This window comes from Larus michahellis, chromosome 5 (assembly GCF_964199755.1).
Source record: "Larus michahellis chromosome 5, bLarMic1.1, whole genome shotgun sequence".
Classification (NCBI taxonomy): domain Eukaryota; kingdom Metazoa; phylum Chordata; class Aves; order Charadriiformes; family Laridae; genus Larus; species Larus michahellis.
In genome coordinates, this window is record NC_133900.1 from 60,622,011 (window position 1) to 60,694,099 (window position 72,089).

General features: G+C 40.3%; 1 protein-coding gene and 1 long non-coding RNA gene across 3 annotated transcripts in view; one reads left to right on the forward strand and one right to left on the reverse strand.

The window, feature by feature from the left end:
• LOC141743449 (uncharacterized) overlaps nucleotides 1–4,711 on the forward strand; it is a 13,317-nt gene extending 8,606 nt beyond the window's left edge. The window contains exons 2-3 of the long non-coding RNA XR_012587055.1: nucleotides 2,159–2,258; nucleotides 3,199–4,711. This is a non-coding gene — a long non-coding RNA (uncharacterized LOC141743449). The remainder of the gene's footprint in view (nucleotides 1–2,158; nucleotides 2,259–3,198) is intronic.
• Nucleotides 4,712–44,309: 39,598 nt separating this feature from the next.
• HS3ST1 (heparan sulfate-glucosamine 3-sulfotransferase 1) lies at nucleotides 44,310–56,337 on the reverse strand. 2 transcript variants are annotated; one of them, XM_074587604.1, is made up of 2 exons: nucleotides 56,126–56,337; nucleotides 44,310–47,041 (listed from the first exon to the last, which is right to left on the reverse strand). In XM_074587604.1, exon 2 carries the CDS (start codon nucleotides 46,911–46,913, stop codon nucleotides 45,951–45,953), a length of 963 nt encoding a protein of 320 aa, XP_074443705.1. In that variant the 5' UTR covers nucleotides 46,914–47,041; nucleotides 56,126–56,337; the 3' UTR covers nucleotides 44,310–45,950. The 2 variants fall into 2 exon arrangements, with proteins under 2 accessions (XP_074443705.1, XP_074443706.1); XM_074587605.1 differs by having other exon boundaries at nucleotides 44,316–47,038; nucleotides 56,126–56,334.
• Between the last annotated feature and the right edge of the window lie 15,752 nt (nucleotides 56,338–72,089).

Consider the following 72,089-nt stretch of genomic DNA (forward strand, 5'->3'; position numbering starts at 1 on the left):
CCCCGATCTGTGCCTGCTTTATTTTCTCACTGCATTCAGGTTATACTTAGACATTGAGACTGTGTGTAATGGAGCGTTCCACAACCCAGGCACTGGTTATGGAAAGCATTCTGGAAAACACTGTAAGAAACAAGAAAATATCAACCACATATCAGAGCTGAGTTGGTATTACAATTTGATCAGGTCTGGTCTGATCTGATGGCTGACCCTGCTTTGAGCAGGAGATTGGAGTGGAGACCCTCTGAGCTCCCTTCCACCCGAGTGATTCTGTGATTATGATAATTATCAGTTGCACCGAAGCTCACACAAATAGTGTAAGAAAGGGAAATGGCATATCACTTAGGGGCTGATGTTATGAGCTGTCTTCAAGTGCTAAGTTCTCTTAACTCATACTGATTTTGACAGGAGTTGAGATAACTCTGCGAGTTCTGGGATAAACATCAAAAAGTTCAATCCAGTAGATATTTAAATCACAAAGTACACTTCTAATTTCAGAGTGGATCTAAAATTGCATTAAGTGTAATGAAGAAGCATCAAACTCTCAAGATAAGGATTTGCCTAAAAGCGGTTCCAGCTGTGGTAATTGGAGAATGTTGTTCAGACTGATTATGGAAAATAAGTTACTGATGGGATGGGCATTTCATTCTCCATGAATCAACAAGCTGGGGAGGTCCAGTTGTATCCAGTTCCGAGCTCCCCAGTTGAAGGACAGGGAACTGCTGGAGAGGGCGCAGCAAAGGGCTACCAAGATGATTAGGGGACTGGAACACCTCTCTTATGAAGAAAGGTTGACGGATTTGGGTCTTTTCAGTCTGGAAAAAAGGCGACTGAGGGGGGATCTTATCAACGCTTATAAATACTTAAAGGGTGGGTGTCAGGAGGATGGGGCCAGTCTTTTTTCAGTAGTGCCCGGGGACAGGACAAGAGGTAACGGGCACAAACTTGAGCATAGGAAGTTCCACCTAAACATGAGGAGGAACTTCTTTACTTTGAGGGTGGCAGAGCACTGGCACAGGCTGCCCAGAGAGGTGGTGGAGTCTCCAACTCTGGAGACATTCAAAACCCGCCTGGACACGTTCCTGTGCAGCCTGGTCTAGGTGACCCTGCTCTGGCAAGGGGGTTGGACTAGGTGATCTCCAGAGGTCCCTTCCAACCCTACCATTCTGTGATTCTGTGATTGAGGCAGTGGGTTAGTGGAGATGGTATAGCTATAAAAAATGTTCATATCGTGGGTAGGTACCACCTCATTACTGTGGACAAACCTGAGCTTTTCTGTACTTGCTAGATCTTAAGACAGAGATTGAGGTAACTGAGAAACTAATTTTTTTGCTACTTCCAGCCTTGTTGACAAAACAAAATTTAACCTACCCAAAAGAAATTTACCTTCAAATATCCAGTGACATTTTGACTCAGAGCCATTCATAACCTGAACCACAGGACACCTATGCAAAATAGCCTGGTTAGTATACGTGCCAGAAATAGTAATTTTAGTTAGTAATATATATGGATTGCAGGAATAAAATAAACACAGGGTTCAGTGGCTGGAGGAACATCATACAAAGTTGCTCTCACAGAGGCCATAGGTAGACAGCGCTTCATTCAGTGGTCTGCTCTCCCTTCTTCAGGTTGATTATTCTTTTCGCTCTTCCTTCTTTTCCCCATTTTGCTTCTACCACTATTTATGCAGCTGCAGAGTGAATCAGATCACAGAACTGATCAGATTAAAACCATTTTCTTTTTGCTGAGTTATTTTTAACCTGGCCAGTTCTCTGATTCACTGCTCGGCTGCACAGACAGACACTGGTACAACTGAGTGGGCAGTGCTGAGATCAGGTATGAGCAAGTCATTAGAGGGGGAAAAAGGTGAAGCCATTAAAGTTGAGGCACTGTTACAGAAAAAAGCTGGTTGAGTGACAGCCTGAAAATGTGGTTCCAAGGCAATTTAAACCAAACTAAAGCTGAGCTTGCATGGTCCTAGCTTTTCCTTAAACAGCAAAGCAGTATGACCTAGCTTGTGGCATGAGCTTATTCTGCTGGTATAGTGTCATGGTGTCATCATGTAAGGGAAGAGGAAGAATGCTCTAGACCAGATGTTTTAAGGATAAATTCCTGTGGAACCACACCTTTTGTCATCAAAGTGACTTTTACTTGTCATCAGGAGAAGGAGCTGTTACCAGCTGGTGAAGTACTGGAGATACCACCTTTCCTATCCAAAGAGTTGACACAGGGGGAAATTCAGAATTATCCCCTGTTTTGAGGTAAGTGTAACCTTTGATTAGATAGATTCATATCAGTAGGAGGTATTTTGATTTCTGAACAAACTGCTTATCTCCTCAGCACGTTGGTCCAGTTTGTCCTTGGGAGAGATGGGAATGCACAAAAACTGTATGTGCTGTTTTAAAAGCTGGCATCGCAGATGTTCGAAAAGAATGAAGTACCTTTCAGTAATCACCCATAACCAGTACAGCAGAGATGCTAAACCTGGTTATGCAGGTCAATAAACCAAGGTGCACATCCCAGAAAAACTTCTGCCACTTAGGTCCAGCTGGGGACCAAGTAGTCTGGAAAACTTAAAAGCCCCGTTTCCTTCCAGGAAATGAGGCAGAGCTGTCTCATTTGTTATCACTGAGCAGGAAGTTCCGACTGAATTTGAGGCTACAATTCATTTTGCCATTAAGAAATTGTAGAGGTTTGAGGTGGTGGTATCAGAACCCCATAGGTTCTAATTCTGCAGCAGCCAGCAAAATAGCCTCGCTGAGGGAGACGCAGACAGTTTCTGAAAGATTTGACGCACCAGATGCATTACTACAGTTGTTCAATTTCAGCAAATTGGCATTCTCCAAAGGAAAACCATTGATTCAGAACATTGCCAGCTACCGCTAATTAATGAAACAGTGTCTTCAATGCTAGTATTTTCACCTTTAAAGGGAGGTTGACAAACCTGAAAGGGTTCAGAAAAGAGCTATACAAATTAGTCAAGGTCTGAAATATTCTGCTTATCACAGGAGATTAAAACTCACTCTGACTTGAGAACAAGGAGTTCAAGAGATGCCTTGCTATAAAAGTACCTGAATAAGGAAGAAAAAGTCTCATAGCAGATGCTTTTTTTGATTTAGCAGACAAAGCAAATTTCTGGACACTGAAGTGAGAAAAATTCAAGCTACAAACATGATATGTCTTTTTTTTTTTTTTTAACAGGGTGCGTAATAAATCACTGGAGCAGCTTATTCTGAGTTAGAGAGGTTTCTCCATCACTTGGATCCTATAAAGACTGGCTCTGTTCCTGGTCGATTTTCCTCCACGTCCACTAATGCATTAGAAATACCTCCGAGGGAAGGAAGAGCTCCCCCCTGCCCCACTCCCTGGCCCCAGGTCCCACACCCTTGCTAGAACGGGCTCTTTGCTATGTCATGACTTTTTTTGTGGGGCCTGCTCACATCACCGCTGACAGCTCTGGGTTGGGAACTGAACAGAATTGCTGCCGCTGCGCTGGCGTGAGAGGCTGGCCTTGCCCCTCCGCAGCGCTGGGCCGGCTGTGGTAGCATGCTGTGTAGCATATGCTGTACCCAACTGGACGCTTTCCAAGTTCATTCACTTACCAGGATAGAAGTCAAAGGAAGAGTGTGGCTTTGTGCTGCTTCTTACCCCAAATGGTATCATTGTACTGCAATTGAACCTTAAAAGCTGATAGGAAGGGCGAGTATGAAGACATGGTAGAAACAGAGAATAGAATCAGTCTTGACTTCTTGCGTCACAAATGATGTGTGGTTGTATAAAAAATTACTAGTTGTTGGCAATGGCCCTATCTGTCAAATTCAGTAAGTTTTGCTGATTTACTGTAGATGAGGAACCGTCCCTTTTGTTTGTGTTTGTGTCTGCATCTGTGATTTGCAGTCTCACTAGAAAAAAAAAATCAAGAAAAGCAGCATGGATGAAAAGTACATTTACAGCTGTGTATTCAGTTAGGTGAAAAGATTGAATGGCTGAGACATGAGAGATCAATGGAAGGAGACTAGTCTTATTTAAACCTCTATTAATGTTTTGGGGACTTAGAGCCTCTTAATGAAACATCCAGGGAATAAATTAAAAGTGATAGGAGAAAGAGCACAAAGAAGCAGTCCTCTTTCTAGAATAATATTCATCCGGGACACTGCTGGCTGAAACTTCCAGGGAAGTATGGGAATGTATTTAGTCAGTGAAAGAAAACTGAAAAAAAAATTAAGAAACATTGATCCTCAACTAACTTGAAAAGGGAATGGGTTGCAAATTAGATCCGACTTTTCAAATAGATGAGGATGAAAAGCAAACAATTGAACTATGTTAATCCACTAACTAGGTAGAATTCTTCCAGCTAAATGGTGTTTTATGCTTTCAGATTGTCAGATTGAGTTATTTTATGTATAATTCTAATAATTCTGTTATATTCTTTTTTTTTCCCTTTTTCCTCCACTCTTCATCCTAATTTTGACAAAGATAAGACATTTCTCAGAGGCTTGAATTTCAGGCAGATTTTTTGCTGGTGATCATCTCTTTAATTTTGTTCCAACTATATTTTCAGGACGGTATATCTAAATTTGTAATGTCATATGTGGTATTCTGTTTGCTGAAGGCAATCATTCTCATGATGAATTTGTATGTGTGGGATGAAAATATGCACATCAGCTTCATCAAGTATTCCATTAAAATTGGACCACAGAGCTCAGCAACACACAGCAAGGTGCAGTGGTGAATTTCTGTTGGATTGCACAAATATTTGGATTTAGATGCATGTTGGCAAGCAATCAATTAATTTTATAAACTGAAAGCCTCTCTGTACCAAAAGAATAGGAAAGCGTTGCTCCTCTCACCATACTGGGGGGAAAGATTATAGAGTGAACCTGCTAAAATGGAAATAGTTTTGTAATTAACCCGAAGAATGTGAGAGGGGGCCTTCCCTTCCCTTCCCTTCCCTTCCCTTCCCTTCCCTTCCCTTCCCTTCCCTTCCCTTCCCTTCCCTTCCCTTCCCTTCCCTTCCCTTCCCTTCCCTTCCCTTCCCTTCCCTTCCCTTCCCTTCCCTTCCCTTCCCTTCCCTTCCCTTCCCTTCCCTTCCCTTCCCTTCCCTTCCCTTCCCTTCCCTTCCCTTCCCTTCCCTTCCCTTCCCTTCCCTTCCCTCCCCTCCCCTCCCCTCCCCTCCCCTCCCCTCCCCTCCCCTCCCCTCCCCTCCCCTTTTCCATTTTTCCCTTTTCCATTTTTCCCTTTTCCATTTCCTTAAAATGTTCTAGCAGCTCCACTATGTAGGTGGTTAGTTATCCTACATGGCTACTCCAAGAAGACTTCAAGGATTGACTTAAAAGGAGGGACCTCTCCTCTGCTGTGTCTTCACATGAGACATAAGAAAACACGAGAAAAAGCAAGTATTACATTTACAAAAAGAGATAGAAAGGAAATGAGATGCAGTGATGACCCAAGATGTCAAATTGAATATTTGGGTTCTTCACTTTTAAAAATAATTATTTCTTCCCTTCTGTGTTTACGAGTTGGATGCTCAGCTATAGTTGATCGAAATGTAACCATATCGTAACCCACAGAACTGCCCTTGTTTGCTCTGTCTGAAGTTCACTACAATTCCCCTTTCCTGTATCCTGGCTGTTTCTGCCTTGTCTCTCTCCTTTCTTTCTCTGGGCTCCAATTTTCTTCTTTCCTCTTCCCACTCCCTTTCTTCCTCCTCATAACCCAGCTTTTAGGTTGCCTTTGGCCATCTGTATTTTCTTGCATTCCCAAATGTAGCATTCTCTCTGGAAATCCTGTATGCTCTGCTTTGACTGCTGGCAGCAAAGAAGAATTTACTCAAATTCTGCTCACTGAAGCACCAGCTCCACATGGCCATCAGGATTTGACTAAATTTCACTTTGCTGCCAGCACTCAGAGCAAAAAGCTGCATCAAGAGAAAACAACAAAAGCTTTAAGCTCTAGAAGGATTTTCTGAACAAGAATTAGTTCATTTATATGATGTACCTTACATAATATCAAAAGAAACGACATAGCTGCTGGGCTATTAGATTCGTGATTCTTATTCTTCATCAGTATTGTAGAAGCTACTGACCTGACTCTACCTCATGCCATTTTATTGCTATGAAACAATTCATTTTATAAAACTTGAGCTTTAAAAACTTTTTCTACTCTGGTCCTTCTGTGATACTAGATGTTAATTAATGGCATTGCTTCATTTTTCCTTGTGTAAATGAACATACATAATTTTAATACGTTGATAACATTCCAAATATGTTTAAAGATTTTGCTGTGCTGGAGAACACAATGGCAGCTGGTATGGATGTGTCGGAAGCGGAATGACCAGCTCTGGTTGCAACAGAAGTCTATGGTGGCAGCACAGGTATCATGATCCTGTTTGGAGCCCTGGGAAATATCTGGAATTCTGCCTTACGTAGCTACAGTGCTGCCAGTACAGGACTGAATTAATGCAAATCTGAACTACCTGAGTTACAAACAAAAAGCGTCGTTTACACATCCCTTGGACTCCAATGGTAAGTGTAACCTTTAATTCTGAATCAGGAATCTTTTTTGGGATTGGTCATATCACTCACAGAATACTTTTTCTGTCCTCTAGCTGCAGCTACTTCTGGCACAAATATGGAAACTTTTGGGCTAAATAGAAAACTTGTTCTCCCCTCACGCTTCCAAGAGTCTTTTCCGACCCAGTGTCCATACAGAATTTTCATAGACTGCAACTGGAGAGCAAACCACAGCCAAAGCAAATTCATTTCTCAAACAAGATGAAAATCCATGTAAATAGTTTTGTAACGTTTGCTAGTCTTTGTCATGTGAGTGACTCCCTGACAGATGATGCAGTCTGCAATAGGACACTTTGGGAACTTAGGTCATATAGGCAGGATAAAAAAGTAATTGGCAGAAAGATTCTCTGCAGACTTATGCACAACTTTGGCAGCAGCTGCTTCAATTTTCAGCTCCCTTTTCCATTCATTGCTTCAAAGCAACAGAAGAAATAACCTCTACTCTTGTGTATTTTCAGTGATGTAATTCTGCCATGATGATGGAAGAGAAGAAAAATCAGACTGGTCTAACCTAGGAAATGCAATTCCTGAATTACTTAGCAACTGAATGTGTGGGGTTTAAAATGAATATAATTTCTTCTTTTTTTTTTTTCTTTTCTTAAAAAAAACTGTGTGATACCCAAACGCAAATATCTAGAGTTTTGAAACTGGGGCTTTTTAGATTCAATAGCACACAAACACAGTCCTGAGTGTGAAGATGATGTGCCTTAAGAACTTGTTGATGGTATAAATTGTTATTATTACTAGTGCAATAGCTTTTAGAAGACTCTTGCTCCATCCTCCAATGGGATACCATTCAATAAGTCATTGCAATGAAGGAAAAAGCCTTCTAGTGAAATCTAAAATGCCAAGATAAGTAAGATTCGAAAGAAAAGAATAATGACTGTCCCATTTACTGGCAGGGATAAGAGGCACAAATCCTGATGGACTGTTTAAGCAGAATTTACGTGATGGGTTCAGGACATTGCCCAAAACCCCTTTCTTCATTCCCTGTATCTAACTCACTGCAGGGATTTAAGTTTCTGATGATGTCCACAGGTTCACAGCGTCTTGGCTGAGCTTAGCATCGAAGTGCCTATGCAACATGTAAACATGTTTCAATCCATAAGGAGGTACTCCTAACCAGTGGTCATCAGTCACTAAGATCATCAGGATTTCAAAGAGAACAAAGAGAATCTTTTGAATAATCACCTTACAGAGATGTGTGTTGTGAGCCTGCCTCAAACCCAGGGTGCCTGAACTGACACTCCAAGCAAGCTTCAGACTTTAGGAGGAGTCCAACTCTAAGCTGTAGAGGAAGTGGGGAACACTACCATGCTGTGGGACTGGCATCATATAGTATTGTACTGGGCATATTTGGACTCATAATTCAGTGCTTGGCCTTGCCAAGGAAAGAATCTGCTCCACAAAGAATGTTGAGGTAGATTCACTTGCACAAAGATTTATTAGCAGGGTCCATAGATGATGGCATACATTGACTAAAATGGTGAAAGTTAACTTTATGGAGAAAAAGAAAACAAAACCAAAAAACCTAACAGGACAAAGAGAGAATAAAGCTTCCCCTTCAGACCTAGCATAGCACAAAGAGGGGGAGGGAGCTGTTGCCGGATATGCATCCTCTCCTGGGCATCTTCTACGGTACAGCAGGGTCCCCACATAATACTTTCCCCATAGTAACTATGTAGTTTGCGTTATGGCACACCGACTCCCTTTTGGTAGTGCCTGCTTGTACCGCCTGTTAGTACTGATTGGAGCATGCTGTGATAAGAGCGCGGTGGTGAATAGTTAAGGGTTGTGCAGGCCAAGTAGTGGGTCCCCTAGTATGAACCAAAAACTATAATCAAAAGGTAGGGAAAGAGCAGGGAAGGAGAGGTGAGTCTCAGCCAGTGGCAACTGGAAATCCCTCTTACTGGCCGAGGCATCTAAACACTAGACTGCAGAGTTAGACTCCATCTTGCTGGCTGCATTGACTCCAGGCACCTGCAAAGTTCTCTCGTAGATATTTTCTCTCAAAGCGTTAATAGAACTTAGGCAAAACTGTCATTTAGGAGGTCTGTAAAGGAATCACGGTCTTTTGGCCTCGCTGCACGCACACATAATTCATTTATTCCATGCATGCCAGGCAAGGCCTCTTTTGCAGCAGTAGTACCGAATCCTTCCCAGATGAGCCCAGATAAGCAATAAGTGGACAAGGTACAGGCAGCCAGTAAACTTTGTCAGGTTTTGGCATGTAAAATAAAATGATGCTGAATGATGACATCATAAACAGCAGCAGGTACTTACAGCCATGTGAATGAAAAGAAAGGCACCTATAATTATTACCGTAAGTGTACCTGAAATAGTGATAAATCAGGCAGGAAGTATTTCTTTTCTTTAATTGTGAAAACAATACTTCCAATAGTCCTGATGGCATTAGATTTCTACTTACGTTTCCCTTGAGATTGATTCCTTCCTTCTCAGAACTGTATTTGTTTAGAACTTCTGGTCCCTGATATTTTAAGCTTTTCGATCTTTAAATTTGTTCAGCTGGTGAGAAATGTCTTTATGACCATAACAGCCTCAAAAGTTGTGGATAGGGAGTCAGGGAAAAATAAAAATATTGAATTATTGAACAGGGAAAGTAGTCTACAACACCTATTAAAGGCAGCAGAAAACATACACATGAAGAGTTTTATTCCCTACAAAATGGTATCAATGCTTTTAGCCTAAATATCCAAAGATACTATTTTCAAAATGTTAAGGGAAGTATGGAAACATTCCATTTTCTTAAAGAGACATGATTGACGTAAAGACTTATTAAGCCATGTCCAATATTCCCTGTTAAATGCTTAATTTTTAGCATCCCATCCTTTACTCAAGATCATAAATAGGAGCCCTTTCACCTGTGTAGTTGATCAGTGGATCATAATGTGAGAGAGTTTTCCTTGAGACTCAGCCTAAACTTTCTTTTTACTCTGTTCTCTCTCTTCATATCCCACAAGCCCATCACCTCACCTATTTCCTGTATTATTACGCTAAACAAGTCCTCTTCATCCTCGTTACATACTTTTCATGTTGAAATGCTTCCTGAACTAGGCTGGAAATTGTTATTGGGATTGTGAAATTAAAAATTATAATAATGCTATTGCACTTTCCCCAAAGTCTATTCAACACAACACCAAGAGTGATCAAAAGCACAGAACCAGTGGGGGCAACAGCAGAGCCTTTCCCAAAGGCCAGCCCTATGTCTGATATGAACAAGTTGTCAGGAAAGAGGTCTTCAGGAGCCTGAACCTTCCTCTGAGAACCCCTTTCCAGCCCCATGCCAACTGCAGCTCTATGCTTTGACTGTCTCCCAACCCTAATCCTAACTGAGCCTGAGACCAAGGTTCCCAGACACACGCAGGAAGAATTTCTCAGAGAAGAGTTCCTTTTGCAGTCCATTGCTTCTTCCACTCCTTCCCTGCTCTAACTGCAGTTTTATTCTTTTTCTCTTTCCCAACCTTAGCACTACACCTTAACACTATACCTAGGACACTGCCTTGGCTTATTTTGAGCCCATGTCCCCAGTCCCTGTCTCATTCCAGTTGCCTCTCTAGGTTCTGTCTCCATCACAACTCCTGAGCTGAAGTTAGGGCCATTTTGGTATTTATTGTTGGGAGAATGAAAAGCCTTGAGGTGTTAGTTGAATGGGGCTGGGAGGGGCTGCCAAAGCGAGTGCTGAGCTTCAGAGTTCTCTCCCGAGAACCTTTTTATCTTGCCATGGATAACAGTCTTGGGCTAAGGCCAAGCCCCAACCTTAGCTCTAGGTTTAGGTTTAGGATTCATGTTAAGGTTAGGGTTCAGATTAGGATAGGCATTTTGAGATAAGAAGAGCCCAGAGCAGCACCCAAAGTGACGGTATGAAGGAGCTTTCAGAGGACAGGCACATGGAGGGATTCAGGAAATGTATGGAAGCAAAGAGATAGAAATTTTTCGGAAATCTTTATAGTTATTTGTACCCCAGTCATTGGGGCTTGCATTTGGGTATAGCATGAATTTTTGTCTAGCTGAATATGCATAGTATTTTGACTGAAAGATGTATCTTGAAAGTATGAGGCATCCCTGCTTATGTTGTCTTTGACTGCAAGCTATTCCTGTCTCACTAGCAGTCTCTTACTGAAGCAAACCGGGTGTGTATCAATACATATGTTCCTGACAGAAAAATAATCAATGTAATGGAAGCAGTTTATATCCCAGAAGAGGTCTTTCTGTCTGAGAGATTCCAGACCATGGTAATGGACATTTATCATCTTTGCAGAAGCTTTAAAATATTTCTTGTTGCAGTCTTCTTTTTTATTTCTTTTTTTTTCTTTCTTCTTTTTTTTTTTTCTCTAGTCATGTCTCCTATTGAACGTGCGTCTAATCAGGAAGAGATTTTGCAATATAATGAGCTGCAGTGCCACCAATAATTAATGCCATTCAACTTTGCAGCCGTGATTTTCTATTTCCTTTCATCTTTGGTAGTTATTTACCCCTGTGCAAAGTGAGTATAACACTAACAAATCAGATTGCTTCTCAATTTACATATATACAATGCCATTGCTTAGGAAAACAGTACTTACATGAGTAAATGAACAGTTAAACATCTGACTTAGCATTTGCATCTGCAATCATAATAATGGCTTGCATAAGCTAACTGTGCAATTGTGCATGTGTTTTTGTGTATGCACCTGCCTTACGGTTCTCTTCACCTCTGTTACACATATATTTATGAAAATTTAGCATCTAAGGTGTTTTGGTCCCTACTTTTGCTTTTTTATTTAAAAGATGGCACCTCTATCAACACCAAGTTCCCAATTATCTTGGGTCATTTATTCAATCAGCGTATAGTCTGAAATAAAGATACCATCTAACAGTTTATCACATCTTTTCTCACAAAAAAAAAGGAATTTTTTTTTTTTATTTCTCTCAGCCAGTTACTGAAAAAGATCAATGTACAGCCATACAGCAAAGCATAACTAGCTGGTAAAATTGTACAGAAACTGACACAGAACTACATTATTGTAAATTAACTGTAAGGACTGATTCTCACTTAAATTGTAAACTGTTCCATCATCTGCCAGTTACATAGTTAAACAGCAGTAGTATTGCACGCAGTCACTCTGCGAATTGTATGCGTTAGGGGAAAAAATACTCTTCAGGATACTCTGACCAATAGCTTAAGGTACAGTTAGTTGTTTAAGCGCGTTACAGAGATCATTCACAGAAAGACCATGTGCTTTTGTGACCAGCTCTGGGCCTTCATCAGGACTGATGAAATTAAAGGAAACACTACCAGCAAGTTCAGCGTATTTAGGATTTGCCCCTAGTAGACATCACTAGCAGAGTATAGCAACAAACCTCTGATTGTGGAACAGTACAAAAAATCCTATTTCAATATAACATTAAATGTTGCTACTCATAAAGCTTTTGGAAGGTGAACACTTCGACAGATTAAATTATTTAAGCATTTCACAAAGATATGCATTTTTGGCATAATTTAGGCATAATGTACCTATAGTTATTACCTATAGTTATTCACCTATATTTATTTTTTGCATTCAAGTATTTGTTTTGAAATCCAGTGAAAAGTGAAATTCAGGCAACAGGCACATGGCCTCAGCAGAAATACACCTGCTAGTGGTTATCATTTCAGGTGTAACTTTTTTTATAATAAGGAAAAGGTCTTTTCCCCTATTTTCATTGACCGCTAAGAATAAGCGTGTAATACTTCAGGTTTTGCCATGGAGAGGAGATTCATCGCTCCTGGAACAGCAGATTATAACAAAAAAAAAATTACTGTTTTTAACTTTTTTAGTTCAACAAAAAAACCCAACACAAGTATTTTTGGGGGGGGGGGGGGGGGGGGAAGACAGAAAAAACCTACACCTGCTTCCTAGAGAAAGCTGGCCATCAAAGGAGACGTAAGAAGGGGGCTGAATCTGAGAAGAGAGAGGGAGAGAATGAATGTGAGCAGATGAACAGGTCAGCCAGTCCTGGGCAGGAGACTGGGATTCACGGAATTGTACTGTCACTGTTACCTCAGAGGGGCAATGTTTAAGAATCTATGGTTGTGATGCTGGTGGTTGAGGAGGACTGCAGTTGAGCTATAGCATGTGATGAGGCCAAACTGGAGCCCAGCAAGAAGACTTAAATTGGTAGACGTCATACAAAGCTTGTGAGATCTTATTCAAAGTAATGGAGGAGGGACTCCTTGTCTTCTAGTATTGACAGAACTGTCTTTGCCCAGTGGAACATAAGGAAAGGGTGGGTTTTGACCATTGTGTTTACTGTATTTCTTGTGCCTTTGAAGGATGGGGAAGGAAGCAGGGAGCTGTTGTTTAGATAAACAGGGTTCTTTGGGGTAAAGGGGGGGAGAGCGACAGGCAGCAGGCACATTGCTAAATGAACCACAATAATTTGGTCACAAATAATGTCTTAGAAAACTGTGGGAACGGGTACAAAATCTTCTGCGAGGTTACTTATGCAGACTCTGGAAAAGCTGTTTTACTGGAAAAAAGGTATTAATGAAGGTTGCTTAGTGGAGAGCAGGTGGTTCACTAATCATAAATGCTGGATGTAGTGATTTTCTGGATTCCTGAAGAAAGATCTGTTCTTTCAGAAACTATAAAGAGCCAGTGGGAAGCAACTAGAGTGAATAATCTTTGAGCCCTGGACTGCTATAGCCTCTCTGTAGCCAACTCACCATTTTGATTATCTGGCAGGGAGAGGATTGTAACTCATCCCACACTATTTCTCTCCTTTAAGGAATCCCATTCTCAGAATTAAGGAAGTGTGGCTCTACGTCATCCTACTATGTAACCGTGGGAAGGCTTTCCCTAATACCTCTTCCCCATGTTCTGCACAAAACCAATGGGCTGTCTAGCTCGGATTCTGGTTCAGCAGCTGGATCACACAGTGGCACTAGTCGGATTTTCTTACGCTAGTATTTCAGGCTCAAGCCCAGTATTGATGACAAAAGCTTATTCACAAGTGGTTTCAAGCAAACAGTCATAATCTTAAGCACGCACATTGTTAACTGTGCAAAGCACATACATAGCCAACTAAATGCCGTCTGTTTATTTGGATTTAAGAAATAGAGTCAGTGGAAGAAATTGACCTTTTAAGGGGTCTTCTATGTCTCGTCTGGGTCTGTTGTGCATTGCAAAGCAATTGTCAGGATGAATGCTGTGTGCTCTCCCCAAATCTAAGCATGCATGCTAAATCAATTCAAAGATATAAATTATTTGTTCCAAAAGCGGTATCCTTGCTTTTGCCTTCCTGACTGAAAAGCAACTGAAATAACACAGCTTTTTGGGTTTATGTGGGGATTATACGGTACATTAACTTTGTTCTTATCCTCTGCAGCAAGGTGAATTTAATCCTTTTAGGGATGTATACAAGGGATGCTTTTTGATCTACTGTATGTTGCTTCATTATCGTTGATAATAATAATATTATCTATAGTAGGTAGATGGTCAGTTTACATCTTCTGCATCTTGTCTGTCTTTCTCTGTGTAAAAAAAATGTGAAGATCTGTCTCATATATTTTAATTCCCACAAGAATCCATCAAACAGCATATTCTAACATTATTGTGCTTCCAGCCATGCAAAGTACTTTACTAATTAAGTTTACTTTTGGATAGATCTGGACTTAAAGCACAGTTCTTCAAAGAGTCAAAGGTCTGGCAGTCTCCTCTCTTTTACACATTACTGTTCTGATAACTTCAGCCAGTGCTGGTGTCATCATTCACAATGGCAAAACTTAAAACACTAGTAAACTTTATCACAAGTTTTCCGTCATGTGACAGCATCCTTTTAAGCCACATCTAATTACTTTAACTACTCGGCCAAGTCATTAATTTTTTCATAAAAAGATGTCAAAACCTGAATTCTAGTACAATATATTTTCTTTATGCAGACGATATTGAATGTGAACACTCCTCAAATGGTATCATATACTGCCTTCCTCTACTGAATAGAGAAAATAATTCGATGTGGAGCACACTTACTGCAGATACCTCCCCGTTGAGAAATGAGACATACCGCATTTTAGAGTTTTGCTGAATGTTCTAGTTCAAATTAATTACAGAGGGGGGAAAAGAAGTCCATCTACAGTAAAAATAGCCCATTGTTATGAAGACTTTCTCCAATGTAGTGGCAGCTCCATTTGAAAGAGTAATCCCTGACTCCTTTGGGAATATAGTAATTCTTGCCAAGATGTAGCAGGCCTTGAGGAGGCTGACAGGACAAACCGTGAAATGCAGTGGCTGCTTATATAAATAGAAAAGTCTTGAGGCTCTTAAGGAGTCTTATATAAATGTTAGAGGACTAATAGAGACGTGATCAGCCAGTTTGCATACACCTTAGAGCACAAATTGACCATACCTGTGTTTTTTTTCCTGAGAAAAAAAAAAAGAGCAAAAAGCTTACTATTTTACACACAAAATATATGCAGTTATACTCTGGCATGCTCAGAACATAATGTCAGGCAACTGGAAACAGTGTTGGTCAGTGGCTTGGGCAACGGACTGATATTCAGAGAATTCAGGTCTAAGTCCCAGTTGGTGTCCCGTCAAGTCATTTAGCAGTGGTGTCTCCGTTTCTTCTGTTTTAAAGAGGGAAATAATTCTGTTTATCTTGTAAAGTTTTTTTTGATCCATGAAAGAAAGCAAGCTATCAATGAGCTTAGTTTTGTTATTGAGTCTTTGCATGCCGTTTTTTAGATTTTTGGGGTTTTTTTCGTATTATCAAGCACAGTTTGACAAAATGCTCTCTCAGTAAGATGGTTCTTCTAAAGCAAAGGGGTTTCATCATCCCGAAGTCCCCAACAATACAAATTGGTTATTAGTGTTACACTGAACACTGTTCTTGTTTGGTATCTGATTCTCCAGACCTCAATTTGTGCAGCTTTTAGCAAAGAAATTCTTTCCTCCTAGGACAGGATTATTGCTTCGAAGCGAGGCTTTTGCAGCTTCTTCGCTGTTGGATCTTATGTCCTTGGCTGTCTTGTTGATACACTTGAAAATTGTTGCTCTTCAACAATCATTAAACATTTGTAATTTCTCAAAATCCCACATCCCCACATAGGCAGCTCTCTGGGATAAAGTGTGGGGTATGCATTTCTCAGCGTGAAATTGAGAATTCTAGAAGAATGTAAAATAGTAAAAAAGGTAAGCTAGTTCATAATTTTTTTTTAATATTGAAATAAACAGTTCAGAATTTTAGAGGTCGTCTTTTTTGGCCCTGTTATGAAAGTGTCTGAGAATACAAGATTCTCACTGAGGTGAGAAAGCGTCCATTGCTTCTTGTCCTTTCACTGTGCACCTTTGCGAAGGTACTGTGCCTCCATCTACTTTGCACCCTCACATTAGGTAGTTGTGCATAAGATCTCTTCTAAGCCTTCTCTTCCTAATGCTGAACAAACACAGCTCTTTCAGCTTCTTCTCATAAACCACGTACTCCAACTCCCTGTCTATCTTAGTGGCTTACCTCCTGAATTTTTTGCAGCATGTCAACATCTTCCTTATCTTGGGGAACCCAAAACTGTATTGCAGTACTGCAGATGCGGTCTCACAATTGTCAATTAATGAGAATTGTCAGTTCCCCTGACCTGTTGTCTACACTCTTGATAACACAATCTGGTATGCAGCTGAACTTCTTCTCTACAAGTGAAAATTTTTGTTTTATTTTCATGTTCATGTTGTGTATTACAGAACTGAAGCTTAAAAAGCCACAAACTGCACATTTATTTCAGCATAAACTCCATAAAAAACCCCACAAAACCAACAAACCCCTCCCACCCAATCTTTGATAAACTCTAGACTGCATGTCTGGATTACACGATATCTTGCTATTTGCAGGCCATTTGAGATGAGTGGGAAGTAGATGGTGTGTTTTACAAAACATCAGATGAAACTTGGTGTAACTGAGAGGCTGTGTTTCATGTTTCATGTGTTAGTAATCTCAGGACAAAATGTCATCTCTTTGCTCATGTCAACTACTTAAGAACAGCGGAATCAAAATCCCTGGGTTAGTCAGTCCAACATGTTATTCTATTCCTGACCATAGCACTAACAAGGTTGCTTTTGAGATGCAATCTGAAGCAGAAAACCTGAGATGCTACACCACCACACAAACATTTTTAGCCCTGTATTTTATAGTACTGCTCAAGCAGTTATGACTCAAAAATGTCGAGTATTAAGTCAAGCCTGAAGTTGAGAGTTGGTCTTGACATAATTCAAGGAATTTGGCAACCAGGAATAAATTGAGTTTATAGAATGCCTGTCTGTAAATAATATATTTAAATTCAGTATTTTAACAACTTTAGAATTTACTGCTCAACTTCCAGTACAAATAACATTTAGAATAGCTTGCCAGCTTTTTATCACAGATGCCTGATTCACATGGCTACTCTAGTCTACTCTTTAAATAACTGCCCTGTGACTACATTCTTGGTCTCTTTCTGTTTATTATTTAAAATTTGTCCAAGAGACAAATCCAAGAGAGAGTATAACCCTAATTCCCCCTATGCTTGTCTGGCAAATTCCCATTCATTTTTCCTAATAGCAAAAAAAAGTTACTAAAATCATTAGAGTAACAAGCTGTACATTTTCTCTGAACACTTCTTTATTTCTTATATTTGCAGTGTTTACCCTGGAATATATTCATCAGAGCGGAAGAGGAGTCCATCTCATTAAGTATATTTTCTCTAAGTACATATTACACTGAGAGGTCTAAAGATCAACTATATGAGATATAGTTCTGGGCAAATTGTTCTCCTAACTCTGGGCAGGAAACTAAAAGAAAACTTTTAGAGTAAATTTTGTGGCAATTTGATTCCGAATCCCTATTGTCTTTTTGGCTACCTTTGTTAAACTCATCTAAATTTTTGTCTTCTGCAAGCTTTGCTATTTGCTCCTTTTTAGACTACAGGCAAATAAATTACATGATTGAATCTTTCCAATGCTGTTAACACCCGCTGTGCTAACCACTAACCCTTTCTGCACATAGTCTAGCATTACAGTCCCATAGGAAAGCTGTATCCATCACTCAAGGCAGTTTAATTTCCTGAATATCTTCTCCTAGACTTTTCAGAAATCCAGCTAGATTTTTTTTTCCATTCCTTTTTTTGTATTTTCAGATGATAATTCTTCAAAAATTCTAAATAATTAAGACAGACATTAGTTTCTGTTAGCAAAGCCATCTGACTTCAGGAGGAGTTATTCTACATATATAATACTCAGAAACATGATGTCAAATATTTATACAATACTGAAGTGGCAGACACAGTTCTGTAATTCTAGAAATCAGCCACATCTCAGATGTGAAAGAAATGTGACTATACCTATGCTTTGGCACACTGATGTGGTAACAGCTTTCCCAAACATAGCCCTGGCAGCAGGTTTGCGTGCATCGCTTTTAATTCCATTACATTTAGGGTTCGTGTATTCACAGTAACAGTCAGTACTTTGGCCTCTTATTGTAGCAAGGCACGTTTGTGTACATACCCTTCTCTTCTGCACCACATACAAGCATCTACATGTCTTAATCATATATGTAGCCCAGTAAAAATAGTTTTTGCCATCACTAATAAAAAGCCACAGGCTTTTATTGACCTAGCAATGCAAGGTCTTAGAACTTCTCTGGCTTGTCTTAGCCTGATCTGATTTTAGCTTGTTTTAGAAGTGTGTAGATGTAGTTGGTAACAAACATCAGCCTTTTCTATTAATTGGAACAAAGAAATAAGGTTGCTTTCAAGTCCTTTAGAGTAATACTCCCCTGCCCGCATCTTCCTACAGAAACCTAGAGCTGTTGGCGTTAAGACCTAGAGGTGCATTAAGAGTGTGAGTAGCGTTAGGGAAAAGGGGTAGGTACTAGGAAGACAGTATATAATTTCCTGTAGTATTAAGAGGGTTCTTCTGTAATACTTAGATAATTCAAGACATGCAGTGGTATATTCATACGCACTTCATATTCAAGATACGCAGTGGTATAATTGTACCTGGGCAAAAAATAACTCGATGTTGTATTTTGATTACATGCTAAAATATTAATTGGACTAACAACAAATTCTTAACTGTGTATCTAAGGTGTGTTCCCTTTTTTTTTTCTGATAACAAGATTTTAGTATAAAACATGAGCAAGCTTGTTAAAAGCTCAATAGTGTGTACATGCCAAGCTTTGAAACCTCGAGTAGTTTCATTGACATTAAAAGCGACAATTCATGTTCAGTTACACAGGTGCTCAAGTTGTTTTTTTTTTTACTGAGTCTTAAGAGGATGTATCTTCATTCTCGATGCTCAGTCTTAATGGAAAATAAACCTCTACTTTTAGCAAGTGCCAAATGTTATTGTTCAGAAAGCTGGAGTCTCCCTAATGAGTAGTATTTGAGCCTAATCACTTGATAAATTGCAAGTGCTGTTTTTCTTCTAATGCCCTAACAACTCTATCAGTGCGGTTGCCTCTTTTTATCTTTATTCTTCTGTCTTTGTTTCAGTTGTTATAGTCCCATTTGCACTCCCTCCCCTGACATCCTTTGATATACAATCATTATAAATCATGGTCAGTTTTGTAAAGTTCAGAAGGGCTTTTTTTGCATTATACTACAGTTAATGCCTCATTACAAATGTTATTTCAGATCCCTTGTGTTTGTGAAGGGTGATCTCATTCAATGCTATGGAAATGGCAGGAGCAGAAGGGACTTTTCATCGTCAAATAGTCAGAAAGAGCCCAAATTACATCATGGCATTGTATCAGTAAGCAGAGCTGCCTTACTGTTATTATGACTGTGATTTTTATTTTGCTGTGGTAACTGAACCCTACTTGAGGATCAGGGCACAGTTACGTGGATTACCACACCAACATATAGCCGATGTTTAGACATTTCGTATGGCGCACTGTGACTCAACAGCAAAATATGTGCACTGCTTCCTCTAAAGTTACTGGGAAGGAGGGGTTGCAAACACTACTTCAGCTTTTTTTTTTTTTTTAAATTTGTTTAAGGGGCACATTTTGCTATGAAGAGAAATTTCAGCAGTATTTTATGTCCTAAGGATGTTAAATGTTGTACTTACCCCCAGCTTCTTCTTTGCTTGCAAACTATTTCCCAGTGGCAAACTATTTGCCAGGCAGATGTAAATACTCAAAAAAGACAAGCAGGAAATGCGAAAATGAATTCGAGGTTAAATTACAAAGACACTGAGTATCTGTATGTTGGGTTTAGAATTGTTGCGCAGTGAGCATGCTGTGGTTGTTGTGGGGGCCCTCTTCCAAGTAAATTGTTGCTATTATAGGGGAATCCAGTGACGCTGATGGATATAATGTCCCCTTTTTATCAATACTGTGTGCACGTTGTGTTTACACAGTGCACACAGATCCCATTGAACTTAAACAAAGGAAATACGGCAGCATACAGGGCATTGGCTCTAGAAGACTTCTTGTGAATGCTGTTACCTAATCAACCAGGCACAGCTGCTTGTATTATTGAACTTTTTGGTCTCCAGCTGTTTCAGAAAACTCCTACCAGTACTGAAGATCGACTTCCTTTTATGCCCAAGTGTATCTCATAAGACTTCGCAGTTCCTGAATGATTTTTTTTTTTTGGTAGATTCTTCTTATTTTAAATGAAACTTCCCTTGTTTTAGTACTTGAAGTTGTCAAAACGTAGTGAAATATGGGTGTATGTCTTCAAAATTCTGACCAACACACAAAACCTCCAGCAACGGCATCAGCATAGACAATGTCATGTCTGCTCTTCCACATGGCTGTTAAATCTCTTGTTTCGTTATCATCCTGCGGTGCAGATGTCTATTCTTGTTCAGTGCTTTTGAGTTTGCTCAGCTTGCCTAGTTGTTGGTAGGTTTTGCTGTGCTCAGCAGCTATTATCGTCATGTGGTTTATTTCAAATTTCTCCTTAGATAGGTTGCTGGCTTCCAAAAGCCTGTGGGTTTCAGCAGGCTCTTCTCTGTTTTTTGACAAATTGTAGGTAGAAGACAGCAAATGAGGTAAAATGTATGTTTCAGTGTCACTGATATATTCACCATACACACTTTAGGAACTGTAATATTAGATTTGAAAGAATTTTCCTAATATTAGGCCCCCAGCGGAATCCTACGACAAAAGGAAGCTGTGATAAGTAAACACGTTCTAAGCATGGGGTTTTTCATTTATAATGGAAGACATCAGTGGATCGATTTTTGTACCTATTTAGGTAATGGCAGAGCTTGAGCATCCGTTCATAGGGAAAGGGTTTTAGAGCTAGAAGTGAAGTTTAAAAGTAAATCAGTACAGGAGATATGTCTACCCCTCAGGACCTTTCTCTTCTTAGAGTATTTCTGACCATTCTCTGTCAGCCTTGCTATGGGTCTCTCTGTAAGGTGGCCAGCATGTGCAGGCAGCTCCTACTCAGGACATGGGGAGCCTAGAGTTAGGAGAGCTCTTTTTTTTTTCTGGTGGGCTGCCAAAGGAACAGGGAAGTGACATCCTGGGAGAGCAAGCTGGACCGATGTGAGATAGAGATCTTAGTACTGCAATGACTTGAATTTTTGCAACAAACCTTTTCTCTGAGAAAAATGACAATTTATTCAATGACAGTTCTTGAAGGAAGTGCACAATTTTGAGCAACCTTTCCCCCCCTCCCCCCCAGCACCTCTCGAAATATTTTTATGCTCTAGGATAAAGTTTTGTATTAAGAAGTTAAACACTTGGACTCTATATTCTCAAGAGCGTGATCTACATGCTGGACTATATAGTCTGACATACAATAAATGTTTAGTTGCTTATGTAAGGTCCAAGATCTTCATGTGAAGATGGTAAGAGATAAACACTCATGAAATGCCAGTTTCCCGAGAGTCGAAGGAAGCAGTTGTCTTATGCATGAAAGAAAGAATAGCAGATCAAGTATTTGGAATGAAATATTTTCTATCCTGAGTAGGCTTCCTAACTTTAGTGGTCTGAGCAGTTCTAAACAACTCAATTTCAGGAGTTTAGTTTATTCAGAGGTTTGCGTTTTTTCTTTTTTTTTTTTTTTCACCCAGGAATTTTTTTTCTAGGGCTTGCTCTTCCTAGCCATTCATGGATTGCAAGAGACATAGGTGTTAGTGGGAGATGTTTATGTTCAGCATCATGTGCAGTCCTAACACTTTGGTCTAGCCTAGAACTGAAGTTCCTGTTGAAACAGCAAAATTGAATGTATGTATTAACTTCTGTAGGTTAATAATTTGTCTGCTTGCACTTTCTGTGTTTTCCATAGACCTTTCTTCAAGAAAAGATTAATTTTTTGAAGGTATTTTAGGGTCGAGAGCAGCAAAGACATTGAAGCCTCACTGGTTCTCAGGATGCCTAATGCTATGGTTGGGTGCCCAGGTACCGAGGCTCATTGAGATAATGTAATTACATTCAGTAGGAGATTCAGAAGGTTTAAAAAATATTTCTGCACTTGAAGAAAATAATGATATTTTTGTTAGAAAGGAATGTATTGAACTTTTGTTTGGATGAAGAAATGAAAACACAATCATTCCTATAGTTTTATCAAAAGCAAAATGTTGGTGAATTTCCTTAATCTCCCTGGACACCACAGTGGTGGTGGTTTTCATGTTCCTGGCCACATCCAGCCAGCATGGCAGTCTTGGCTTCACTCAAGTCCCATGACCGAAAGGTTTCCAACTCCCTGGCAGGGAGCCTTAAAGTCCTGCCACTTGTGGCTCTAGCTATTATTCTGCAGTTGCCAGAATCTGTGTCAGTGGCTATGTTTAGCTTGTCTGACACACTGCTGGATGTCCTCTGTAGGAAACCTACCTGCATCTGTCAAATGCATCATCACATCCTGGTGTACAACACTTCTACACTGGCATAACATTCCAATGGAAAAATTTCTAGCTAACCCTACCAGGAATGGGAAGATCACCAAAAGCTGTGTTTTGTCAGTGGGATGGGCAGAACTTCAACTCAGCTCACTCTTCCAGTAACTTTCAGGGACAGACATTAAGTCAGGGTTTCTCCTTTGGCCAAACCAAAAGGAAAGAAGCAAAACTTCTGGACAGAACCCCTAGTGTGTGGCCACTTTCAGGCTTAAACAGAGTTTAAATGTCTCGCATCTGGAGTTTCGAGGTAACGGGATCTACTGCATCACTCACCATGAGTGTTCAGCCAGTGGGAGTCAGCTAAGCTTGAGGAATATATTTAAGTGTTGTGTTAACATCTCAAAGAAAATGTTGACCTTCCTGAATATGTTTGCATTTCTCAGATACTGGACAGGATTGGCCCTTCCTCGATGTATATATACTCATTGTGTGCATGTAAAAACATTAGTGAGATTATTAGCCGTGGTATTGACTTTGCAAGGAGAATGAAGAGCTATTTCTCATAAAATGAGCTTCCTCCAACAGCTCTGCAGTGCTTGTTTCATTTTCCACTTTCTGAGATGCAACAGTCAGAGTTATTTTAAGTTTATCACAAATTAACAGGGAATTGTGCTCCTCCTTAATAGTATGGAAACTAATGGATCAGGCCAGGTTCTGTGCTGGTGTTAATTGCTCCGTCTCTATTTGAAGTCAATGGCACTAAATTATTTCCTTATAACAGAGGACTCAATCTTTCATTTTTCTTTTGACACACAGGCATTGGTTATGCTGAGTTGGAAATCTCATTTGTAAAGTTTTATAGACTTGGACTGAGATGCTTTGTATGCTAACACCAAAGCTCTTACCTTGTATCCTTTACTGTGGCTTTCACTGCAAAGTATAACCTCTCGTTTCTATTCTAGTCTGATACAGTTTTTGAAAAAATCAGCAAATCTTTTAGAAAGGAAGGGGTGTCTCTTTCCCTCATCTTTTGTCTCCAACCTTCACATGTAGTTTTCCCCATCACACCTCTGTTTCTAGTGTGTAATCTTTTGTAGTCCTATTCAAATTTTCCATTTTTCTCTATTTTCCTCTTTCTCTACTTCTGTTTCAGGAACCCTATCAGCAACCACATTCTCTACTTTGCTGCTGTATAATTAGAGTTTTATTTCTAGTTATTATCTTGCCATGTGAATCTTTCTGAGAATATCTATCATCTAGAACTGTATCTAGTCATGTAAAATATTTCCATTTCTGTCCCCTCCCTTCTACCTTTTCCCCATCCATCTTTGCCATAAAGATTCATAATAGCTTGTTGATAAGAATTAAATCTTTCTGCTACTTATGCATACCCAGTTAGAAGTGTGTGCTTTGAATAGTTCAGACGTTTCACTGATAACTGATTATTGAAGGTAAATTTTTTATTTATTATATGGCTATAAATTAATGAAGAATGTATTATTATTCTGTTTGCTATCTACATGTGGACTCTTTCTGCCTTTAAAGCTGAGGTTTAATTATGAAATTCTATTTTATCTGCCAAATTCTTGTAGTTCTTTGAGACTTCTTTAAAGATTAATAGTTGGCTAATTATAATAATGGCGTTAATATAAGCAGTCTTCTAAAGGTAGTGAAGACCAGGATCTCCGTAAGGATTTGGCTAGGACAGTCTTATCTAGGGCAGTGAACTGTCACCTGCTTCATCAAAATGTGCTGGTTTTAAAAAACATGATAGAAATAGGTATTTCCAAGGGGAGATAAAAATTTTAGATCCTTTTGGTGATCTAATTCATGGAAAAGCCCGCAACCAGTTTTATTGGCACACTATATGAGGATAAAGGAGGAGGTCCATGAAGGGAGAATAAACTGCAACGCAGAGGTAAGGACAAGAAGTTTAAGTGGTGGGGGGACATAGGCATGGAAATTCCGTAAGTTTGCATCATTTTCAACACAGCATGTAAACATATTCTGAACCTGTAAACATGCTCCTAGCATGGCTGTACCCTCTAGAGCATGTAGTGATCAGCATTCTGGGTCCCTTAGGACACCATCATGCATATCCAGACTGCACGGCAGCAGTGAGGTCCAAGAGGTGGATCATGCTGAGTTCATGACTTTCTTTGAAGGCCCTGCTCAGGAGAATGCAGGGGTCACTACTCCAGGGGCAGTGAGTTGTAGGGAGTAGGTTGCATAGTAATGCCCCCGGAGAGTTGTTTGCTGCAGCAGGATTCCTGTCTTGTCCTGGAAGGAAAAGGGGCAGAACTTCCTATCCACAGAACCAGAGAACTTATTTTAGTGCACATGACAGAACAGAACTTGCTGCATAAGTAGCATACCTGGATTTGTGTCTCATAATATGATTCAAGTGCTTGATTTCCATTATGAAACTTAATTATTACTGTCGTCTGCAATGGAAAGGAAGGAGGTGGCCTTTTCTAGAGTACCCTCTTTTGTCAGAACGCCCACAGTTGGTATCATTCCAGAGTCTACCGACATTCACGCATAAAGCCTTTCAGTTCTGTTCAGTGCCTAAGCCTAAGCTGTTGTGTAAATTTTACCTTTGATGATGTGTTCACTACTTGAATGAGGATGAGGACAAAGACAGTCAAGTGCTTATGGTCTTCAAGTACCAATGGACACTGAGAGAGTCAGTTCACTGCAAGAGTTACAGAGCGGCTCAGACTGTTGAACTGCAAAAACCCCCTTAAATTATGGACTTGTATATGTTCATACTCACATGATTATGCTCACATAAATGTGAGCAACTTCAGTGAAATAAATATCATTTATTGTGGCTTCTTCCATTTTAACAATGTTTAAATAATAGCCAAACCAGATGAACTAACTACCAAAAATTATTTCTGCCTTGAAATCAGACCATAAAAATGATCTGTTCACTAATAACTAAGATTTCTTCAAAGAATATACTAGGCTGGGTAATCTTTTTATTCTCATGTCTCTCTTTAAGGTGTACAAAGAATTTGTAAAGAGTGTGGGTGAATGCAGACATGGGGTTTGGAGGCACATGTGAGGGAATTGTCTTTGTTACTCGACAGCCATGGTTATGTGTAGAGGTAAAAATATGATACATTATAGTGAAGAAGTAGCACAACGCATAAAAGAGAGGTAGCCCTGTCCTGGTAATGACAGCTTCAGCCTTAGATAAGCATGTCTTCCTGAGGGAAACATACTTATTTTCCCTCATATTTTCAAATTTATGAATTAGTGGCCGGCTTGTTTGTTTGCAAGTAATATTTGTCATACAGATTCCTGCTTCAATCCTCCCCTTGTCATTTATGGTCTAATTTTAGAGGAAAACCTATCTTGCAACAGTGAATGAAGATTACTTCATTTTAAAAGTCTTTTTTCATAGGCTTTGATCCAAGAAAGCCGCATGTCAACAGTACTGGTCATGGGTCCCCAAAAGGAGGAAAAATGAGTACCTCAAACCTTCGAAGAAGAGGAGTTGCAAGTAGAGCAGTGAGTTTCTAGACGGTGAGTTCTATCTATTACACAGTGTAGAGAACATGACAGTCCTCTGAAGAATACTGTGCTTGGGGGGAAAAAATTTATATTGGAAAAATTTGTACTTCTGCCCCATTTAAATCCCTTTTTTTTCCTTCATGTCTCTTTTTGTATCTGAGTGATGGCTACCGTTCTTCTATCCATTCTTTATTATTTTATTATTCACTCCTTTTTGCTGTTCTTTCCCTCTCTGAAATACAGTAAATTTAGAGCAGTAGAGTAGGAAGGGAAATAGGACCTAGTGAAGTGAATCTGATCAATGACTGTGGTATTTCATCCATTATTTAATCAACCTGAATATGAAAGTAACAAAAGGTGGCCAATGCAATGCCAAACTTTCAGAAGAAACAGATAGGATCCTAAGAAATTAAGGTTCAGTGAATCTGGCTTTTATACTAGACAAACATGTAGATTCATACAGCATTTTAGGCTACTTAGCTGAATAACCACCTGAATGCAATATCTTTTTGTATATTAAATAAATATTAAGGATTCTCCTAGAGAGAATGTAGAAATATGAAGTTCATAACTTAACCAGCTAAATACACTTCATGTTGAGTGATGAGTATCCTGTGTACCAGAGTTAGCAGAGGAATGATTACATGTTATCTGAAGGCAGAGTCATTCTCGGGGGGGAACTCCTATTTCACACTTCTGCTAGGGGTCTTCTCAAGTCAACAGCATATCAGTAGGGATGATCAAGCTAATATTGTTGAAGAAATGAAGCTGTCACAGGAAAAAAGGAAAGGTCCACTCGTAGGTCAGCGACTGTTTGAAAGATATGGAACAAAAGGGTAGGAGTACATCCTCGCTTGTGACAATAGAAGAGAGTTAGAAGTGAGATCTGAGTACTGTGGAGCACATTCAAAAAATCTACAAAAGGGATGAACAGGGGAATAACAAAGTTTGTATATGATTCAAAATTTTTTAAACCAGACAAATCTAAAGCTGACTGTCAAGAGATGCAGAAAATCCTCAGGCTAACTAATTGCTAGAGTAGCAAAAATGCAGTGAAATTCGCTGTCATAAATGCAGAGAAATGTAAATGAATAAAAATAGTCCATCATAGTATATAGGTAGTCAGAGCTAAAGCCAATATGAACACCCAAGAAAGCGAAAAGTTCTTCACTTTTTAGAAAAAGCCTACAAGTTGAAAGAAGTAAAGCACAAAGAAATTCTCATTAAATCTATCAGTGCTTAAGAGAATCTGAAGTGAAACTCGAGTTTTGACTGCATTTCTTTGACTAATCTTAAAGGGGAGCATGCAGCATCTTATAGAGGTATTGTGAGTTACTCTTCGCTGGTACAGCCATGAAACTGGAGAGGTATTTTGCTTCTAATAATAGTTCAGCTCCAAGGACAGAGAAGCAGCTTTTCAAAGCTGCATAAGCAGCAGCTGGGCTCCAAACCTCGCTCGCTTCCAGTGGAGATGAAGTGCCACATAAACATATGTGTCTTTATTTACCTCCTCCCCTCAACCTCCCCCACACAAAGTAGCCTAGTTTCTTATCCACACTGTGTGGGCAGAGAATGGGAAAAGAGCTCCTGGGAGCTGCTCCTGCTCTCTCCTTGCAAGAAAGGGGGAAGTCTTGATTGTTCCTAAGGTGCTCTGACTGTAGCCACACAAAACTCCGCCCTGGCAAGAGACTTAAACATCCTGCTTCTGTCACAAGTGAAAACCTGGGTGAAATGCCTGGGTGCCAGCACAGCCACAAACATCACCCTCTCCTGACAAGACTTGTTATCTTCACTTAACTAATGAGCACAGCTGAGGTTTAGCACTTTCCCTCTTCCCACCTTATCCCCACCCCCAGACTGTCAGACTTCAAATGGAAGAATTAGCTTCCCCTAGTTAAACAACTTCGAATTTAGAGTCAAGCATCATCAAAACCTTCTTCAAAGTTATTCGCTAGCTTTCTATAATGTGAAAACACGGTTTTACCTATCAAAATGTATTTGTACCTATCTAAAGCTGATCGAACAATAGTTTTTTTCAGTTTTCTGGAATTTCTGGAAAAGAAACATTTCATTTGATCTAAACCAATTGTATTCAACACCAAATACTCTACTTTTAATTCAAGTATTTTTTTAAATGATGAAATGTCATCAGTAGGATCAAAGAACATTTCAAACCAAAAAATGTTTCATGAAAATTAGGAGTTTTCATTTTGAAAATATTTTGCAATTTTTTGCAGATATTTCTAAAATGTAAAAATTGAATGACTATCCAATGTTATTAAATATTTTGCTCAGGAAAAGAAAGCAGTCGTTGTAAAATCTCACTATATTTCAAACAGTCTTTCTCATCCTCAGAATCTACCATTAATAATAATTTTTAGAAGCTGAGACTTTATTCCAAGTTTCCACCTTGAGGGAGTTTTCTTTTTATCTTGGCATTGCAACCCTTTGAAAAGAAGCATTTAGAATGGAAGGCATGACAGATCTTTTAAACGGAATATGCAGCTACTGAGCTCCACACTATAATTACTGTCATACTGAAGAAGGTTAAATATTTATGAAGAATGTGCTTTTTATCATTCAGTCTAATTTTTAAACCTGAATTCTGTAATTGCATTGAAATGCCAATAATCAAGGGGGGTTTCTTTCTTGGCAGGCATAAGATTTTTACCAGTCCCATTTATTTGTGAAGCGTGGCTGATGGAGGTATATAAACAAAGTCTGTGCAGTTTTTTATTTTGGACCAAAAAAACACTGAAAACAGTTCTGCAAAATAACTTACTAGGCAATGTCTAACTGATATTTTTCCCAGAGATTAGAAATTGAGCTTCCCTCCTTTATGTATATTGAGTTTTATGTTTGGTCACTTTGTGAATTTTTTCCTCCTCAAATTTGGTTAGGCTAAATATCAAATTGAAAATCAATCTTACATTTTAACTAGCGTAGATTGCCATATTGAAATCGTACTGTGAACTTCCAAAGAGTTTCATGGCACAATTTACTGCATGACCCAAATTTGCCTGACGCTTGCACTTTAATAAGTTTGTTAAAAACTTGATACAAATTCTGGTTTTAGCCATGCTATTACAGATACCTTTCACCTCCTCTCACAATTCTGTAATCAAAACACTGGTAAAACAAACAGGTGAAAATATTTCTGTTTAATAATTTGGTGGATGCACGTCAAGACCCACAATTTTCATATGGTATTCTTATGCAAATTAAGCTAGAAGAATTGTCTGAAGAGATTTACTAGAAAACTGATCATAGAGGATGTATAGACTGTGATTTTATAGTTAATCAGGCTTTTAAAAACTTTTCATCTTTAATTTGAAATATTGGTTTGTCCTTGGGAAACATTAGGAAAAAAAATCACAGTCGTCTAAAACAGGCTCTGGACAGGAATCTGACACCTAAATCTAAGTCATCATCCAAATTCTGCTCGCATAATAAATGCTTAAACCAAGAGGCATTTAGATGTTTTCTCATCACTTGAGAGTTGCTCAGGTGCAATTCTTAAAGTTCTGTCATTTTTGCAGGCCCAGAAAGGACAAGCTGGTTCCCATCTAGGCTAGGAAGTCAGAAGTGAAGCAGAGCAATGCCAAAGTCTATGGCTTGGTGGTGGAGGAGGAACAACTTCTTGCTGAATGCTGTTCCAGCACAGAGCTACTGAACTGGGTCCCTGCCAGCATTGCTTTCTAGCTATTTTCTTTAAGTAACTGCCTGCTGGAGGAGAAGTGATGGCAGTCTGATCATCTTTTATTTTACAGACTTGTGGCTAATACTCTTACCTAGGAGGCGATGCTTACTTAAAAGAAAAGGAGTGCTGGGTTTAATGCTTGATTCTAGGGCTATTTATGTGTTTGCATTTAGTGGACTTTGTTCAAAAAAAAAAAAAAAAAAAAGGAACAAGAGAAACAAAAGAAAAGCAAATGCTTAGATCAGAGTGCAGCGCAAACCTGCTTTCCCTGGAGTCTGTCTGGCCTGCGCAGTCTGTGCTCTTCTACACAACAGCGCAGCTTCCATTGGAAGTGGGGGGGGGCACGACACAGCCTTCTGTTAAGGGCTCTCCATCTGGAGAAGCAATGCATGGCTTTGAACCCACTCAGGCTAGAGAGGTTCCTCTACTTCTTCACAAAGTATTCTAGTCACTGGGAGGGGGTGGGGGGTTAATTTAATTGAAATCTAGATGCCTACTTTTGAGGTGGAAACTACCTCGATCACCCTAGCAGTCAATGGATAGCACATTCAGGACGTGATTGCTCTTATCCAAGAATAGACGTCTAAAGAATATCAGGTCAGCCAGCCCCTCCCAACATTTCCTTCCTTCCATCAGCCGGAAAGGGACCCTGACTTAATTAGCTTAGACAGAGCCATTAAAAGCTGTACGAAATGAATGCTACCCGCTGGTATTCACAGGAGCACCACCGTGGCACAGCTTTCTGCTAAAAGAAACCAAGTCCTCCTCAATGGTGTGAAAGGTATGTCCTTGTCCTTAGGAGGAGATGCTGGACCCTGCTTCCAGGAGACCTGGAAGGATCATCCCCAGAGTCACAGGAGTGAGCACTCCGTAATGAAGTGTTTTCTGCTGGGTACTCTAAGCAGCTTTCTATCAACAGTGCAGGGTAGCCCTTTGGAGAGACCTAAGTCTTCTTGTGCATTAGAGGGAATGTAGGGGCCCAAATTCTGGTATGGGTTCCATTCAGGGAAGCGAGGTAAGCATTTACATCCTACATAGGCCTGGCTTTTCCCAGATTCCAGAAAATATTCTGAGGGCTATAAGCATCTTATTGGTGTAAATAAATTTGAGTCACGGAGCACTTGTATTTAAAATTAATGTTGACCTGCCCTAAGTAGTTACAATTTAAGTAACTACTTAGAATTGAAAAAAAACATACTAACTGGCATTTACCGAATGCATTTTCTTCTATCCAAGCTATAAGGCTGGGAATATCTACTTTGAGAATTTGTTATGAATCTAGTATTGACTATCTATGCCCCGTGGTTCAGTTTTGTTCTGTTGCCACCCTGAATGCATAGAGTTAAATCACGGGAAATGGCAGCAAGGTTGTTAAAGAAGTGACCGATAAGGTAGAACAATGACACAGATAAGGCAGCCTAAGGTATATAACTTCAAAGAATTTTAGATATGAGTGGCTGCTGGGCTATTGGGAGACAAACTGGCTCCGTGTAGGCTGGAACCGGGGGTACTCTTCCTAGGGCTATGCCTGGGTTCAGCAGAGATCTGAAACTTCAAAGACTTTAGAAAAGGGGAGGGGGCATGAATAGATTAGGAAAGGCTATGAGGGATGAATCAATGGAAAGCTGACAGTCAGACTGCAAGAGACATGGGGAAACATCATGTGTGCTGAGCTGAGTGGGGTGTTGGGGTTTTTATGGTTTTGTTTTGCTTTACCTCCAGGAATGAGGTTAGTTCAGGGGAAAATCAAAGCTTTCACGCAGTTCTGTAGATGTTCCTGCCTTTCAGGAATTCACGTTTTGATGCTTGTTTTGCAAGTGTGATCACTGTGTCATCATATAGCTATAAATCTGTAGATATGTTTGAGGAAATAGTCATGACCAACATCTTATTGTGACTCAAATTAAGCCTGGGAGAGGTTAAGCTGTGGAATGCCACCCAAGAGAGATGGAATTAAGGTCCAGTGATTTTAATGTATATTCAGGGAGATCCGAAAGAGAGATTCAGATATCTATTAGCTGTGACACTGACATTCATAACTGCTTCTTTAGCATTACATTAAAAAAAAAAAAAAGGTGCATAAATCTGGATTCTTCCAGGGTTCAGACTCAAAAAAGGAAAACTGAGGAATGGCAAGATGCCAACAGACAATTTAGATTGTATCTGTTTTTTCCAGAGTGACCTTGTACAGAGGTCATCCGTGTTGGGTGACATAGAAAACTAAAACATTACCTTGTTTACCTTTGTTATCTATTCTCTGTTCATTTTATTTTTTTATATATTCTTTATGCAGTCAAAGAAGGTTTCTTGCAAAGCTATTTTCCTGCATCCTTTGCTGCTTTGTATTCACAAGTGTGTAAAGGATTAACTTTGAACTCTGTTTATAGTGTGTTAATAGTATTGCATTCCATTTGTTGCTGATCAGCTTCTAGGAAGCGCAAATGCTTTTGGATGAACACCTGTGGCTCTTTTTGGCTCCCTTAATTTTGAGTAGAACAAGAGTTGAAGGGGAAATAACTGTTGAACCAGGTTGCTACGTTTAGAAAAGTATAGTGAGAATAAAATAAGTTATGTTAGCTCTACGAACCCAATAATAATTTTGCTTAAAATGTGCTACCCGAGTCTCCTTGTTCTTCAAAACAATTTCGGTGTCCTTGAAACTGTAGGCATTATAGGCAAACTGTAGAATATTTTAGGAATTCAGAATAGATAAACCATTAAATATGAGTTTTAGCATTTGAGTGGAGTCTCTTTTATAGCTCTAGCAAGCATCTTATCTGGGCTTTTTAATTCCAGTTACATTGCTTCAAAAATCACTGATTTGAAAGGTGTTGGGAGTTGGGGGCAATTTGGAGTAGTGATAAATCATAGAATGTTATGATTTAAGGGGTCTAACTTACAAGATCTGGAGAAAAGCTGTTTGCTTCCCAAAACATCTTCATAGGGATCCTTAGGGGAAATCCTATTATGTCTTTATGTCTCCTTTCCAGAATCCCAATCGGATTTCATACTTAAGTACGCATGCAATTTTAAGGAACGATGGTGAGTTACCTGTAGTTTTTCTTACTGTATTTTGAAATCTTGACTGACAACATTAATGCAAGTATGTTCTAAATTATACTTAGCAGAAAGTATAGCACAAAACAATTCAGCATTGCGTGACTGGTTTTACAAGTAAAGCTGTAAAGATTTTTGTTATACATCATCTGGACATCTGAAGTAACGTTGTCAAGGACTTTCAGATGTTGTTTAAATCCTGTACGTATTTTTTACAGCCAACCAGGGAGAACAGCAATGGAACATAATTTTTGCAAACAGTACTGTATAAGGTATGACACGTTGCATTGCTTATTTTTTGTAAGAAGACATGAGGTACATCTTGCTAGCCAGTATATAAGCTTTTAAATTATTTGATGCCAGTTTATTTAGGTGAAAAATTAATTTTCATTCTGATACTCACTGACAAAAGTCAAGCAGAGTAAGACTTTGTTTATTTTATGGGACCATTAACTATAGAATGGCACCTTACATTTCCTATATTTAATGCCCAGAACAACAAACAATCTACAGCCAGATCTGTTCAATTACTCTCAATGATTTAAAGGAATGTTGTTACTTCCTGCAAATGAAATATCAATAAAAGCACTTCAAAAATATTCAAAAAGCTTGATCCTTTCAAGAGTTTATTATTTTATTTACAAACATTTTATACTGCAATATTTTATGTATCTGTTTACTTTCTTTGTTGGCTTTATTAGAAAAGAATGCAGTGCTATCTTTAGCTTAACTTAGCTAAATCTGTAAATCTAATAAAAATTCTCATTCACCTCACTGCTGCAGCACCTGCCTGCTATTTCATTCTCATCTTCATGATTTCTACAGAAACAGGCAGAAACAGGGCAGTATAGTCCCTTTTGTCATTACATCAAGGTTCACCTGAAGCTATCTTTTGCTTTCCTGAATCCCTTTTTTTCCCAGCTGGCAATCAAGACACGTGGCCGTAGCACACACTCAGTAAGAACAGCACTACCATGTCTCAGTGATACCATGTCCCCATGATTTTGAGAGAAACCCACTAGAGGTATGCAGTAAATAAAGCCATCTCATGAAAGGAATTAATTAAAATGTCAGTTTGTTGTGGGATACCTTCTAATGTCCAGTTTGCAAATTTGTGTTAACTTTCACCTTTTCCCCTTGAGCTAACCTACGTGTGATGGTAACATCACGTGTCAGGAGAGCGCCCTTTTGAGGGCACCTCTTGATCTAGACCAAATTGAGGGAAAATAGAGATTACATATCCCCTCTGGGGATATTATAGGCAGAGCTGGTTCTCTTTCTTCCATGAACATCTATATGAATAATATAATAGGAAAAAAAGAGCAAAAATGCTTAGCAACTCCACATTTCTTTGTCCTCTTATCTAAACTACAGATGACATCTGAGCATAGCCACGGCCTTTCTCTGCAGTTTATGAAAGTCTTTCTCTGCTCACCATGTTGATCATGTGAAAGACCTCTCTTATCAGACCAGCATGATCCTTCAGACACATTTCATTCGGTAAAGGGCAGTGGCTGTGGTTGCTTCTGCTTTTCAAACTAGCATTTCAACCTGGACAGACAGATTAGAAGTCATTGGTTTTTCTCAGACGTTGTCCATGGAGGCTAAAAAGTTGTTAGGAAATGATTAATAAGTGCCTTTCAAAGGAATGATGGATGTTCATACAGTCCACATCTCATAAACCAGTCTGCAGTTGTCTGCTTTGCCTTATTGCTGTATTTGCTCGCCTGCGTGAGCAAATTGGCATTTGCCTCAGTAACAACTCACGCATATTCTTTTTATTTTGTTTTGAAGTATGAAATGGAGAGCAGGAAACTGGCATTCTCTTTGTATGAGGCATGCACTTAATACACTAGAAAAAGCAAAAAAAGCCCTTGGTAACTACTTTACTGATAGACAAGCTTCAAGAAAGCCAGAAGAAAAGATCTGTTTTCATTCATTAGCTGTCTCTCACTTACACTTGATATACACGTGTCAAAATACGAGTAATTTACTAGACTTTTCTAGGGATATAAAAGAAAAATAACTTGATCCACTACAAATCTTTAGTTTGGGCTGCAGAACACACTATCAATGAACCATAACTGCTGGGACTGTCTCCATCCTTCTGCTGCATTTAACTTCATTGTCTTTTTAGTGATAAACTGTAAAGCAACATATCAAGTTAGCAGATTATTGACTGTCCTGCTGGAAAATTTGTAGAGCAGGCATGGTTTTAAATTAGCTCTGTAAAAGAATGAACAAGTCGAACCTGTGCAGGGCAAGTTTACATAGCATGCATTGGATTGACAGGCAGTAACCAAAAACTGAAATGTGCTTATTTGAGTGGAGGGCATTTTATGAGATATGAGTTGTTTTCATGAACACTTGGAGTCCAGCTAATTTCTGCATGATTTTTTGTTCTTTGAAAGATATCTGGGTCTATCCCACTCTGCTATGGTATTTTAAAGATTTATTTTTTTTTTGCTGTCATACAGTTTGCCTAGTTTTAGAAGGATGGCTAAATATCCTTGTTATTCTTTTCTGGGACCAGGGAGGGAGGACGTTAGTTTCATTTTAATAAATGCCTTTACATCATTTCAGAAGTGCAGAGGCATTACGGAACAACTACAGATAATTTTTGTTTTCTTCAAGTGCCCTTTCCAATGATGAAAAGTACATGAAAACAAAATGTGTTGGCTCTAATGAACCTGTGTTGATTTAAATGAGTTGAGAGTTTGGTTTACCATCTGGAAAAGTCTAGCTTATGTCTAATGTCTGTGTATTTTATTTGATGATTTCTGTATCTTCCATTATTTCACTTCCTATAATGCAAAATTCCTGTGATATGATTGCAATTGTTCCATAGAAAGTAGAGCTGAGGTAGGTTTCTACAGCTGTACTTTAGAACCTGCCTTCTGGTTGGTTTTCTTTTTAATTCTGCCTATGGAGAAAGTAAGACTTCAGAAAAGGTTCAGCTAAGCTACAGAGAGCTTATCACTGGAGATGGCACAGACAGAAGAATTATACTCTCTACGCTGAAATGATCTTCCTTTAAGGGTTAGGTGTCTTTAAAGAGTAGAAGGTTTTATTTCCATCGCTTCAGTTTAAAGATATTGAAAATGTAGCATTTTTTCTCCAGTTGTGGACTCCATGTTTTCGCTTGTTTGTTTGTTTTGTTTTGTTTTTTCCAGAAGGCAGAGCCCATTTCCCTGTGACAATATTCACAAAGCCTTCAGCAGGCTACCAGAGCCACAGCATTCAAGCCCCTACAGAGAACGTGGTACTTATGAAGGTGCTTTTGAAAATCCCAGTGGATACCTTTCTGCATTTCCAGATACATAAATATGTTTAAAAATACAGCTCCAACCTGCCAACTTCTCAGTAGGCAAATTTACAATGTATCTATTGCTGGCTGACTATACTGTTGAAAGGCATTGATTTAAAATACTTATTATTTCTCTTTCTTTTGGGGACTGTTGATGCGTTCCTCAGCTTTTCCATTTCCAGAGCAAGGTAAACTGATGCTGCATAGTTTACCATGTAGGGCTCTGGTGGATGTGCTTAAGGACAAGTTCCTGTTTTACATACACATTAAAGTTATCACTGTCCTTACTAAAGGTAAAGGTTTGCATTTGGTTTGAGGTTTCCTCAAAAACATTGATGTGTCTGCTTTTTTGTATGACTTTTAAACGTAACTTGAATGTCATTCTCCGCCGTAACAGTGGTTGCATTTCAGGGGCCTTATAAAATACTATGAAGGAATTTTATTATATAAGTGTAAATTATGATCACTGAACTGTAGATATTTCATGGTAGTGACTGTGAAACGGTTACTTTGAAAGATGTTTAGACAAGTAATGGTGTATCTGTGATAGCCTTAGAAATTAGTATACTGTATTCAAAAATGAAATGTGCTGAATGTAGCCATTAACTGAATAATGCACAAAAGCAAATCTGATTCCTTAAAATACTTGAGTGATGTATGCCACTGACACAGAGGAGCTGACTTGAGCACCTAGGTGTTATTCTACTATGGTGACTTCAGTGAGACTGGGAATTTCTGACTTTAACTCTGAATCCACTGACTCCACCAGTTTTGTAGGAGATCTGTCAGCGTCGCTCTGTTTGCAGCAGAAACCGGAGTTGTACAGATTCATTTGTCTGTAGAGTTGTTTAGACACATTTCCCACTTCCCAAGTTAAGAACCAGTTTTCAGAAATTGATTTTACAGATAAGAAAGGGAAATTTATCAGGGTTATTAATGGTATTTAAAGTATTCTAAGTAGAATTCTCCTGTCACAGATATAAAGCAAGTCTGACATTAAATATAGTAGAAATTACAAGTTCACCAGCAAGACGAAAAGGTAGCCTTCCTGCTCTCTCAGTACTTCAGCAGATATTATTTGCATACTATAGTTTACGTCTATGGACCTAAAGTATCGTCTTCCATTTCTCAGATGATTGTACGGAGGGCGCTGGGTTTAATCAGTGTATCTGAGAGCAGAACGAGGTAACAATCCTGCTTATTAGAAAAAGATTTTCCCAATTATTAGAATTTTGGTTAAACATGATCAAGAGTCGTATATCCTTTTAGAACACGGAAGATATTTTTTGGTCATTCTTTTTCTGGTTGATTGCACCCATCACATATTTAACTATAAATACGAAGGTCTGTGGGATCTGTGGCACGGATCCCTTGTGATATTGGCTAAGGGTGGTACTAAAGGTGTCTCCTTCAGGAACAGGAATTATCTTAGACCCTCTATCCTTTGTTAGCAGATGGAAAGAGTAATTAAGGCTTGAATGAAAAAGTAAATGGAACCCATTGAGAGAAGAACATTTTGAGAGCTGTGGGGAATTCTGCACTTTCACTAGTGCAGTGTCCTCAAAAGCAGGTTTGGAGGTCATGTACCACATGCTTCCTTCTCCTTACCTAGAGTGTTTGAATACTATTACGTATAACATCAGTCAAGAGGTAAAAATAAGCCACGGGCATTCATTCCATCATTTAAATGTTTTTATCAAGAGCATTTGTCAGTTTACGGGTTGATCTGAACTATACAATTCAATAGGTGAAGACAGGTCCTGCTGCCAGGTACACACCAGGGCTGGGGTGTCACAGCACAAAGCACTTGGTGGCAAAATTTGTATCACCTCCCACAATGGCCACAGCATGCCCCCTTTCCAGTGTCTCTGCATGACCAGCGCTTTAAAGCAAATGTATAACAAAATGTATGAGCTCCCTCATCCAATTCACAGGGTAAGTGCCCCAAAAGTTGTACCAGCCCGGAGGCAGTACAAATAGAGGGCAGGAATATCTCAACCTGCAGACTTTGTGTTTTAATAGGCTAATTTTCAGTGGCAGTGTTGGAATGAAAGGCTGTCTCGCACTCAAGTCTGCTCAGCATTGCTTGTGTTTGCAGAACTGTGTGATGATCTGAACCAGAGACCTGACGCAGCTGAAAAAACAGGTTTTGTTTGGGTTCTTTTTTTCAGCTGAATCCACTCCTGTTCTGGCACAGCTCTGACCAGCTTCGGCCAGATTAAGCAGTAGCTCTGAGTGCTCAACCGTGGCTTGTATCTGCTGAAATCACATTCTGAATCACTGGTTTGGGGAAAAAGAAATTTAGGGGTATCTCCCCCCGGCAAGTAGTTACTACTAGACAATCAAACACAAGAGATGATGGCCTCTCTGCCAAAGAAGTGGCCGCAATTTTGAAGAGCTGAGGTCCTTCAGTCAGTAGGAACAATGCCAAAGCTGTCTCCTGAATAAAGTAATGAAGAGTTTAGCAGCAATGTCAGTGTAATGTATTCCTGCTGTCGGCACCGGGCACATTGTCCTCCCAGCTGGTTCAGCATAACTGTTTGTAAGCCAAGCAGTTATGTAGGTGGAGAAGAGAGCTGACTCTACTAAGCCACTTTTGCCTTTATGTTTAAATTGTTATTTCCAGTATACTCACAGCTAAACAGACCAATTCAAGGCTAGTAACCTGGGGCACAGGAGAAGCAGCATCGTCTTTGAGTGGCAGATGAGAGCCAGTAAAACTCTCCTGCTTGTGATAAGGTGGAGGGAACATACCAGAACCCTGTAGGTCCCCACGGAGTCTGTGACACCCGTTTTACCCTTGTTCTGAGGACAGGGAAGGCTTTCCTTTTCACTTTCCTGAGCTGTCAATCCCCGTTCAACTTCATGAACAGTTAATTCACTTGCTAAAATCCATTTTTCATGCATTGCCCTATTTGTAAGGGATAGTGAATCCTTTCCTTTATTTACCATGCTTGAAATTTAACTTTCTTCCACAAGGCTGCAGAAAAAAAGTTCTTGTATGAGTCACAAAAAAGGAGCATTTGAGGCAGTTTAACTTTTACATTATTTTCTTTTCAGTTTATGAATGTCTGAGCATTAGATGACTCAAGTTTATTAAGTATGAAAAAACAGCACTAGGATTTTAACATTAATTTAGAAAACTAATGCCAACACCATAAAACATAATATGCATGATATTCAATGATATATAGCTATATTCAATAATAAATATCTTATGGAATTCATACAACTGAAGCCCACACAAGAATAAGGAAGCTGCCAAAAGTAGTATCATACCCAGCTGGCTTAGTCAGCAAGAAACCAACTGGTCCACAGATGCTCTTTTTTTCTACGAGAAAATATCCTCTTTTGCAAGTCTCCTGTCTGCAAAATGTTTCATATGAACTCCTCTCCTCCTGCAGGCTGTAAATCATTTATTCATCAGACCCTTTTATTTGTAGCAGATGGAAAACTTAGTACAAATTTAAAAACAAAAAAGGGGAAGATTAGACACTTAGGTGAATAATAAGCCTAATTGCATTATACTACACTGACTTTTAAAAAAGGCAGTGGGAATCAGCTGATACTCAGATGGATTTGGATGCCTTTTCTCTGTTTGGGTGGCACAGAGAAGAACGGGGCAAGAAGCTGTTTTTCCTAAGAGTACTTGTTCATCATGTGTAAGGATGTGAACACAGGGAATGAGGCTATGATAGGAAGTTCCCCTGTATTCAGCATTCCCTTACTATCCACTTCCAGTGTCCTTGTCTGTTCATGTGACTGTCTAACCCTGGTTCCAGCCAGTGTGACAGTCAGAACGGACTAGGTGTTCTGTTTCTGCAGAGTGTGTCTTTTTTTCTCTCTCATTCCCCTTGCGCACATTCAGGCAAGAAAATGGTAAGACACTAAAATAAAAAAGACACGGTATGGTTTCAATTCCTTTTCTTCCAGCACATGCACACTTATGTTATCTTTGGTTTAGCTACGTTTCAGTAAACTTTTGTTATCTGGCTATATAACATAACTTGCATTCCTGCTCTTTGTACTTTACGCAAAGTCATAAGGGGAAAAAAGACCCCATTCCTCCATGGATCAAGAGAACGGTTCTCAGACTGTTTCCATATTCAAAAGAAATACTGCTGCCATTCATAGTATGGGTAAAAGTCTCATAATATTGCCAATAACATAACTGCTACTCTAGCAACAAGAAAAATACGTTCCTTTGGTTATACATTTCTACTTCCCAAATGCATTAGGTAACTACTTGCATGTGACAGTGTGACAATAGTTCCTCCTGTAATGCAATGACATAGACCAAATAAGCTGAATTTTATTCAATTAAAGTTTAAAATATATCACATTTATGGAAGGAATATGGAAGAAATTTTTTTACAATGTGGGTGGTGAAACAGTGGCCCAGGTTGCCCAGAGAGGTGGTAGGCGCCCCATCCCTGGAAACATTCAAGGTTAGGTTGGTCGGGGCTCTGAGCAACCTCATCTAGTTGAGGATGTCCCTGCTCATTGCAGGGGGGTTGGACTAGATGACCTTTAAAGGTCCCTCCCAACCCAGACTATTCTATGATTCTATGGTCAGAGCAAACATACACAGAGTATGTTTTGAGCCCGACAATGCTGGGATTTCCCATTCATTTGAGCAGTATGCTATAAAAATGTCATCAGATCATGGATCTACTTTCTTACAGAGTGTTAATATAATAGTTAATTATAGAACAGATGTGATATTTTCCCTCCAGCATACTGGAGGGAAAAGAGGAATTTCACAAAATTCAGTAATAGGAGATACCCTGAGAAGTCTGTCTGGTGTAAGAAATACTGCAAGAACTCTTCCTTTCGTAACTCAGTGTTATCTGGACTGAATTGTGTTGAGTCCTGGAAGCTGGTCCATTCATTATTGTTGAAATACTGCTGACATTGATTTAAAATCAAGGAGGGGAGGGCATGTTAGTTGTTCTACTGTTTTACTGTGAATGCATACAGGTTCCTCTTTCTGTAACCCTCATCCAAATTAAATAAAGAAGAATTTTGCTGTTCACTTCAAAACAGTCCTTTGTTCAAGCCAATGCGCCTTTATAATTGAAGCTGAGTTGTATTACAGTTTTTTTTATATTAAGGGATCCCTCATGCACCTGCTGTTTGAGGGTTTGGAACTTTAACTGTCTTTTGGCAGAGCCTAATGTCAATAGTAAGTAAAAAGATGATGTCGTTATGATGGTATTATTGACTTGAAAGTTAATTGAAGACATTGCTTTCATAGACAACGCAAAATGATATCCAAGCCAAAAATTTCACATCCCATATCATTAAAAAAAAAGTGTATCAGACCAATGAGACCAGCTGTTCCCATGCATCCAGCTGCTCCCCACCCTGACTTGCATATTTTATACATCCCAGAAGGCATTTAAAATCTGCAGCATCACTGTTGAGTTTATTGCACTATTAACTTAAAAACTGCATCAACTGTTGTGTGGTAGTTAAGCAGAAAATTTACTGTGGATAGGTTATTGTTGCAAGAAAAGAGAGTACTGCTCTTCTTTGCTAATATTCTAGGAGATACAAATGCAATTTCATTTATTTTAGGTAAGCAAATATTACCAAAATGTTTTTTACTCATAAGATAGTTGCATGCCTTCCATCTGTAACTGGCCTTTCCAGTGCAATTGCAAAATGAAGGAATTAACATTGAACATACAATCTTTCCAGCATAACTGGGCACTTAGGCAGAGCCATATAAATAAAAGTTACTTGGTTAAGAATGAGGAAAGAATGATGTTACAGCTATAGGGGCATATACTTGCAAATATTTCAGCTGGTATGTACCTAGTCGCAGGTTCAGCACCCTTTGTTGACATATGTTACTTTAATAGTTTTGCCTTACAGTACTTTTTATGACTTTATTGCTGTATTAGAGAACATGGACTAATATACTCCTGCAAAATTTCATTCACAATGTGAGATAATTTGGGACTTGCAGACTTTAAAAAAGAGAAGGGAGAAGGGATATTCCTCTGAGAAGTAGTTCTGATGTACAGCCTCTTACTTGTGGGGTGCATGTGTGAACTTTCTTAAGTCTCTGGTCAGCCATGCGAGATAAAGCAGAAGAAAGATTCATGGAAATATGCCTTACCCCATTTTAGTTCTCTTTAGACATTTGAAATCTATGTGATGCCAACATGGAACGAGAACCCTGGCTTTCTGCAGAAACTGAGTCTGAAAATGCACGCAGACAAGGAAATGATCAGCTTTGAGCCCCAAAGTAACGACGTTTTCACCTAAAACATTCGGTGGTGGTAAGTCTCACGCTCATCAATGAGTGTAGCACTACCACATTCCCCATGCAAATAGGCTCAAGCAAGATTAAAAAAAGGATGGATTTTTTTCTGAGGAGTTCCAAAACAACGTTGATTTATTCAAGCACAGTAGATGTTATTTCACCTACATCATCACGAAAAAGGTACAAGGAACAGCAAAGCACATGTAAAAGGATCATACAGCACCAACAGCAGATGTAGCAGTATTCTTGAAGTAATAACTTTGGAATTTTTTTTCCTAGGAGACTTTCTGTACTCTGTCAATAGTGTTCATGGGATAATCATTGTAGTTTAAACTTTGCCCTCTGCAGGTACAATATCTGGCCTCGAAGACTCACTTCATACTAATCCATGTTGTGAAGCAAAGGGCAAGACTTAGTCCTGCAGTGCCACCCTAATTAATGACTTGATTGGCATTTCTTCTTGTTCTCAAGGGGACTGGTAGGCTTTGAATTGGACATTGGATAACGTGTTGTATTTATTTTATATTTGCAAGAGTGATCACAGACTTGGCTCGCTGCCCTGAGGAAACAAGCCTCGGGAGCAACACCCAAGTGGTTGTACTTTAAACCTGAGATGGTAGAGTTTTACAGAAATAAATACCTGTATTGCACAATATTGGAAAGGTATTTTCAGGGATTTTTTTTTTTCTTTTATGAATAGATATGGCATGACTTCAAAGCTCACTATTAGTGTTTCTACAGTCCCAACTGGAATGTGCTTCAGCCTCTTCCTTTCATTCTCTCTTCACTTCCTTCTGTTAGCTTTGTTGTTGTTTAGCACTTCTTTAGAAACAGTCTATCAAGTATCTTTAAATACAGTAATGCGTGTGTGGAAAGTGAATGTTGCTCTTGTTAAACTGAAAATTCACACTCAGAATCCTAATTTTAAGTATTGTAACTCTAGAACTTAGGACATCTATGGCAGGTAAATATTAACAATATTATTAGTGTGGGTGTGATTTATTGTTCATCACCATCCCAGCTACCACAGCTAGCTGTGCAACCTCCAGGACAAGGTACTGTACAATCATGCCATGCCCGTACAAGGTGTACACATTCAGTACGAGACACTGTCTGCGGGCCCCTTTGAACTTAGGGTCTAGGGCATGAGTCATGTGAGCTTCTGCTTCAGGATGTCCCCCTGAAGCAGTCACTTCACCTCCTGAACCTACATAGAGGCGCTGTGAGTGTTCTATGAGCGCTATGAGGTCCTAGCACTAACGCAGTAATAGTGACCCAATGGTTCATGCTTTACTTCTCTTTCTACAGAGACAAGCTGTATTGGGCTGGGGAAAACATGTGCTTCTGTCCCGCTTAGTGACAGGCAAGATGCTGGTATCAAGTGGCATTATACATCCAAAAGTATTCTCAGTACCAGCATCAGGCGTCAATATTGCTCTGGCATTCACAATTCCACACTTTGGCCCTATGCTGCCCTGTATGACCTGCTGTGGGAGAACCTGATGCAACCCTGCCTTCTTGCACTCCTCTGGCTCCTGGTCACATACCCTGGTAGTATTTTTCCTTTCCCAGCAAAAAGTTGGTGAATGTTGTGGGCTTAGTCTGTGACTGTAGGGAGTCACTAGTGAAGGTGGGTCTATACTAAGGTGGGAAGCCTTTCATCTAGGCCAAAATCTCTTAGCTCCAGATGGCTCCTGCAGAGATCGCACTAGCAAGGAAATGGGATAATAACGAGCATGGAAAAAAATATTGCCCCACCTAACAAAAAAACCCCTAAATTTATCTTTTCTAAAGCTCTAATAGGACCTTGATGGTACTATAATCCTGTTATTTTTGGCATCTGCCTCATATAAGATTTGACATTATTGCCACCAGAAACTTTCCCTCCTTATTGTATATTCTGGGTCAGCAAAGGACCATGCAGGCACAACCCACTATCAAGAAACTGCTTTTTAATCAATGCACTAGGCTACAGCTAAATTCTTAAGTAACATTTAACTGGAATCTAAACTGGAGTTGAATCCTAAATTCTGGTCTTCCAAACTAGAAACTGATGACCAAAAGAGAAAGGAAAGATGCAATTCAGAAAATATTTTATTGAGTACAACACCATTTCATTGTAGGCTTTTGTCAAAGGTCTACTTTATAAAACACCACCAACCTCTCTGAGGCTGAATACAGCTTGGGCAGGTGCACAAGGAGCGGGAGAGAGGGGCAGCATCTGCAAATTTTCATGCAAGCAGCATAATATGGGATATTTGCATCCAGATGATACCTTGTCATAGTGCCCAAGTTCGCACCATCTCACCAGAAAAAAAATTAATGAATCTACATTTAAATTTTAAGGATTGTAATAATCAGTTGCAAGCTCAAATTTACAGGGTGTTACCATTGCACATTCAATGGCTAAACTCAAGACCATAAAATGAAAATTAGGAGCTCAAAATGAAAGTTCCACAGTAAACCTTGTGTGAAACAGGATTAACTCTAAATCCAGAAACTGATGGCTAACAAGACATCATAACTACTGTAGGCAAGGAGAGCTGTAATTTTTATCAATGCACTATCACCTAACTTCCATTTTTGGCAGATGGAAGACCATAAAAGTTCCTGGAATTGGGGTTAATCCCACAATACACAAGTCTAATCAAGACTTGGCATCGTGGTTCTTGGAAGGAGATTAAATGAACAGTAGTCCATGGACGCTTTTCAGTTGCGCAAAGAAGCTGCTCAACTCATAGAAAACAGCCTTAAATGGGATACAAGTGTAGAAATATTTATATGAATGAAGCTGCTGCTTATTAGAATGTAGACCAACTAATTTTTCTGGTGTAAGTGTTTGCTTACAGAGGTGCCAAAGCATAAATGTGCTATAAAATGTAGGAACAGTCATAAGCAACCTTGAAAATGTCCCTATATTGCTTAAATTCTTCTCTCAACCCTCCTTCTTTACGAAGTACATATACATTCAGAGACTGTAGGAAGTTTTCAGATTGACCATACTTCTGCAGCTAACTCCAGATTTTATAAGCTTGTCCCCACAGAATCTTTAAAAATCTGCCATGAAACCTGGACTGTACTGCCAAAGAATTTGAGGAGCACTTGTTACGACATTAAGTAGGAAGGTAAGTACAGCAGTTAATATGCCCTATTACACAGAGGCTTCCATTGTCCTTTGGGTGTGCATGTCCCAACATGCGTAAGTACCACCACTTTATCAGGAAATAATTTTATGAAGCAGGATGGAACAATTTGCTAAATACAACATTTTCAAGTGAAAAATGAGAAGTTATTAAACCACATTTTTTCTTTAAAGCAAGAGAAATGGAAATGTAAAGTTTAGTATATTCATTAGCAATGAGAGGAGAAAGTCCAGAATAGTCCAGAAAGGCCAAAGTACTCAAAGAATTCTGAAGGGTTCTGTTGAAATGCATTTCTTATTTATTAAAAAGACAACACATTCTCAGGAGACCATCATCTGCAGTGAAATAATTTAGTTTCTTCATATAGACACATCATACACAATGTTAACAACCATGAAAAACAATACAAAATGCTTTCAAATTTAACAAGTAGAAAAATATAACTAGTATATATGGCAATTGTGAATCTAATACTGTACAGAAGTATTTATGGATTTTTACAAATAAATTATAGCTTAAATGCCCTTTTTAAAATTTCTAAATGTACATTGGAACATCGGTTCTGAAGTTTGCCACTAACTTGCCACAAATGAGTGCCAGTCAAATGTTCTGCCCACAAGCTCAAAAAATTTCTTGTTGGGTTCATGGAAATACTCATGCAGTTTCTCGAGTAACCAGGTATCTACTTGTGGGTGTGCTCGTCCTTTTGACTCATGTAAACAACGCTCCCTACCACTGTCCCTTAGGCAGTAGAAGCCTTTAGTTTTATTGAAATAAAAGTTTGAAGCATTTATCTGTGGTGATAACTTCAAAAATCTCTCTACCTTCTCTATTTCTGGGAAGGGATCTTTGATTAGTTTATCCCCATCTACAATGTGGATACGATCAAGAGGAAAATACTTCAGCCAGTTTTGCATGTGAATGTAGTATAAGCTTCTGTTTATTGCCTTGTAGTCCACATTGAGTTCACCATCTTTAATCAGGAATTGTTCAATGGATGGATACGGCTTGTGCTTCTGCATGTGATTATAGAACACTTGGGTGTAATCTGATAGTACTCTCTCACTTGGGTCTCTTAAAATAAGGAGTAGTCTCATTGATTCATTCATGTTATAAACTCTTTCAGGCACTTTAGGTGATGTGAAATATGCTGGAGTTTTTTCCACGGTGATCTGATGGGGATAAGACAATGGCATTTGATTAATATACCACTGCAATCCATTTCTGTAATGATCTTCCCAGTCAAAGAAGTGAACTTCACTTTCTGCTGCCGCAATATCTGGATGGAGACTCAACATCTCTAACAAAGCTCTTGTTCCACCTTTCCTTACTCCAATAATGATGGTCTGTGGCAGCTGCCGGCACGATCCATTAGAATGAATGTTCTCCTTGAAGTCATTTTTTTGAGATGTTTTCTTTAAAAGCTCTCTCTGAACAGACTGAGAAGTCGTCTCAGTCTTCGAATTTATAGCCGGTCTGGAAGGCACTATCTCAGGTTGAACAATAAGCAACACAGCTCCCAGCAGAAAAGCTGCCATGACAGAAGTTCTTAGTCTGGTTTCACTCAAGTAGGTAATGGGGCATAGAGTGTTTTCCACTGAGAACAACCTTTAAAAGTTGTTTTTGTTTTGCTGAGCGAACACGTATTTCTCAAACAGAAACTCTGCTGAAAGAGGGAAAAGAAAAAGCAGCACGTTATTTTATACTCAGACATATCACTACTAAAGCCACACTGCAACTACCTTGATTTTCACAACTGAACAAACTTCAGCTTTCCCAACTCTAGGCTCATAAATCATTTAGTATAATTAAATTCTGTAAAAGACAAGATCGTATAAAAATCCTATGAGAAAATGATTTCCAGTCATCAGGAGACATGAGCATTCTGAATCGTTCTCTTGCACCCAAGATTCATCCAGAGTATTATTTTTTTTAATTATTTTTAAACCCGATTTCACTGGAGTTGAACCACAATCCCAAGATTATTAAGAGGGTTTTTTATCTGCAAGAATAAGCTCATCTTGGAAACCAAACATAAAAAGGAAAAGGTGTGGACCGGACCAAAAGAGCATTCCTAAAAACTGAGGGTATTGTAGGAAGCCTGGGAATTATAGCCCCCTAAAGCGCTATGTGACAGCAATCTTAGAAGTAAAGCCTCCTGAGAAAAAGGCTCACGCAATATAGATAGAGCTGCCCAACCGTGGGAAGGTAACGTTCTCCTAGAAAGAATTTAGGAAGAGCTTTGGGCGAGTAGTAGACCAAGGAAAAGTTGAATTTTTGTGTCATTTTTAAGGGAAGTTAACATTTGCTTTGTGCTTAGGGTTTCTAAGGATAGAGTCAGGTGGTATGCAGTCTGGCCCTGCAAAAAGGTAAGATATTGAATCCGTAGTCTATAGAATGACTGCATCAACAAAGCCCTAAAAGAACTGCGGTTCCAGTCATGATACTCAAGAAAGAAAATACAAAATGAATACTTCTGAAGGTCATTTCAGGAGTTAGCCAGCAAGCTGCTGTGATGCAAACAGCTAACTATATCAAAAGACTATTAAATACCACCACTGAACTCCATTTAAAGGTCAGGGTCCTTTTAATGCAATGTTTGAAGTGAAATCTTAATGGCCTCACACATCGCATAGCTGTTAGATTGTCATGTTGCGAACGGGCTGTGTATACAAGCTCCCTAAATTATGGTCCCTTCCAAAGACTTTATAACCTCAGTGGAGGGCTGGTGGAAGTATGATTTTGGTGTTGCCTAACCCCATTTAGAAGTGGAAACCACAGTGGCAGAACACCTGACGGCTCTGCCGCAGTAGGCTACTGTAATTATGAGTTTAAGCTTGGAATGGCACGTACTGTACCGGCTAACAAGGGATGAAATATGAACTCACATACGAACAACGTGAGGAAATGCAAGGGCTAGGTTTTGGAAATTCTCCAGAGAATCTGAAAAGAAACTAATGACTTTTCCACAATAAGCTAAGTCCCAGTGTGACAAGGACTAATGATGTGTTTCTAAGCGATCTAGAAAGTTCAGTTTGATAGCGCTGCATTTACAGAGGTCACGACTCCATCCTCAATGCCGCAGGTCTGCTTCCTGATGTTTGCTACTGATGATTACTTTTATGCTTTCCCTTTTCCTAATCACTTTTAAAGGGCTACAAGGCAGAGACAGCGTTAGGAAGCAGAAATCAAGGCTGGGAGGAGAGGGAAGCAAAATGTCATGATAGATGTGTGTGCCTGCAGGCTTTGAGCTGGTGGGCATGCCCTGTCTTGGGCAGAAGGTTATGCCCTGGGCTGTTTGGTGATGTCTGATGTGAGGCAACTTTGCAGAAGAATTTGTTGTTCTTCCATTTTTGGTCCCTGTTAAGTTTTATCTGGCTGAAAGAGCTCCACATTTTGGCTGTCGTTATTAATATTCTGCTCTCTTTTGCTGTCCTCACCACTCCTGTTAATCTTTCTCAGCTTAATCTACTTCAGTTTTAACAAGAAACAATCTTAATTACCAGCCCCACACTGAGGATGTTGGTGGGGGGCCACTGGGTGACAGACAATTCAATACAGCTAAATTCATGGTGGATGTCCCCACTGAGCTATGCTGCCACCATATTCATCAGCAATGTGAGCCAGTGGTACAGCACCAGCCGGATTAGATCAGTGACTGATGGGCAGCACAGTATGTAAGAACAACAAAAACATTAACTCTTGCTGAATTTTAAGGTCACAGATTAAAGGAATAGCCACTTACTCCAGAGTATATTTTAAGAGTCACTAGCTCCATAAATAGTAAGCCTGAGTTGTTGTCTTAACACCTTACTGGAAAAGCATAATAGGATTCCACTCAGGAACAGGTTGAACTCTTTCTGAAAGGAGTTAAATTAAAGCCTAATGGTAGGAACCCTTATTTCTTAGTAGTCAGATTGAAATATGCTAATAGCCATGCCTGTGATAGCCGTTAGCTGCTGGTCTCGGATATTAGCAACAACACACTGATGGGTTTTGTTGTTGGTTTTTTTTTTGTTTGTTTGTTTTTGTTTTTTTAATTAACTATATATACCCAATTCATTGGGACTGTTCATTTTTAATTCATAGTTTGCGTACTACTTGGTTGCCAACTTTTTTTATTCAACTCCTCCTGTGGCTGAATATAGCATGGGAATGTTGGGGGGAAATAAGAGACACAGCAAGGTGTCTCTTAACTGTAGTTCTACTCCTTGTGTTGGCTGGTATTGCTCCTTGATATCAGACTTGTGGGATATTACAGGTGTGGTACTAAGGACCTCAGTGGAGCTGTGCCTCAGCGTCTTCCCGTTCTTAACTCAAATACGTTTTTGGTTTTTTTTTTTTTAATAAAGAAAAGCAACTGTTTTGTTCCAGCATGAGACCTCAGAGTAACTGGAAGTATCTTCTGTTTCAGACACACAGAATTTCATTGTTCCTCCCCAGCTATTTGTTCAGGTGTGCATCAGGTGTCCTTAACACCGCAGAACACTGCTACAGTATCCATAGCATTTACTGTCTTTATCCACACCCAATGAACCATATCAGTAATTATTCAAAGTACCTATGTGCTATTGTTGTTTTTCTGCAAGCAATAAAACTTTGTCTGCCTTTTCTTTCCATTCTGTTTCTCTCAAACTGTACAGGTTTGATATTTGGATCGATTATTGTGTTGTGTTAGACTAATGCAACACTATGGACATGAGTGTGCCTCTAAATTCAGCACACAACATATGTTGTGTGGGCAAAGTGGTGTCCAGGAATAAAACAGCATTTAAATTGGTTGTCATTCTTCTCTTAAGTCCTCTTTAATGCCGTTTGGTGCAGTTTTGTGGCTAGAATTACAGCAGTTTGTATTGAACGATGTAAACATGTATTCCATAGCTTTATAATTTGTGGCTCAAAAAAAATAAAAATCTGTTTCAACAATAATAAGCATGCACCAAAGAGTTTATAGCAGCCACTCTGCCAAGTAACTTTTCTGCTGTAAGAATTCTCTTCGTTGCCTCCACAAGTCATGCAGATCTTACATGACTTCACTCAGTGACTTTGCATTCCAGATTAGTACAAAAAAATTTAACTGACAGTCATTACTATTGTGTTTGCTACAAGTAAATGAGCAAGTTGGTAAAAGAAACAGTTTGTGTTAAATGGCGCTTTGAAGATTATACCAAGACTTTTCAAAAAGTCTGATTGCTTTTGCTTAATCTTTTCTTCAGCCTTCTCCGATTAATTAGCAAAATGTGCCATACTGTTTATTCAACAAGATTCAATGTGGACATTGCCAACCAAATCAGCTTTCATGATTAAAACCTCTTCAAAAGTAATAGGAACTTGGAAATAAATGGAAGCTTTCCTCAGTAAATGGAGCCGGAGGGCCAGAAGTGCCAGATTTCATCAACTTTTAAGGATATTACAGTGCTCCTTGAAACATATGTCACTATTTTATGACTTCTGACTATTTCTTATTGCATTACCAAGGTATTTTAATGCCTCAGTATGTTTACCCTCACTCAGTGGGATGGCTGAAACTAGAATCACAGAATCCTCTAGGTTGGAAGGGACCTTTAAGATCATCAAGTCCAACCATCAGCCTAACACTGCCAAGTCCACCACTAAACCATGTCCCTAAGCGCCACATCTACCCGTCTTTTAAATACCTCCAGGGATGGTGCCTCAACCACTTCCCTGGGCAGCCTGTGTCAACGCTTATAACCCTCTCAGTGAAGAAATTTTTGCGAATATCCAATCTAAACCTCCCTGGCACAACTTGAGGCCATTTCCTCTTGTCCCATCACTCATTTCTTGGGAGAAGAGACTGACCCCCACCTCGCTACAAGCTACTTTCAGGTAGTTGCAGAGAGCGATAAGGTCTCCCCTCAGCCTCCTTTTCTCCAGGCTAAATGACCCCAGCCCCCTCAGCTGCTCCTCATAAGACTTGTTCTCTAGACCCCTCACCTACGTACATTTTATATCATTTTTAGTTTCATTAACACTAACAAAAATAAGGTAGTTTTTGCCTGGACTGCCAACTTCATTTTTGCTGGGGATGGGGGTGGATTTAGCTCTGAGCTTTCATAAGAATCTTTAAGTTCGGTGCCAGAGCGGGTAGGAGGGAAGATACGGAGTGTCTGTAGGGCAGTCAGTAAGTGTCAGATAGAGGCTGCTGGCAAATCTGACAGCAGGATACTTCACAAAGAAGCCCACAGCAACCCACTGCAAGGTTTAGCAGAGCTAAGGGGACACAGCTACTGCCAGGACAGTGACCGGGAGAGGGATGAGTACATCCTTTCCACGAACATAGAAGTGACTTCACCTTCATTAAAGGGATGCTGCATTTTTATGGTTCCTTAGGGACTGGGGATGAACAGGCTAAGTTTCAGATGGCCTCACTTTCTCTCCTTGCAGAACTGAAGCCCTTCACTGGGGAGATCTTTGCCCAGGCATCTAAAAAAGCACAGTCTGGCACGAATGAGGACCATAGATCAGTTACTGAAGTTTGTCTCTAGAGGGAGATTAGAGCCGAAAATCTGAGGGAGACATTCTGTTCTTATAAAGTATATTTAGTTTTGCAGATGTGATAGAACCTCAGGACATTTTGTGGACTGTATTTTCCTTTGCACATACTTGGGCAATCAGTACTGCAACATACAAGACTAACATCGCTGATCAAAACTAGCTGTGCTGTACAACCCACACATCTGCTATGCTGGCTTCTTATAGCAGGTTAAAAAATAAATCCGTAACTGAGCTAACCAACTCTATAAACAACTTTCTAAACTGATGAAGAGTCAGTGATCTGAACATTTGTATTCAGTGATGTGTTTAAAAAAACTGAAATAGTTCAACTGTAGCGTACTTGAAATTCTTCAAGAACTCATTGATACGAACAATATATATTCCTATCCTCCAAGAATAGATGGTGTCTGCCATAGGATATATTCCTTAGTTGTTTACATGAGATCTTTCAAATAATAGTTTGTATCCAGTTAGCATAAAACCCTAGTACGACTATCACTTAAAGCTCCATCAAGAGCAGAAAAGGAAAGGGAGCAGTATTTTTTTTTCTAAAAAACCCCAAACCCTAATCTAGTTTGTGAAACGTTTTTTTCCTTAGAAACGTATTGTGCATTTTGCTATTTTTAGCTATTGCTAATAGCCAAATTAGCTATTAGCTAAAATAGCTCACAATGCCCTCTTCATGAAGAAATGCTCCCCATGCTTCCCCCCCCCAGTTTCTCTTAAATCACATTTTAACAGTTTTAAACAACATGTACCAATAAAATGCTCAAATTCTAGTTCCCAGTAATTAACTACAAGTAATTGCCTACTTCAGTAAGTTCTACAGAGACAAGTGCATTAAATTAAATAGAACTATATACTACTAAAGCCATAGATCTCTAGGGGCATAAACTATTGATCACCTCATGAGATATATATATATATAAAAAAAAAAAAAAGACATCAGCGCATTAGAGGGGAGGTCAAAAGATAAAGAACTGTATGAACCTCTATTACAGTGCCTAAATGATATTGTCTAGGTATATTTCCCAAATGATATTTAAAAATGTGGCAAAACTAGTAGTGATTAAACCATGGCTTTAACTTTTATAGTCAGCATGTTAAGAAATCTAATCATAATTTCAGTGCTGTTAAGATGATATATTGTCTATCAGATCTAAGACTACAAATATATACTTTTAAAAGCCTCAAAATTTTGGTTAGGGGAACTTAACAAGCTGAGAAAGGCTGACTTGGTAGGAAGTATTTTTGGCTGAAGTTTGCTATATTTCTGCACCTGCTGTGATAAATACGGTTTATACAAATTAGCTAGGTCATCAGTTCATGACTTCTAAAGAAGGAGTTCAGCTCCAGTATGAGCAATAAAGTAGCAAATTTATAATAGACTGTAGTTATATATAACATGCACTCTCTTTCTTAAGGTCAGAAGGGACCATTGCTATCTTTCATGCCAAGAGATCATAAAAAATTTTTAGAAGAGAGAATACCCTAGATTCCAGAGAACCTCATGCAGGTAAAAATAAAATGGGACATTACAGCAGAATAAAAATAAACTTGAAAAGCTCAGGATCCACAGAAATTTTTGTACTGAATGCTAATGTGGAATCCCCCTCCCATCTTCTAGCAATTTTTTCAATACCTGTCAGGACTCAGTTTTTTCCCTGAAGAGAAAGGGTACACTGCCTTCTCTATCCCCCCATAAACCCACATGTTCAATTCAAAATCCAGAAATTACTCCCCACCCCACTTCCCAAGCAAAATGGGTCACATTCTAATTAGGAAGCAGAAATCTATTGCACAGCTAATAGAGTTGCTTCCTAATTCATCAAAGCTGTCCCCACGAAAACAGTCTGTGTGAAAGGATGGCTCTGTCCTGTCTCACTCCCTTTCTCTACAAAGGCTCACCTTAACTGGATGCATTGAAAAAGGGAACACAGCAGATTAAGCAATCCCATTCTCATTTCCCCTGCCAAGCAATTCCATACCACCCTCTGTACACGTGGGCCCCATTTCAAATACCAGTAAGATTTAAAACAACAATAAAACCCCACCAAACCTCCAAACAATCTTTTAATTCATATTCCAGACTGATTTCTGTGTCTTCCACCCTCCTGCCTTCAGGATAATACTGGAGCAGAGTGCGCACTGGTGAGGTCGTCGCTGTATTAGACTAAGCTAAACCAATCAATTTACTAAGTGAAGCACTACATGGTGACCTGGAGGGAACCCTCATGCTCTGGAGTGAGAAGCGAGATGACCCATCAGGACCTTCCATTTCAGACTGCCCAGGAATATTTTCGGTGTTCTTTTTCTAATTATCAAAACTTTTCATGGAAATCCATCAGCTTTGACATATTTTGGGGCTCTGAGCGGCACTTCTAGAAGAGGAAAGATCCCACACAGACTAATTAAAACATTTCTGGTTTGAAAACTGGTTTTCTCCAATGAAAAGCAGAAGAGTTATTTGTATCTATATACGCATGTATTCTTGCGTATTGGAAAACTGTTTTCCACCCACTCTGTTTTTCTGTAATGTCTGTGGAAGCATATGGCTATTTCAGAATAGCCTAGGTAGTATGCCGACAAGAAGGGGAGACAGACTGGTACCTGGCAATTATGGGTCCAAATTTTCCTCTGTCAAATTAGTGACTCTCCACTGCAGCAGCTGGCTTTGCTTCAGATGCATAATTTTGCTGCTGACCTACTGACTACGTAATATCAAAAAATCTCTGCATTTTCCAAAAAGGAGCGGGGGGGGTGGGGGGTGGGGAGGTGAGTACTGAAAGGGTGGATGTGCAAGAGATAGCAAAAGCCGATGTCAGTAAGTGCACTCTTGCCGATAGGTGCTCATTTCTGAGCAATGTAGGAAATGCACTTGTTCCAGAGTGCAAGAAATGCTAGCAGATGTAAATTGTAATAGTTATTGTATTTATATATAAATATATATCTACATATTAAGTTTGGGAGCCAGACGATACATAGGCATAAGCTGAATTGAACCTGTTCTACTAAATGTTCCACTTGCCATATATAGGCTATATATACTGCAGAGGCTCTCAGTGGGAGTGGGCAATGAATGGGTCTCTGGTGCCAGAGGGATGATCCCTGCAGACACTCCATCCCCATGCCATTCAAGCCTGGTATTCATGGGACTTCCCCGATGATTGCTCCTCTTTGGATACTGGGGAAAAGAACAATCTTGGAACAGGGAAAGCCCTCAACCTACTGCACTAACATAGAGGAGGGAGAGTAATATACTTTAATTCCCAGTCAACTGAGGTGATGGAATTGCCTGTACTTAGCTAGGTGCCCTTTCCTGATCTTTTACATGGCTGGAAGACAAGACGAAACCAGAACTCTTCCAGGTGGGGACTGCCACCCCTCCCTCCCAGCATCCTTTTACCCCCAAAAGATTTGAACATCTTACACCCTTATCCCTGAAAAGCACACTGAGAACTGCAATAACCAAGCCTTCCCTGTACTCTTCTAGGGAGCCAGCCCTTCAAAACAGAAGGGAGCTCGAGTTCAGGCTGCGTGCTCTCCTGCCAGCCCCCCAAAGACCACTTTGCCCTCCAGCCCTACACAGCTTGCCAGGTTCCAGACCAGCACGCTGTATCCAGCCGGCTCCAGCACTCAGCGTGGGAACCGATCAGAGACGCTCACGGGAGCGCCTGCAAGTTGTCCTGCTGTCAGGTAGGAGCCCTGCGCTCCGCCACCCTGCCCCCACACCCCCGCCACCCTGCCGTTACATGCCCTCGTCACTGAGCCAAAAGGGAAGCGCGGAGGCAAAGAAATAAAGTGCCCGGGGGCCAAACCCGGACAGAGCTACAACCCAGGTGCTGCTGACCATTTGTCTCTCTTTTTTTTTTTCCCCTCCTTTTTTTTTTTTTCTTTCCTCCCCCCCCCCCAGCCAGAGCCTGGCTCCGTCGGCAAGGAGGGCGTGGGGTACCTGCGGCGCATCCCTCCCCGGGGCCGGCAGGTTGTGCGCGCTGGCTCAGACGCGCTCCTCGGCCCCGCCGCGGCGCTCGCCTCCCGCCGCCGCGGGGCTACCACCTGCCGGCAGCAGGTGCCGGGCGGCGGCGCGGGGTGCCAGCGCCCGGCCACCCCCGGTTTGAGGGGGGGTGGGGGGGTTGTGAGGGGGCAAACCCCCTCCGCCACCCACTTCCACCCCGAACTTCCCAGGCAACACCCGCCGCTCCCGGAGACACCCACCCCACCGCGCATCACTCACCGCCGGGGCGCGGAGCCGTGGGGCAGCGCCCGCCCCGTTCTTCCATGGGAGCCCGCGGGTGCCGGCGGGAGCCGGGGGAAGCGCGCCCGGCGGCGGCGTGCGGGGAGGGAAGGAGGGGAGCGGGAGAAACGAACACCCGCTGCCGCCCTGCCCGGCTGGAAGCGCCGCAGCCGGCGCCCGGCGCCAGCTTGTTTGTACGGCCCCGCCCTGCCCTACGTCACCGCGAGGCCCCGCCCACGGCCCCGCCCCACGCCCCGCCCCTACGGTGGCCAGCGGCGACTCACCGGGGCGACGGCGACGGGCGGGAGCGGTCGCCGCGGTGCGGGAGGAGGGCGGTGGGCTGCGGGCAGCGCCTCGGCACTGTTCTCTGTGGGTGTACGTACCAAAAATGATATTTTCACACAAATAATATCACAGTCCTTGGGACATAAATTGCTATCGACGGAAAACCGTCTCCACCCCCCCCCCCCCCGTTGATTGCCTCCTTCCTGTACCTACAAAAATAACACATATGCGAGGTCGCGCGAAGAAGAGGCTTGTATTCACTTCTACTTCTTGTTTGTGTTTTCTGGACTTTGCGAGGTGGCTTTGATCCCCCCCCCTTACGAAATGGTTTTTTGTTCAGCCATTAGAATTTAAAGCAGGATGGATGGCTACTGTGACAGAAATGCTGCTTCCTAAGAGCGGCAGGGAAAAGGCTTTCTGGGGATTTATTTTAAGTCATAGGGTTAATTTATTGAAATAGGTCTGTATTTGCCATGAGCTGACCTCTGTTTTTTTCAAGATAAAATGCATTTAAACCAGTATTAACGTACTGTGTCCTCAGCCATTATTTCAACAGCCAAACTCTTGAAATTTACTGGGAGTAAAAAGCAGGCCCAAACAACTTAAAAAAAAAAAAAGAAAAAAGAAAAAAGAAAAAAAGAGGCTGGTGGAGGAACTCATTTCTCGGTTGATTTGGATCTGTTTGGCTCCCCTCCTGTCTGGGCGGGGGGGGGGGGGCTTCACGCAGCCTGGCAGATCTGTGGGAGGTAGGGTGTTCCTGAAGAGACGGATTAGCGCTGTTTGCACACAGGGTTTAGTACCCTTTGCCTAAAGAGGTAACGCCGACTGGGGCTGGGTGGCAGCCAGGAACCTCTCTGCCGCTGAGGATCAGTTTAAGACTTCCTGAACTTTTTCTTACGTTCCAAACTTTTACTTCTTTTCTTCCGTAGCCTTGCGTGCAAAGAACAGTTGCTTGCTTTGCTTTTCCTCAGCTTGCTTTGAGAACTGCTGTTCTCCAGTGGCACGTGATTATATTGATTCAGGGTTCGATGTTTAAATTTCCATCCACGTTGGTGGAGCTGTTTGCACAAGCATTGCAGGACCAGCTTCTCGCTGTACAACGGCCAGGTTTTTTCCATCCTTCTGCTAGAAACTGTGTCTGTGGCTGCCGTGTGGGGACTGGGAGGTTGGCATGAGCTGGACCTAGGCATCCGAGAATGCGGTCTTTAAATAAGCAGTGGATGAGAAAGGCTTAAATCACTTCCCAGACCTTTGACAGGACGCTGGAGGTGGACTAACGAGAGGTTTGCAGGATACCATGACCATTGCCTGCGACTTATTCACTGTTCGTTCACTCCTCGAGTGCCAGTCCGTGGGACTGTCAGGTCATACTTGCTTCCTGCCCCAAAAACGAGCTTAGTGCAGCAATGCCATGCAAATATTCCCGTGATGTATATTTTCTTAAATCCTTTTCCTTCAGCCTTGGCCTGCAGTGATTTTATAACAGGAGCCACAGCAACAAATTATGGAACTCTGTTTTCTAATCATGACTTCCATAGAGGGATTATAGAACAAAGATGCTATGTTTATTTAAGTATCACCAGCAATTTCACATGGATTACAGGAAGTAGGTGTGTTTGTGGAGTTATTTTGTTTACAACTGTTTGTCTGCCGCCAGCCCTGAATGGGCATACTTTTGTATGGCTAAATTAATTAGGAAAATAAATATGTAATAGAAAATCTAAGGGAAGAAAAGCACTCAATTATTTTTTAAAAGCGGTATCTCTAAACAGAATCTGATCAAACATTTTCAAGAAACAAATGCAACTACTTACGGAAAAATAGGATGGTATAACTATGAATGTCTTTCATTTATGGGTTTTGCATTTTTAGTATTTAAGATGTTTCCTGTATTAAAGTTTACTAAATCATTTCAGTGCAATTTCTTTAGCACAAATAGACATGTGCAAAGGCTTTACTTTTAATTTTTTAATGTAAAAAGAACACTTCACAAATGTGAAATAGTACAACAATAGTACTGCCGGTTTTACTTGTATTTTAATACCTTTCTGTATATTTTATAATAAACCTGAGAGTCGAGTAGAGAAATACTTTCATTTGAGATTAACCTTACTATTTAACCCTGCATGACAGTAGGCTTTGGGTTCCTTGCAAACAGGCTAAAACCGAAAAGCTTAGATGTTGTTCGGCTGCTACAGACCCACACAATTCAGTCATAAGGGATCACTATTTCTTCCATGTGATCTCTAGATCAGATAACATAATATCCATTTCATGTGTAATATTCAGTCTTGATCTAAAAGAATCAAAAGATGAAAAATTCACCATTTCTTTAGTTAGTTTGTTCCAATCATGAACCATCTTCGGTGTCAAAATAATAACAGAAGGTGTCTGTGCACCTTTTAATCTGGAGTCATCTAACTGTAGCTCCAAGCCATTGCTTTGTATTATCACCTTCCCAGGTAGATTAAAGATATGTTTTGCCCAAAACCATACTTTCTTATTCTAATTAAGTCTCTTCTCAGTATTATTATTTTTATTTTTTTTGGATAAGCTAAACAAAGTGATCTCTTGTAGTGTCTCACCGAAAGGTATTTTCTCCAGGCTCAAGGAAGTTTAGATTTTATTATTTTTCTTCACTTTTCACAAATTTTCATCAGTGAGTGCAATGGAAACATTTTCACAATGCTTTGATAATGAATCCCAGTTGCCAATAAGGTTTCAAGATCTATCGGTTACTCAGTTCTTAAGATATTTCAAGTACATTTCATTGACATGTAATCCTTACTTTTTAAATTCACATGTCCTGGGCTGCTAAATCTGTTGCCTTATGAAAGTCTGCATCTGTTCTGCCTGCATACTTCTTTTTATCAAGCCAATTTGTAATTTCCTCAAAGCAGATCTGTTTGACATGATCGTGGTAGTGTCTCTTCAGCTGTGGGAAAACTGGTAAGAGAGAGTGCCACTAATTGTACACGTGCTATGTTTTTGTTCAGTTAATTGAGTAATGACTAATTGAGAAAAAGGAAATGAGATTTCTTAAAGCCAAAAGCATGAGAAAGGAAATTAAAATCATCAATGCAGCATTGCCAATATTCATTTACACTTCCCTCGTTAGTCTGAAAAGGAGGATGTGAAAAATGGGATGTTTGATTTTACCAAAATTCCAGCATATCCTGGATGACTGGCATGCATCTGCACTCTGAAGAGAGGGGTGTTCTGCCCATGGAGTAAATGAAACGGGAGCCTGCTCGGAGGAAACAATTCTGCCTGAGGAGACGCCAACTCATTCAGAGCCGGGGTCGGATAATATGGGGACAGGGCTGGGGCCAGGGTCCATGTTGGAGACAGGAAGGCAGCAGAGGTGGGATGCCCTCACGGCAGGGAGGGAGGAGGTGGTGACTCACTGGAGGCTCCCAGGAGGTTGCGCAGCGCAGCATGGACCGCGCTGGAGGTGGGCTTTGCACTTGGCTCGGCTCTGGAGCCAGCTGAAGCTCTTTCCAGCACAGCCTGGAGAACAGTGGTTTCATGCTGCCATAAGCATAAAGGAGGGAACTCCTTCTCAGCGGGATTTGAAAGCTTTCTTTCGAACCCTGCGCCACCACTCCACTGTTTATCACAGTAGCTGTTTTGGAAATGCAGAGGTGGAAGATACCTGAAGGAGCAATGACATGAAAATTGCTTAATTGAGGAAATACTTAGACCTTTCTCTAGATGGCCTACATTGGAGCTGCCTGTTACACAACAAAGTTTACATTTGTCATGCAGTTATGACTTAAGCAATTCAGGACAATTCAGGCTCACAGATTTCTAGATTTGTCACTAGCAAATACTCAGGGGAAAGCAGGAAGGAAGTAGTGCTGTAATCCAGTCAGCTAAGGGAATTCAGGGGTTGAGTTATAAAATACATTTAAATAGGTATCTATTATAATGTTATTTTAAATTCAGGAAATAATAGGTACGTTACTTCAATTCTAAAATGTAAAGAAGATGGGTCTAATTCAGGGCTAGAATGTAGAGAAGACATGAGAAATGCACCATTTTGATGTGAAAAGCAATGGAAGTTAAAGTATGGAAAGATGTATACGGTTGGGAGTGTGAGGCTATAAGCTGGCCTTTGCTCAGGTGAAATACAATTCCTACACATTGTGTTTTTCCTTTATCCCCGAAGGCAAGCACTTACGAGGTGTTCAGGTTGGATATGACAGCGTGGCCACTAGGCAATGTGGCTTTTGATAGAAATAATAGAAACAACAAGCCAGTATAAACCCAGGGACCCATCCTTTCACTCTGTAAGCGGTTTGCTCCCACAGTAGTAAGGCTGTGCTGCTTGTTGGGCCTGATATCACTGTTGATAGAGCTGTGGCTTAAAAGAAACGGTCCAAAATGAACTCTGGGGTAGGGAAACCTTGTAGCGTACAAGATACGTAAGGATTTGAAAGAAAGGCCTAGGGTTTTGCAGTCCACAGGAAGAGTTAGATTAGCGTTGGCAGAACAGACCGTGTGTCTCCGGTCTGGGTGAGGTTCTTCTCTGGAAGAGAGGGCTTTTGGGCTGTTCAGAGAAGAGCTGTCCCTGCGGTGAAAGACAGCAGCCTGGTTGTCCGCGGTAGAAGATACAGCTGACTGAAACAAACTGTAGGAATGAGACAGTAAATCCAAATGGGTAACAGATTTGAACAAACACACAAAAGGCTAAACTGTAAACTTTTGGAAAGTTGAGCTTGCTTCTAACAAGTGTCCAGTGCTGCTGGTAACAAGCTCTATCAAAGCTTCTCAGAAGCAGTGATGGTGCATTTAATAATGACAATATGAAGGAGATGTAACATTATGGTCCAGGCTGGGACCCACCTCTACCATATATTCTCTCTATGGTCCAGCATTTTTAAATTATTTTCACATCTTAGATTAAGCAATAAAACACAGGCAAAACAAACAAAATGTAGCAGATGGAAAGGAACTGTGTGAGAGGGACCAGGCTGGTGTAGGAACAATACTGAAGGAGGTGAAAGGAAAATATAAAAAGCCCAATCTCATAAAAATATTTTCAGGGAAGATTTCTTTACATACAATAAGTGAGGGCTTGCTGTATAGGTGAGCTTATGAAAGCCATGTGGAAGTGATGCATGCAGGAGGGACCCTTACAATGAAAAGAGAGAATGAATGATAATTAAGTGATAATATTGAACTTTTCCCAGAGAAATAAATAAATCATTAATCTGAAGATTCCTCACAGCCCTGCCTCATAGCACAGTTTAGATTTTTATTTAAAATGATCTCTGTGAAGCATGCGATAATGTCATGGCCTTCTAATATGTTTTCTTTAGGCAAACATTCCAGGTTGGCACTTTAAGCTCCAGGAGTTGAGCACTGAGGAGCACGGAGCTTTATATTGCTGTAAATAAGAGGTCTGTCAAAATCCCGTAGTTCGGTATAAACATTTAAGGCTTTTCCTTTCCCTAACTGAAGTGCTGTTTGTAATAAGAAATAGAGATTATTACTTAGTGATACAAGACTCGGGATGATGGCTTTTACCTGATCTGAATAATGTTGCGTGTAAAAAAGTAAAGGAAAAAAAAAGATTAGTAGTAAATTGACAATGGATACGATCCAAGTTCTAGAAGATGTGTGAGACTCGTTATAGCTTTGCAAGTAATTAAGCCTTTTCCTTTGAGAATGTAGAGTACCCCTTTCACATAAGGTATTGCTGTATAAAGAGAAGGGGACAGGTACAAAGTGATAATTGGTGCAGTGTAATTTTCCTGAACAGCTGTGTGGGTGACAAGAGCTCAGGGCAAGAGGCAGAGGTGAGTCCAGAGTAGTTGCTGCCACGCAGGTTTTCCCACCCATCTGCTCAGGGTGACATCCCCAGGCTAGCAGCGCCTTGCAAGGAGAGCAGAGCTGATGCTGGAAAAGCTTTCCCCGTCCCCACTTTCCTGCTGCCAGATTCGTTCATTGGGCAGTCGAGTTTGCTAAAGCAGCAGAAAACCACCAGTGCCACCAGCAAAGAGAATCATCTGTTGGTTTCATGCCAGCTGCCTCACCGAGGCTTTGCCCCAGCACAAGAGTGTGTGGCTGAGAGCTGGTGAGAAAAGGTTAGGATCCCCATTTGCAGCGGTACAGAGCCACTTGAAATGAGAGGAAGAAAAAAGTTAAATGTTATTATATCCCTTGGAAGTTGCTTGCAGCACACAGACCCTTTCACTCAGGGTGGGTGACAGCAATCCATGCATCTGAGCCCTGCTATACAGTTTCAAATCCAGAAAAAAAATCCTGACGATGCTGAAAGGAGGCAGGGTAAACAACTGACTGGAGTCGCCTTCCCATTCAAGCATTATTATGCCTCCAGACTTGTAATTTCAGACATCTCTCAATGTCAAAAAGCCTCTTGTGTTATTTAGGTTTATTATACGTTCAGCCTGAGAGTTAGAAGATTTCTTTCTACTCACAGCCATGTACAAATGTACAGAAATAGCCAGAAGGTCTCCATAAGACAAGTTAATTCTTTGCTCAGTCTTCTGGCTACTCTAAATTAGGAATGCCTGGCCACAGATTATATTAAGAGAAAGATATTCATGCTCTTCAGAATGACAGTTTCCATCCCAGTTTTTAGAGGACATCACTGTGATTGAGAATACTGGTCTGCATTTGGTTTGCCCCCCTTTGTTTTCCTGCGCCTGCCACCTGATGGAATATATTATACTAGATTTTCTTTTTTTGGTGTGTGTGTGTCATTATTGCTTTCTTTAGAAGCAAAGCCCTGTCACGCCAATGCTACATGATCTGTAAGAACTTAATAGTAATAGGCAAGAACTAATCTGCATACTCTAATTGAAGCATACGTTACTGACTTTCCTGCTTAGGTGAAGAAAAGACTTTCTGTTGAATTTATACTCTGCAACTCAAACACAAACCTGCATGAGGTAATAAATACAGACATGTTTCTTCTAGTACTGCAGTATATTGTTGAGGGCTAGACTTTACCCAGCCTTTAGTGTGTGACATGGGCAGGGGATGGAGAATCAAAATGTGTGCCATACTCAGCACCCTCCTGGACACAGCCTGAGAGCATTCCAGAGGGACTTTGCTCCCAGTTGAATCGTCTGGGATGTCTCCTGGATTTAAAGGGATTAAAAGTAGGTAAAGCCATGGCCCACTTTCCTTTCACACAATCAGCAGGAGGTAAAACATACTGTGTGTTTTCAGAAGCACTGGGGAGGGACAGGACACCTTCGAGCCATCTTTCCCCTAGGCGGTGTGATGTGTTCACCTGCTCAGGGCCAAGACTGGGGACCACTGTATGGGCATCTGTCCCCTGGGTTTACACTACAGGGAAAATGTCTTTTGACTGTGGGGTCCCTTGCTTATTTCAAATAGAACGTAACATCACTAAATGGACTGGATGCCTAACACGAGCTGTTAATGCTGGAAAAGGCTTGAGGTGTTTGCAATAGCTACAGTAGGGGTATGGTTACCTTAGATGAAAAGAACATGCCCAGGCACACTGATGCTTTGCAGTCTTTGTTAGGCACAGTGTTCAAGGTTGAATGTTTTCACCTACCAGATGATATCCAGCATAACTATGTTCCTTTAAGAGCACTGTTGCTTTTAAAATACTTTTATTATTTTTTTCCTGTGATGGCCTCTAACCCTTGAGGCTCAACTCTGTCACTCCAATTCAAAGCTTTACCCAAGTTTGCCAGCGATTCCATGGAAATCAACTGACCTTGCCGAGAAAGGTACATTTAACAGAGAAAAAGAAAGCTTGATCCAGGCTTTCATTAAATACCACTCGTGTAACATGGCCTGGTCTGTGTTTGTCGCATGTAACTAGCTGCTGCTAACATCATTAGGATTTCCAGGCACAGTCCAGCTGGGTTATGAAACTCGAGTTCCAGATACAGAGTGAAGTCCGAGCAAATTAGATGACCCATGTTGCAGACAGAATACAAGTTCAGTGTAAAATATTTATTGCTCCAAATTATCGTTGTAAGAGTAATAAAATGAAGCCATATTTGTAGGCTTCACAGTGATATATTTTTATGAGCTTAGAGCTGCTGTTTGTATAAATTCAATAGAGAAGCTGTTTGGACTTGTTTCAAATTTCTTTAGCTACAGGGGAAGAACATTTATTCCTTATTTCACTTGTTAGAAAGACTGAAAAGCAAATCTTTTATCTGTTTACTAGAAAATACAGCTTTAATGAAACTCATTACCTTTCTGAGTCTGGCTGTTGGAGTTGTATAGAGATGGAATCAGGTTGCCTAGACATTGAGGGACAGGACTGACACCAGTTCTCTATGGGCCTTTTAAGAAGGTAAAGATGAAAACTGGTTAGATAGATTCAGCTGTAATACTTACCCAGATCATACAGTCATGTCAGAGTATTTCAACTGAGAATGGGGTTTGCTGTAGTTGGTAGAAACCCTATTTTGAGATATCAAAATTATCAGAAAAATGGAGTGTCCCTTATCTGACTACCCAAGAAGCAGTACGTCATTCAGTGCTATCCTGACAGAAGGCAGCTATACTGGCATGGGTGAAAGAAGTTTTATTATGTCCTTATGACTAGTGTCATGTCAGAGTTCCTTTATGGAGTGGGAGAGGAACCCAAACCCGCTACTGTTTCATGCTGACACTTGATCATTCTGGCCCAATTCAGGTCTTGATCTGATTCCCATTGGGACTGATTTCAGTGCGGTTTGGGTTGTTACAGGTGACAGTGCCCTTGGGGTGCGCGTGGGCTGTATGAGGAAGCCGTGTTCCTGGGATCCTCATTGAGATGTCCCTGCATTCCTGGAGAAGTCATATCGTATGAGCTGGTTCAATTCTTTCAATGGCAGAAAAAGGAGGTTGATCCCCACTTCATCCGTAAAGGGAAAATGTAAACATGTTTGAGTGGTGTCTCATTGGTTAAAAAGTGTAAAAAATAAAAGGCATTTAGTACAAGAATAACCCGCAGGTTCTCTTGAAAATTCTCTTCCTCCCCTGTAGTTGTTGTCCTTGCTTCTCTAGTGGGAATATGTCTCAATTTGATGATCAGTACAGAAAAAGGGGGCAAATGCATTTTAATTTAAGGATTTGAGGTTTTTTTGGACAAAAGGTTTTTCAAAGGAAAAACTGCTCCTCAGTCTTTTCTTCCTCCAAACTTGTCTCCTTCAATGAAAGAGGGATAAGATATATTGCATTTACTATAAGATAGTCTTCTCAAATAGCTGTGTGTGTATGAAGAGTAACCAGTTTGCTCCAAGAGACAGTGTTTCATAAAAACTGGCAGGTTTAAAATTCAGCCCCCTTTTTAGGCTCTCGTGTCTCTGTGTAAACACCTGTAACTTCTCCTTCCACCCACTGTTTTTCCATTACACGTGAAATAGCAGCATCTCAGTTCACCCAGTTCAGGAAAAGAAGAAGTCACCAGCGGCACAGACTCATCATGAGTGTGCTTCAGCAGCTACTAGCAATTAAGGGTATCTATGGCTGACTAATAGAAACTTTTATTATCTCTCAACACAGTTACAGATCTACAGTTTGAAAAATTCTGTGTTAGAATAATTGTTTTTACTGTTTATCTGCCTTTTTACTCCAGTTTTGCAGTCTAAAGCAACTAATTTTGTCCTTACATTGCAGCAGAGCCATAGTAAAGGAATAGCGACAAATGAGGTAAAAAGACACACATTTTGTGAATTGCTGCTTCTGCTACTGTTACCCTTGAAGAGGAGGGGCCGAGTTTCAGAGCTGTGGAATGATCTGAGGTGGCACAGCTCAGAGGTGCTGGAAGAAGACAGCACAAGAAGAGTATGGGCATCAGGGATGCTGAGGGACGAGTCCTTTCAGCAGAGATCTGCCTTGGGTTATCCAAATCTTACTACTATTGAGAGTATGAGTTACCTCCTTGCAACTCATCCTCCTAATCACAACACGAGTTAGTGAAAGGGACTATAAAATAAAAAGAATTAATTTAATTTGGCAATCATCTTTTTACAAATACTTTATTTTTTAGGGCATCATCATTGACATGAATTGTTATCTAGAACAGAACATTGGATAGTTCAGGTTGGGAGGAATCTCAGGTCATCTAGTCCAGCCTGCCCAAAGTCAGTGCATGGTCAACAGCTGTGTTCTTCCAGTAATTCTTGCATGTTTAGTTGTTTGCATACAATTCCCTGCTAACTAGTCAGTGCAAATCTTTTGGGCTTAAGGCAGTCTTAAGGTAGACACTGTGCTGTGTCTACCTTAACTTATTTGGCATTCTATCACCTCTTTGCTTTTTGTGATCTCCTCACCATTGAAATTTTTTGAGATGTAGCCAGCTCACAGACATGGCTTCACATATTGATAGCCTTTATTATAGGATCCTCCTTTCCTGTCTTCCTTATTATACGAAACATTTCTGTCACATTAGTCTTTTATGTTTCTTTCTTAAAATCCCATTTAGACGTTTTTCAGCAGAAAAGTCTTTTATGCTTAACGTATTTGTTATTAAGACTGGTAAATCTTTATACACAGAGCTAAACTCTACTTCCATTTCCCACTCAGAAAGTCTTAGATTGTCTAAAAATTAGATCTAATTACTTATTTTTTGTTATCTAATAAGAATATATTCTAGTATTTACATTTTCTAGGTTGGTGTTTCTCTCCGTGTGTACTGGCATGTACTGGTGTATATATGATTACTAAAATGTGCCTGGCTAATATATCCATATATAAATAACTGTACATATAAATATTTAGATTTTATGTAAATATCCACCTAGTGAATAATATGACTAGAAATATGTGGGTTTTTGAATTAAAAAGATTAAATCTCATTTGTTTAAAAAGTTGTCATAAAAGAATTCTTCCTGTTTGTGAGCATCAGCTCACAGTCTTTGTTCTAAATCAAATTAAGAGAAAAGTAAGCAAAAATGAACTGGAGTTAATTAAAATGTATTTTTCAGCAGTCTCACTATAAAAAGCTATTAAAAAAAGCCTCCATTAATGAGGTGCAGCTTGATTAGAAAGTCACTTTTAACCCCTTGCCTGTTTTCAGTTCTCTGGGAGAACAGCAGCAAGAATTGTTCGGTTTCATTGTGTAGAACTCATTAATAAAAGAGTGCTAATGTACACTGGCTACCCTGGTAAGCTGTGTCTTATGTAAGTCTGATTCAACTAGACAAATGACCTGTTTTTAAAAGGGGATGGAAACATTTGCAGTAAACCTCTGGGCTGTCAGATGTGCAGAGGGGATATAGCTACTACAGAAAAGGTGTTTATTCAAATTCTTCAGACACAGAAGGTCAAACAAGCCTAGTTAAAAGTCGAGAAACGAAAATCAGCATTTGGGACTAAATCCTTGTCTCGGTGCATAGGCTAAACACCCACCTGTCTTCTTGGGATGTCAGTGGTCGCTGGGCAGCATTGCTCAATCACTCCTGGAGTGGAGCAGAAGTAATCTGTGATGACTATACACCTGCTGTGCAGAAAAGGTTAATCTGTTGGCTCAGACCTGTACCTTTTCTAGTTCTAGTGGATTTCAGCTCCTTCTGATAGAAATAAGCTCCTTTGTTATGAAATACACACAGGAGATGAAGAGCACCAGAGAAGATTCTGTATTTTTGTTGGGAGGGGTGGAAAGACTCCCAGTACAATTCTTTGAACACTGTCACTAATCATAGAGGAAGAAACCAATTTTATGGATTAGTGATAGCTGTAGTCTTGAAAACACGCCGATGTCTTGCAAGTATCATTGGTCATTTACTCAAGCAATTTCTTTACAAAATCTTTTTTTTCAACTTGTCTATTAGTCTAGCATAATGGAACAACAACCTACAGCCCAATTCTGGTCTCTTTTGCCCATATAGCTCAGTGGCTGCAGTGGAATTATTTCTAACTTGCTCCACCTAACCAAGATTTTCAGTTAAGAAACATAGTTTTCTTTCTAATTTGTCACTGAATCACGGAATCCATGTGGTTTGAAGGGACCTCTGGAGGTCATGTGGCCCACCTCTCCTGCTCAAGCAGAGACACATACAACTGGTTGCCCAGGACCATGTCTAGTGTCTCCAAGGATGGAGACTCCAGAACCTCTCTGGTCAACCTGTATCAGTGCTTGGTCACCCTCACAGGAAAAAAAATGGTTCCTGATGTTCAGAGGGAACCTCCTGTGTATCAATTTGTGTCCATCGCCTCTGGTCCTGTCACTGTGCACTACTGAAACCTGGCTCCACCTCTTTGCACCCTCCCTTCAGGTATTTATATCCCTTGATAAGATCCCCTGAGCCTTCTCTTTTCCAGGCTGAACAGTCACAGCTCTCTCAGCCTTTCCTTATAGGATAGATACTCCAGTCCCTTCATCATCTTAGTGGTCCCTCTCTGGACTCTCTCCAGTCTGTCCATGTCTCTTGTATTGGGGAGCCCAGAACTGGACACAACACTCCAGGTGTGGCCTTACTAGTGCTGAGTAGAGGGGAAGGATCACCTCCCTTCTCCTGCTGGCAATACTTTGACGTGCTGGCACCCCATAACGGGTCCCTTGTAAGCACTTCTTTGCTTACTTGTGGGAAAAGGCACGGAAAAATGCTGGTTTCGGTCTTTTTGTGCTCTGCATCTACCGTCTTCCTCGTGCTGACATGTTCCTTGCATTTCTCATCTCTAAAGAACGCTGAAGATAGCAGAGTTTCAGGTTTTGTTGAGTCATCCCACATCTAAGGAAAAGCAGAGGAAGCATTTTCTTATATATATATTCCCCCCCCTAAAGAAGGGGAAATAAGCAAGTAGAATAATGCAATCCCTTTCTTCTACAAATACCTGCCAGTGCTTCCATTTTACAAGTTACACCCACATAACAGAGGAGGAGGGTCCTAATATGTGATCTTCACGTTTATGTGGTCCTCCTTCAACTCTAGGCTTATATATACTTATACACTTATGCAAGCTCAGGACTATATGAAACCAAACTATTTCATATACCTCCTTGGTTAGGTACTTGGGATGCAGGAGGCCAGCAGCCCATAGGTTGTCTGTTAAGGTCAAAGGGCTTATCCAGTGGTGGGAGATACCTGTGTGGTAAAAGCCCTCTGTTTATCATGTTTCCACTCCCTGTAATCCTTCTAGAGCAGCTGGGAAAGAGGGACCTTACAAATTGGCTAAGAGAAGTTTCACCTAAACTTAAGTATTTAAATGTCAAGTACCTAGTATAAGCCAGTAATAATCAATGCAAAAATGGACACTCCTGGAGGGGAGGTCCCTTTTTTCTGCACCACGGGCACGCCATTATAGAGAGGAATTTCCCTTTGGCTGTAGAAGGAACCTATAGAAGGAGTCTATAAAACTGTGTTACTCTGCCTAACTTTCAGGAATTATGCTTAGATAAACTGGATCTTAACAGAAGATGTTACTTTTGTTCTGATCTTAAGATTCCCTATGCTGGACAAGTTGAGCTGATTGTATACCACAGGATGGAGGTGCTCTACCCACTTGTGGCTGTAGGCAGGCGACCCAAAAGAATTCAAAGCGGGTTTCACCTGTACCCAAAGTGATCTCAGCTGCCTGCAAAATGCAGGCAATACAGCTTTGGGCATGCAGCACAAGAGGAAAAGGAGTAGTTCAGCTCTTAAGCTTTCCTCTACTGGGCAAGTTTAGCTGGTTGCATACAAGAGGATGGAGAGTGCACAAAGCAGGATAAAATGAATCTGAATCATAATTCAATGATCTGATTCTTTATCTGTACCTCCTTAGTTAGAAAAAGGAATCACGATGTCCAGCTAACACTTAAATTTGTATTTCTGAACTGATATGATTCATCAGTGAGTAAATATAGGTCCTTCTTTTTCAGCTGACTGTATTTGACTTAGAGCTCTCCAGCCCTATCTCCCCAGTTCCTGCAAATTACCTTGAATGCCAGTGGAAAAGCTAGCTGCGATTTCTGCTAGTAGCTGTATGAATGTGTGCTCCTTTTGTGTGAATATGAATTTGACCCAAAGACATGTGTCGTTCCTTGTGGCTTTTTAGGAATGCAGCATAAAAATGCAAGAATGTGAAGAGTGGCAGCAGACAGTGCAATTTACTGAGAGGAGATGCCGCAAAATGTTATGAAATCCTCCTAGCCTAGTTTAATCTTTCTCCTGTGTTCTCCCACACAGTGTTCAGAACCAGTTAAGTAACATGAAGAATATTACACATTTTTTATAACAGATGGGGGACACCACTTTTATGGATTTGAACAATTCATTACAAGTCAGGTTCTGTTAAGATTCATCATGCTGTCATTTTTCTCACATCTTGTCTAGTCTCCCTAGTCCAGGCTGATCCCAGTCTAAGTAGGGGACCAAGGGGGTCCTCTCATTGGTCCACCAGCTGATGTCTGGACCACCCTCACTTCAGCAGTCAAATAAGGAGGCTTTGGAGAAGGAGAACATAAGTTGTACTCCCTCTGTGCCCAGTGCTGGTGCCACGAAGGAGGAGACAGGCCACATCTGTTCAGGTGTTGCAGAAATGTGTTTTCATTCTCAACATTTCACACATTAACAGGCAGATTTGGGCAAAATGGATTAGCGTGTGTGCTTTTTAGACAGCTGAGAACTGTCTCTGGGAGGACTTACCAAGGCTTGGTCAGGGCTAGGAAGGACTGTCAGGTGGATTATGGGACAGGGTACCAAAGGCTATATGTGCCAGTCCAAACAATTTGTTCCTGCCTGCCCTCTTCGATGGTGCCCTCTCTCTCCAGAGACCTGTCATCCCTCCCTGTATAACCAGTCCTTTCCAATCTATAACCAGCTGTGTATCCAAGGCATGATCAGAGTGTTACGACACATGCTTGACAAGGCACGTCTTCTATGTGTGCATGCATGTAAGTTTAGGTGATCCAAAGCTGTTTGCATGCCCCAATATATGAATGGGGACATATTTGTCTCATGACAGTGGAATATGTGCTTTTGAGGAAAATGACAGGTACATAAAAGTAGACACTATTCATGTGACTTCGCACATACTTGCAAACATATGTGCATGATGGCAGGCATCTGCAGTTCAGTTACAGGATGGGTGCATATTTGCTTACGTGACATGGATGAACCATAATGTACAGGAGTCACATACCTTCATGAGAGCTTTATTAACATGAAAAGTTGGATACCTCTATTCTAGGTCACTCATGACATCTAATCTTCACATTACAGGCATTTGTGTAATCACAATCCCTTTCCTGAAGTGTTCTCTGAGACTATAGATATAGTTGATGAGGAAGAAGAGGTGTGATTTAAGACCAGACTGTTAGTGCAGAGACTAAATGGATTGGATGTGAAAACATTTTAATAACAGATAAGCAAATTCACTAATTGTACAACTTCCCTGTTCCGTGGGATAGACAACACAATCTAAAAGAAGTCAGGAGGGAGTCAATGTAGTCGTTACAGCTGTGTGGAACATAGTCATGGGGCAGGGCTGTGAGGTCCCTTTCCATCCTTGAACGACTCTGGGCACCAACAGTTATAGCACTGGATAGAGAAAATTTAATTCTTGATTGGCTTGTTCAAATTTCCTCAACACCTAACAACTAGCTGGCACTGGTGCTCACAATCAGCCCATCTCAAAGGCTTTCCACAAAGACACTCTCACAGTGTTTAACAGTTTATTTACACTCAGTGTACTCCTCTATTTTTAGAACTAAGTTACTCCCTTATCCTATAGGGTTAACTAAAGTCCA

Bases quoted from the DNA above. Each gene is read 5' to 3' on its own strand.
- HS3ST1 (XM_074587604.1), bottom strand. From the start codon at position 46,913: ATGGCAGCTTTTCTGCTGGGAGCTGTGTTGCTTATTGTTCAACCTGAG.